This window comes from Macrotis lagotis, chromosome 6, assembly GCF_037893015.1.
Source record: "Macrotis lagotis isolate mMagLag1 chromosome 6, bilby.v1.9.chrom.fasta, whole genome shotgun sequence".
Classification (NCBI taxonomy): Eukaryota; Metazoa; Chordata; class Mammalia; order Peramelemorphia; family Peramelidae; genus Macrotis; species Macrotis lagotis.
Window position 1 is genome coordinate 51,677,767 of NC_133663.1, and position 72,089 is coordinate 51,749,855.

At 35.1% G+C, this 72,089-nt stretch overlaps 1 pseudogene; it reads left to right on the forward strand.

The window, feature by feature from the left end:
- Nucleotides 1–22,500: 22,500 nt before the first annotated feature.
- LOC141492119 (large ribosomal subunit protein eL18-like) lies at nt 22,501–55,571 on the forward strand (annotated as a pseudogene).
- Nucleotides 55,572–72,089: the final 16,518 nt, after the last annotated feature.

Genomic DNA, 72,089 nt, shown 5'->3' on the forward strand with positions numbered 1-72,089 from the left:
AGTCACCACTGGAGTGAAACAAGGATGTGTCCTTGCTCCCATGTTCATTATTATGAGGTTTTCAGCTATGTTATCAAATGCCTATTATCAAACTCAAAATGAATAAAATCTTTAAAAAACTGCCATTCCTTTCTTGTGTAAATTTTTTAAAATTTAATTATTTTTAACAATTTTATTTATTTTGTTTTACAATTTTTCCCCTAATCTTACCCCCCTCCCTCCACCCCCCCCCACAGAAGGTAATTTGCCAGTCTTTACATTTTTTCCATGGTATACATTGATCCAAATTGAATGTGATGAGAGAGAAATCATATTGTTAAGGAAAAAACATAACATATAAGAGATTGCAAAATCTGACAAAAAGATATCAGATTTTTTTTTCTAAATTAAAGGTAATAGTCCTTGGTTTTTGTTCAAACTCCACAGCTCTTTCTCTGGATACAGATGGTATTCTCCAAAACAGACAGCCCCATATTGTCCCTGATTGTTGCACTGATGCAATGTGTGAGTCCATCGGGGTTGATCATCGCCCCCATGATGCTGTTAGGATGTACAGTGTTTTTCAGGTTCTGCTCAGCTCATTCAGTATCAGTTCATACAAATCCAGGCTTCCCTGAATTTCCATCCCTCCTGATGTGTAATAGAACAATAGTGTTCCATGACATATATGTACCACAGTTAGTTGAGCCATTCCCCAATTGAAGGACATTTACTTGATTTCCAATTCTTTGCCACTATAAACAGGGCTGCTATGAATATTTTTGTACAAGTGATGCTTTTACCCTTTTTCATCATATCTTCAGCGTATAGAGCCAGCAGTGGTAAAATTTAATTATTAATTTATTTTTTACAACTACATACAACAGCAGCTTTCAACAATCATTGCTTTTGCTAAGTTTTGAGTTTTGCATTTTTCTCTCTCCCTCCCTTCCGTGAAAGAAAGCAATCTAATACAGGTCAAACAAGTACAACCACACCATGTACTTTTGATATAATGACATTGGCCTCATTGTTCCTTGTATCATATGGTTTCATCTACCAACTCAGATTTTTTCTTGATGTCCTCCATGTTCTCCAACTATATCTTTTGCCTTTTGGCTTCCCTGGCTTCTTTTGCGTCTAATCTAAAATCATATCTTGGGGCGGCTAGGTGGCGTGGTGGATAAAGCACCAGCCTTGGAGTCAGGAGTACCTGGGTTCAAATCTGGCCTCAGACACTTAACAATTACCTAGCCATGTGGCCTTGGGAAAGCCACTTAAACCCATTTGCCTTGCAAAATCCTAAAAAAAATAAAATAAAATAAAATAATATCTTCTGTAAGAAGTCTTTCCTCATCCCTGTTAATTCTATTGTCTTCTCCCTTTTGATTACTTTCAATTTATGTTGCATGTTTTAAAATATTTGCATGTTATCTCTCTCATTATATTGTGAGCTCATTGAGAAGCCAAATTTTGTCTTCTCTGTGAGTCCATTTTATATATAGTAGGTACTAATATAAGCGCATATGCATAAATATATATACTATATACAAAAACATTATGCATATTCATAGGTATATGTGAGAAAAGAAATTATCAATCTATAGAACCAGAAGTATGTTTTCTTACCCTACATACATATATCAAGTATTCTAAATTCCATCTATATTCCCTATTAAATTATTTGAATTTTGGAGTAGATATGTGTCAAATTTAAGGGGAGATTATTTTGTAACTATGCCTTTATTTCATCTGACTGTATCTATAGGCTGACTTTTCATGGGAAGTTCATCTCTGGGGGCTCATGAGATCCAATCCCACAGAGTAGTTATTTGAATTTGAGTTTCAGTGTAGAATAAAAATAAAATAAAAACATAAGCATATCCATCAAACATCTCTATCCCTGCCCCTTGTAAAACACAGGCCATCTTTTTTTTTTGTTTATTTGTTTGTTAGTACTCATGAAAAGTCACCCAGAAGCTTTGGAGCTTTGGATTCCTAGAAGAGAAGTTAGAGATTCGGGAGAAGAAACATGTTCTGCTTTAGTGGTCTAAAGATACATTTGCTACTTTGTAGCTGTTTTTGAACAGTCATTTTCAGTCATATATGACTTTGTGACTATTTAGGGTTATCTTGGGAAAGAGAGTGGAGTGTTTTGCCATTTCCTTCTCTAGTTCCTTTTACAGATGAGGAAACTGAGGTAGATAGGGTTAAGTGACTTTCCTAGGGTCACACAACTTTTAAGTGTCTGAGGTCAGCTCTTTCTAACTCCAGGAATAGCTCTCTCTCAACTGTGCTATGTAACTGCTTTAAAACTACTATCAGGGAACCGAATAGATAAGAGTTTTTTTGAGCCTGGCCCCATGGTGACAGAGCACTATAACTTCCCTCTCTTTATCTTTGGGATTATATCAAGTGCTTGCCTCAGCTGCAGAGGGTTGATATCAGTGTCCATGAAACAGATGGTGAATCATAACTAAATCAAAAACTGCAACTCTTAAATGTTGAGGACTTTCAGTTTGGCTTCCAAAAAAGAGCCTTATAGAAAAGAAGTCAGTTCATATCCAGCTCCAAATTTCATTTCTACCACCCCTTGCACAAAAAGCCATTTTCAAATTCATTTAGTTAGGAATAAATGTTCATTTTTCTCCTCCACATTCAGCCCTGCACCCGGCCTCTTTCAAAAGGAGAAATGGAGTTTAGAAATGGAGTGACAAGTAAATATCATGACTCTTTCACAAGTGCTGATCTCAAGAGTATGAAAATTGACTTCAATCTCCCCACTACCTTTTTTTTTAAACTAAGAGATATTTAAGAATTTAAGGACATATTGAGAGGAAAATCATTTCTGTTCATTAAAATACATATTTATAATTCATTTTTACAAGAAAATGGTTCAGGAAAAAAATTAATATAACAAGAGATAGTATGGCCTGAAGGATATAGAGAATTAGAAACAGCAAACCTGCGGTGGCTAGGTGGCGCAGTGGATAAAGCACCGGCCCTGGAGTTAGGAGTACCTGGGTTCAAATCCGGTCTCAGACACTTAATAATTACTTAGTTGTGTGGCCTTGGGCAAGTCACTTAACCCCATTTGCCCTGCAAAAGCCTAAAAGAAAAACCCAGCAAACCTGAGTTCAAGTCTTGCTCTTGACATCTATCACAACTTTTATGACTACAATCTCCTTTATCTCTTAGTGTACTCAAGCAACTCACTAAGAATAGAAGTTTAAGTCAGTTTGCCCATCTGTCTGCATGGAAGGAATTTCCAAACCAAGGAATTCCCCATTCCAACACAATCGCTGGCCTAGATCAGAAAAAATAAAATAAGGATAAAAATTCCATGCTTCTTTGTCATGGTAAATTGCAACAATTCAACAATTTAATGGTCTTTATACTTGGCACAGAAAAAGAGTATAAAATTATTCACTAATTTAATAATCATGAAATTATACAAACCAGAATTTCAGATCCTGACCCTTAATACTAACCTTCAACTTAATCACTGGGACCTATGTCAAAGTGAAAATTTCTCCTAAAATTTGAGGAGAATAATATTTTATTATTAATATTAATGCTAATGTTAATATTATTAACAGTAAAATATCCCTTTACCTATTTACTTGTTTATTTATATATTTTTCCTGAGTTTCCTTTTTTCACCTTGGCTAGAAAGAGCTTTTATTAATGGTTCTGATCTCTATACTGGTGGTCAGGGAAGTTTTTTATCCGCTACATTAGTGCAACCTGAACTTGTTTGCTCCTACTTGCACAGTCCTGCAACCCTCCACATCTATATTTTTCATAGATAGTGCTGATGCCCTATCGCCTTTAGCTCTCCTGCATCTGAAATTCTCATACTCAAGTAATCCACCCATCTCCACTTCCCCCAACAGCAGGGGTTGTGACAGAGGCAGTCACTGGCTCTGACTCACTTTCATGGAATCCCCCAGGTGAGGACCTCATGGCTTGGGATCATTGTCTCTCTTGGATAGTAATGGACAGAACTCTGCTGCAGGTGGCACCCCTCATTCTGGTGAAGTCTACTGGGGTGGCCTTCCAGGCTAAGATCATTCAGGAGTTCAAATTCTTATTTAAATAGGATGTTGACCTTGAACTAGGTATATTAATGATAGAGAGGAGTGGGTGACAGAGACAGAGACAGAGATAGAGGCAGAGACAGACAAAACTTCAGGTTTTATAATAAGTGTTGGAGAGAGAGAGAGATATGAATACAAATGAGACATTGCCCAATATCAATACACTTACATTCCAGTGAAAGAAGCCAACTCTTATAGAGGTGTTGGGAAGTGAGTGGTCACAGATTAGAGTTTGTGGGGGAGTGGTGAGGATACTTCAGTGAGTCATATGAATTCTATCTTAGGCTAATTATCAATTCTACATTAATAACTAGAATTTGTATTGCTCTCCAAGATCTGTAAAGTTCTGTATGTATTTAGTATGTGTGTATGTGTAAAAGACACATATTCATTTATATCCATATATCTATATATGCATACACATAGATGAACTATATTAGGAGATAGGAAGGCTATGCATTCAAATGCCTCACCATTTTTAGCTTTTCTTCTATAACTGGATATTTTCCCATCACTAATTTTTTAGGTTTTTGCAAGGTGAATAGGGTTAAGTGGTTTGCCCAATGCCACACAGCTAGGTAATTATTAAGTGTCTGAGGCTGGATTTGAACTCAGCTACTCCTGACTTCAGGGCCAGTGTTCTATCCACTGCAACACCTAGCCGCCCCCCCCCCCCATCACAATTTTTAACTATGATGTTGCAAATACTGAGAACTCCCCCAGTGATCTGGCATAAGAATCTTTCTTCATTCTGATTTTCAATTAGTATCATCATCTAAACCAGAGAGTTTGTCTTTTTTTTTTTTATTAACACATTGATTTTAAGGAGTAGAAAAGGCAAGGAAGAAGAATTAATGAGGGAGTTCCAGACAATCGTGTGGAAAATTGCCTAACAAACTTCATATCACAATAAACAAAAGCCGATGCCAGAAATCGTAGTCTTGTTCATTTTTCTTCAGTCAAATCCAACAAGAAGATTGAAATTTATGAAGCATGTCGGTTTTTTAACTTTCCAAGTTGTTCTTAAGGACAAAAAGTCAAAGGAGGTTATTCAGTCATAAGCAACCTAATCACAGGATCTGGATTTCTATATGTTTAAAATTATTTTCACTGATCCCAAGAGTCCACTAAACAGAAAAATTCTGCTGTTTCCTCCTTCCAAATTCGAATGTTAGATACAGACCTTGTTCTCCGTACATTATCCTATGATACCTATTTAATTATCTTAAAGCTCACTAGCATAAGCATTTTTAAGAAATTAAATTCTTTGTAACATTAACAAAGCCAGTAGAGACGGAAATAGATTTTGTTACAAAATGTTAGCTTACGTATGAGATTTATTTTTTAGCTTACTATAGAAAATTAACCTTTAGATTTTTATTCTGTGCATGTGTTTTTGAATGATAATATTTGGAAGGGTTAGGGTTACACTGGGACCAGTTTTTATTACTGGACATTTTCTTTAAAAGCAACTTCAGTGAAACTTTGGAATAGCAGGAATATGACTTTTTATAGGTCATACTATAAAACCCCTTCAAAATAAATTGCAAAACCTCATATATTTATGAAGTATCTACACTGCCCAAGGTAGTAAGAGACTGTGATGGATGTGAGAGCTAAATAATACTCTTCCCTTGAAGTGTACGATGCAAAATTGGTCAACTCTACTACAATTAGGCACATTCTCAGATGCTTATGGTGTTAGTTGCCTAGATCACTGGAAGACTAAGTAATTTGTGTAAGTTTACACAGTTGAGATATGGCAAGGATGAGACTTGACTTCATGTATTCTTGATTTGAAGCCAAACTCTCCATCCTGTACAACACACAATTGCTTTAGTATAGAGGAAATGTCCTAAAGTGAGAGAAGCTGGATTTAAATCTCGTATCAATGAAGCATCAGCTCTGTAACTTTGGTTCCATACCCAAAGTGTTAGACTAGATCTATTCCTCCAGTGGGAGGAGAAGAAACATGTAATCAGCAATGGAATTGCTAATGGGTTCATGAAGTGTGTCCCTTGAACATGAAGTCCTGTGCTCATGTTCTTTTTTTTCTTTTTTTTAGGTTTTTGCAAAGCAAATGGAGTTAAGTGGCTTGCCCAAGGCCACACAGCTAGGTAACTGTGCTTATATTCTTTTTAGCCAATTGGTCATGAATAATTGGCAGTGAGCTCATTTATGCAATGAAGGTCTATGAGAAGTGATTCAGGTCAAGACTCCTCAGGGAGTCAGTTTTAGCCATTCTGAGAACACCTTACTCTTTTTTTATTATTACAGATTTTATTTATTTTGAGTTTTACAATTTTCCCTCAATCTTACTTTCCTCCCCCCACCCCCCTCCAGAAAGCAATTTTTCAGTCTTTACATTGTTTCCATGGTAAACATTGATCCAAATTGAGTGTGATGAGAGAGAAATCATATCCTTAAGGAAGAAACAAAAAAGTATAAGAGATAACAAGATCAGCCAATAAAATACCTGTTTTTTTCTAAATTAAAGGGAATAGTCCTTGACCTTTAGAACACCTTACTCTTAAGAGAACAGAAGAAATTTAGTATCCCCTACAGAGCATTGTATCATCTGTAACCAATCCTATACAAGGGAACTAGAAGAAGATGATGTTATTCAATGTTCATTGATCAGGAACTACAAAAAAAATCCACATAATGATTCCGAATATCATGAACAAGAAAAAAGTCTGGCTCTGGTGTGTAATAGGTTCTACTGATTGAGAATCATAATTATCACCTAGGCGAAGACCAAAAGAACTATAACTGACAAATTCAAATAACAATGAGACCGACTCAGACTGCCTTCCTGTAAACAGGAAAAAACTCTATTCCTGGAAGGAATAAAAGTTGAATAAAAGTCACATAAGCCAATATATTTGTTTAAACAAGGAGTCAGTGCTCTGACTTTACTCTAGATCTACATGGATAGAGTTGTTTTTAGAGGGATTAAAGGGTAAATGTACTTAGCAATATTCAAAACAGCCTAGAAAGTCCTAATATTCTTTGTTTCCATGTTTACATTCTCAAACTATAACATCTAAGTTTTATATTCCAAGACATTTCATCATATTAGCAACTTTTGAATACATACACATAATACTTTTCATATTGGTTCTAATTAATTAAGTTGTTCTAAAAGGGATTTAGTTTTGTTTCTTTTCAGAATAAAGAATGAGGGGTATTCCAGTGAAGATGGACTACTTCACCCAACACCCTTAAAATCTACATAACCAGGAGTCAGAAGAACTCCACAGTAGACAAGAAGTTATCTTTTTGATGCACTGTTACTTTTACAACAACTCTTTTGATCATGCTGGTTTTTAATAAGAGCAAGTGATTCACTAATTTTCAATCTTTTCCTCTTTTTTTTTGGCTCATTATGTACTGCCTACAAAAACGTCCATTTATTTTCTATGCTCAAAACTTTCATACTTCTCTCCTAACCATCATCCAATGTCTCTTTTGTATTTTGTAGTTAAACTCTGTGGGAAAAAAACCCACCTATCATATGTGCCTTCTCTTTCTCTTCTCTCACTTTTTTGCATTCTGGCTTCTGACATTCCAATGAAATGATTATCTCCAAAATTACTAAGATCTCTTGGATCCAAGTCAAAAGTTTTTTTCTCAATCTTTATTCCAACTGAACATTCTCTTCTGCTGGATATTCCCTTCTCTATAAGTTTTTGATTCACTACTTTCATGATTTTCTTTATACCTATATATATATGGTCCCTTTCTTCCCTTTGCTAGATCTTCCCCCATATCATGCCTTCTGACCATAGCATCCTTTAAATTGCCTGTTCTGGACTGTCTTCTCTCCTTTCTCTATAACACTTTACTTAGTGATTTCATCAGATTTCATGGCTTTAATTACCATCTTTATACAGATGATTCCCAAAACTACTTTTCTTGTCCCAATCTGTTTGCCAATCTCCTATCTGGTAACTCCAACTGCTTTTCAGACATTTCAAATAAGATATTCAATAGACTTCTTAACTTAATATTTTCAAGACAGAACTAATTAACTTTCTCCTTATCCTCCTTTCTCTATTACCATAGCAGGCAACATCAACCTTCTAATCCCTCAGACCAAGTGGCAAGGATACTTGCGGGATCCATCATAATCTGGTGTTGTCACACAGAGAGTAGAGATACAGGAAGGACAAGGAGCTGAAAGATAATTACAGATCAATGTTCAATACCACAGCAAGACAATGATGAGTATGAGGAAGGAGTGTACTAAAATGGGAATTGGTAGATCTTCCAAAGGAAGATGGTAAATATTAGAAACAAACAAATTATGCAAAAAACTAGCTTAACCTTGCTGAAGTACTTGTACTAGTCCTTGCTGTGATTTTTCCCTTTAATATTGTTGACTTTATTTCCAATGGGAACAAATCTCTCTGCATACAAACATCTGGGGAGAGAGAATAAAAAGTGATGATATCTTTGTTAACTGAACTTTTATGAAATTCCTTTTTCTATTTCTTACATGTTTTATAATTAATTGTCTCTAATTCAACTAATTACTGGGAACCCAATTTTTGCTGGTATTTTGGGATACCAGGTGAGGCAAGCGAACTACATATATTAACAGAGGAGTTAGAAATGATTCCAATTCATATAAGAGGGAAGAACTCTAAATATGGATTGATTGAAAAGTATTGCATATAAGATTCACTCTTCCAACATATGCATCTATTCAGTAACACATTTTGGACCAGATAATTATCTTATTCATTTCAGTGTTTCCTTTAGTCCCTAGCCCAGAGTCCTACATAAGTTGGATACTCAATAATAATTTATATTGGCAAATCAAATATTACTTTAAAAAGTCATATATTCTTCTTGCTTTTAAAAAATTGGAAAAGCTTTTCTCTTCCTTATACCCATAAAAAATTCTCAACAATCAAGCCTGAAATTAATCTTGTCCTCATATTACTAACTACTCTCTAACTACCATGCCCCATTGGTTGTTCTCCATTTATAATTATTCTAAAATATTCACTATAGTGATTTTTTATTCAACCAGAATTTCAAACTTCAGCACAAATGATAACATAAGTGCAGAGTCTCATCATTATGGATATTAGGAAGGAATATTTCCCACAATAGTGCCTTCAGTAAAATTTCCATAATTGTAATGCAAAAATTGTTTCTTGTTCACAGGTAAAGTCAAAATTTTATTTTTTTAGTTTTTTTGCAAGGCAATGTGGTTAAAGTGACTTGCCCAAGGCTACACAGCTAGGTAATCATTAAGTGTCTGAGGCCCAATTTGAACTCAGGTACTCCTGACTCCAGGGTCGGTGCTCTGTCCACTGCACCATCTAGCCGTCCCCATATCAAAATTATTTTAATGATTCTTACTTATGGAAAGCAAAAAATTAGAAGAAGGACCAAATCATGTATCTATAATTGTATGTTCTTTCACATATATATGTATGTAGGTATGGATAAACACATGTATGCATATGCAATAATTATATATGCAAACACATTTGTGCAAGATTTGTGTGAGTTTGGTGTTTTGGATATTAATATTCATAATATATCTATAAATATCAAAATTTCAAGCCTGAATAATTCACAAAGAACTGTCCATATTGGTGCAGAGAGTAATAAGGGTGAAAACTAAATGTTGCATGTCTGCATGAGGGAAAGAGTTGGTTTGAGAGGTTCCAAGAGTCCTTCCTATTTTGATAGAGTAAAAACACAATTCTGAATACTAATAAAAATTTGATGAAAAAAGAAACAATTTAAGAGCCAGACATATATATATATGTATATATATATATATATATATATATATATATATATATACATATATATATGACTCCCCCAGACACACCTAACTTTCAGTTTTCTTCCCTAGATCTTTGAGAGATTTCCTCTTGAATAAGATTAGAGATACTTTTGTTAGATCTAAGAAATCTTTTTCCCAATAGTAAAGTTCATTCATTCTATTCCTTGTCTAGTGCATTCTAATATGTTTAACTTCTCTGTTTTCTGTTTGGTATATACTTGGATTTATTCACTATTCACCATTTGGCATGGACTTTTCTGTAATTAGCTTTTGAGGAAGAGAATCAAATATTTGGATATAGACTTTGATTACTTTTTTTCTTTATTAAGGAATAGTGAAAAGAAAACAGTTTGAACTCATGAAAAATAATTTCTTTTGATTCACACTATAGGGAGTGGGGAGGATGGAGACAGATGTAGTTTTAGTTCAGCATCCCCTCTCTAAGGAAAATAGATTTGACCAGCCTTGTTGAGAGGAGGAGCAATATTTCTATGTTATTTATCAAAATTTCCCTATAAATTATATTTAGACAATAAATGTTCCAGTGACCTACATGAGCAAAACACACGCACATTTTTCATTATGTATATTTTATTTATATTTAGCTCTATATGCTTATTTATTCACTATTTATAAATGGAGAGAGGGAGAGTTAGAGAGAGAAAGAGAGAGAAAGGGGGAGAGAGATAGAGAGAGAGAGAGAGAGAGAGAGAGAGTAGAGTTAGAGTGAGCAAGGATGTGACCTTAAATATATATATATATATATATATATATATATATATATATATTATATAATATATTTTACTATATCTACTACATTTATATCCATCTGTCAATTGATCAATCAACAGATGAATAAGTAAGAGTTTAAAAGTTGCTTTTAATGATATGTTTCATTAATTATTGGGCATCTGCTACACATAAGGTGAAAAACATAGCTATATAGTGAAAAGAGTTTTGGATTGAATCTCGGTTAAAATTCCAGATTTTTTACTTGGCTATCTTTGTACCCTTCAAAAAAGTCACTTCATTTATCTGGGTATAAAACTGATTTCCTCATTGGTAAAGTCAGAAGGTTGGACTTCAGGAAGACTGATGTCTTTTAAAACTTTGAATTTATGGAATTATGAACTACTTTCTTAAAGATTCAGAAAAACATTGTGGAATAATTTCAGAATTTTTTCATGAATTGCCTCCCTCTCCTCTTCTGTCAACCAGAGTGAATAAAAAAAGTTCATGATATGCTTAAAAATTGTCTCTGGGATTGCTTCTTCCCTACTGTGCTGCTGTGAACAAAGAATTGATGAAAAATTTTTATCTAAACAATACCTGTCTTATTTCCCAGACTGTGATATCTGTGAGTTCATCCTGTAGTTGGAGAGAGAGAAAGGAAAAATCTATTGTTTCAAAAACAATTTACTCATTTCAGCAGTATCACATGCCATTTGCTATATTTAAATAATCTCCTGTTTCCTCAATTCATTAAAACAATCACTCTTCAGTTTCCACAATGTGTAGCAAACAGTGATTATTGATTAATTCTCTTTGTTATGATCACAAACACAGTATTTGTAGTGCTAAGCACATTAAACATTAAGAGAAAATGAAGTAGCTCAACCTCCAAAGAAAATTTGGGGAATAAGGAGAGTGATTGCTATGATTCATTGGAGAGAGTACATTTATAGGGAACTTGTTTTGGGGGTATTTTCTAAATTCTGATCACATTTTATTTTACTGACAGTCTTTATTTATGCCTCATTTCCTTTTAAATGAGTTTTTCCTACCCAAGATAAATAACTTTATTAGTGTTATAAAATATAATAGGATTTATCAGAACCCTGGAATTATATCCTGCTGTCATGAGCATTTCAGAATAAAAGGAATAGTCTTGCGGCTTTATCTATTTGGAACTCTTACTGAAATTCCTAATTGTATTTTCTGAAATGAAGTGTCTTTCTAAGGCTTTAAGTAAAAAAAAACTGACAAAAAGCCTTTTGTTTTTCTTGCTGGTTTAAAAAAATTCTATCTATGGATATATCTATAGCTATATTCAGATTCAGAGAAGTGAAAAGGATTAATAAAAAATTTCCTTTTGGAGAAATGAATGCAGACATACTTAATATTTTTGCAAATACTGATAAAGGCACTCTAAGGACCATGGGATTTGACTTGCAGGTGAAAATTCCCATCTGGATTCTCTCCATCATTAGAAGGTGAGTACTTGAGAGCAGTGGTTCTCTTATTTTTCTATCTTTATAAACAATGCATAGTTCACAGTAAGTGCTTAATGAATATTTTCCATTCATCTCATTCATTTAATAAATATCTATGAAGATCTTTTAAAATTTCTCTTATCAACATGTGGGTATGTTGTATCTTTGATTCCAGAGGAAAATATTTTGCAATTAACATAAGAATGTTATTTTAGAGCTAAGGTGATGATCTTCCACTTTTTTATAATTTTGATCAACCCACAATTTAGTTGATATAGAGCAGTTCCAAGGAGGAGTTGGGCATAAAGACTTCCAATTATTTGTCAAAGGTTACATAAACAACAAGTGACAGAGCTAAGATTTGAACTAAGGTTGTACTGACTCCAGGATCAGTTGTCATATTCCAAGTGTCATATTTCTGCATGTGTGACTTTATGTGTGTGTGTGTATGTGCCTTTGTATGAATGTGTGTTACATATGACACTCTATTGGAGATAGTTACAACACTTATGTGATGCCTACTTTCAAAATAAAACAAGGATTCCCAGAACTATTGTGAATTTGACTTTGGTCAAAGAAGCAATGTTAGATTCAGAGTTAGAAGAACTGGGTTCAATTCCTGAGTTAACCAGTGAAATGTTTGAGCCCTTGATCATTTGTTTTACTTCTTGAGACCTCATTTTTCATCAAGGTAAAATAGGAGTTAGACTTAATGAGTCCTAAGTTTCCTTCTCACTTTTAGTCTGTAAATCTATCATTAATGATATCTCTTAGTATAGAATAAGTTTCAGGGCACTTAATTTAATTATTATTTTATTGTCCCTGCAGAATAATAGATATAGATATCTGTGAACTGATAAAATGAGAGAAAACATCCAGAAATGAATGCAAATGAAAAAAATCATTTGTAAAAACATTAGGATTTCATTCTGAGACATAAAATTCTAATGATTTGTCAACACATCAGACACATTTAAAAGACAAAATGTAAGACCCAGTATACACTCTGCAGGGACATTAGACATTAGCTGATGAGCTGTAATGAAGCTACACCATTGCCATGTTTTTGGGCAGTCACAATTCATTGCCACTACTGCTACAGCTGGGGGGGCAATCCATGGAACAGAAATGGGTTTTGTGTTTGGCAACACCCAGCTTGGGTTAGCTTACAGTCTGCCAGATCCCCTATACAGGTTGTCTATGACTTTTCAAACATTAGTTCACATAGCTGGCATTGGAAAAATGTGATCATTAGTGCTTTGAGTTGTAGGGAAATCATTCTAATATGTTCCAGGCAAATTGGTCTTCAATCTCTTTTCTTTTTAAAACAATTCCTGATGCCTCTTACATAAGGCCTCCCAACCCCCAAATTGTATTTACTTTGAGACTATTTTTATATTTACTCTCCTATATCTATTTATCTTCCCTCTCCCTGTAGAATGTAATCTCTTTGAGACCAGAGAATGATTAATTTTTGTCTTTGTATTCCTAGTGATTTCCTTGGCTTCCAGTATAGTAGGTGTTTAATAAATGCTTAAGGAATAGAGCAATGGAATAATCCAATTTAATTTCATGATCCTTAACTAATGTTTTAAAATTATTACATCATTACCAAGGAAAAGAAGGAATCTGTAAAGAAGACAAGAGATTTCATAGATTTTTCTATTTGAAGAAAACAATATACTCAGTATATTGTCCCAGAACTAAAGTATGACTATCTCTTTAGTGAGATTCAAGAACACCATCAATGCACACTAGAAAAATCAAGTGGAAGAACGCACCTTTTGCATGGATTAAGACATGATACTATAAGGAAAACCCATTATGATATAGACTGGGGTACATCTCTTGGTCAGGTGATGCAAATGAAAAATGAGCTGGCCCTAAAATTTGGTAGGGTATTATGAGTATTCTTGGGCAAAGGAGAAACTTCAATTTTAGAGTGGAGCTAGTTTTTAGGTGGTCCAATAGCTCGAGTGCTGGACCTGGAATTAGAAAAACCTAAGTTCAAATCTAGCCTTAGATACTTACCATCTGTATAATGCTGGGCAAATCATGTAACCTCTTTGTCTTAAACCACTGGAGAAGGAAATGAGAAACCGATCCAGTGCCTTTGCCAAGAAAATCCCATGTACAATATGATCCATGTGGCCATAAGAAGTCAGACATAACTAAAAGACAAAATATTTCTTAAGTCTTATTTTTTTAATAGGAATACCTTTTAATAGGTCTATTTTCAAATAAGGGCAATATATATGTGTGTCTTTGTTCAGAGGAATCCTATCTGAAGACCACTTTGAACCAAAGGAATCCCAATAATATAATAATTAAGAACAATAACTACAATTTTAAGAGCTCTACCACATGGAGAAAGGGAATTGTTTTTGACCATGGTTAATGAGATAAAGGGAACATGGTAGAAGAGTTGAGTGGGGTCAATCAGCACGTGCTAGGGGGTGTACTTCCATGTTATATAGAACTTTAAAAGCACAATTTGGTCTATTCTGGCAAACACACATTAAATGTCTACTATGTACCTGGTGTTGAACAAAGTTGAGTTGGTAACTTATAGACTCCACTGACCATCCTTTGGTGCAAATAGTAAGTAAACAGTAATAGACTTTTTTTTTCAGAAAGTGTATATATGAATTCTTCAGTGGTTGAAGTTCTTACTAAATAATGATAGTTTGCAGCAATAAGAGCTAATTGAACTGATTGGGAGATATGGAACAGATTGGGCACATTTGGAAAATTGTGTCATGGCTTCTCACTTCAATAAGACATCTTTTCTTTTTAGCACCAATATCAAGGTGGCAAATTGTCCTATTCCAAACTGCAAAAGACCCAAGGAGCAAAGATTATACTGGATTAAATTCAGCTGTAGAATAGTGCTGAAAGCGAAAAGTGTGGTGTCATCACAGGGGTGGACAGAAGATTATAGATGGATAGATGATAGATGAATGGATTAATGGATAGATCGATGGATGGATGGATGGATGGATGAATGGATGAATGAATGACAGATAGACAAGTATAGATATAGACAGACAGATGAGAGATAGATAGGTAGATAGATAGATATAGATAGATGATAGATATTAGGACTGATGATGAGAGAGACTGAGAGATAGAGAGACAGAAACAGAGGCAGGGAGAGACAACAAAAAGACAGACTGAATTCATTTCTGGAGACAGAAAATAACAACTTCGAATAATATGAAAATGTTGATAAGATAATTTGTGAGCAATCTTGTTGCACCATGGCCTAGACTCGAGATTTCAAATATCTTTCCCTTCCATTAAAATAGGTTTCTTTAGGGAAGGAATGGTTTCATTTTTGTCTAAATATCCTCAGTCCTTAGTATAGTTTCTGGCCTATAGACTGAACTATTTGAGGAAGACAATACACTCAGTACATTGTCCCAGCACAAGAGTATTAGTGTCTCTTTACTGAGATTCAAGACCACCAATAATCCACACAAGGAAAAAATCAAGTGGAAGAATTCACATTTTCTATCATTTGTTCCTTATTTTCTTGATTTAGGCTGGAGAATCTTGGTTTAAGCCCTCATCTTTCTACTTAGCTACCTGTATGTTCTTAAGCAAAGTATTTTAACCCATCTGGGCATCAATTTCTCCATCTATAAAATTAAAGGCCTGTACTCCATTTCCCTCTAAAGCTTTCAGGTCTGATCTATTATAACTCTGATCCATTTGGAGCTTAGGATCTAATCTAATTAAACTGATTTTCCAATTATGAATGGAGACATAAGTGAGATGAAATAAAAAGCTACAATCAGAGATTTCTGGGGCAGGGCCAAAATGGTAGCTTGAAGCTAACCTAGTCTTGGAGCCTTTCCCTACCAAAGATAAATGAAGCCTCTACTCTGGCATTCCCACTACAGATCCCACCAAGAAAAAGAGAAGATTCAAACAAGTTTTCAACTGTAGACATCATGGAGGGTCTTCTGTGAAGGTCTGTCTTTTTAGGGGGAAATGGGAAGTAAAGTCCAGGAGGTGGGAAGGGTGGAGTCAGCAAGAGGCTTTAGCCATAGTGTAGAACAGGTCCCAACAGCTTAATAATAACAGAGGTTCTGGCAGCCAGCAGGGAGGTTCCGACCCTAAACAAAGTTTGAACCCTGAAAACACTGGGGAAAAAAGACAGGACTGGGTTGGGAACAATCCTCTGTTAAGTAAGAACCTGGACATAAAAAATGGGAAAAAAAAGCTAAAATCAAACAAGAATAATTCTCAGAATATCAGGGTGGAAACAAGTAACCCTAGAAGAGGGAGAGAATAGAAAAAAAAAGCAATGCTTGAGAAACTATAAGCTACCTTACCTAATAGGGGAACTGACAAACTTGATCTCCTATCTCCTTGGATAGGCTAAAGCTTTCCATCCAGGTCTAAAATTTAAAAATGAGTCAAAAATACCTAGAATCCTTTAGAATCTCAAAAAAATCCTGTCTTCTACAAGAAGCCTTTCCCAGTCCCTTCCCTTATTCTACTGCTACCTTCCATTGATTTTCTCATACATTTATGTATTTTATACATACCTTACATATATATTTACAGTAATTTATATATTGTCTCTTGAATTATAATGTATGTTCTTTGAAAGCAAGGACAATCTTTTTGGTTTTCTAGATATCCCAGTACTTTATACAGAATAGGAACTTTAGTCTGAAATTGCAAAGAAAATGACAGAGATTGTTAAAGTCCTTACCCATACTATACCCACAAGTGTAAGAGTAGTGATATTTCTGAATGTCATTGCCATAAACTCAGTTGTGCTAATTAGCTTTATGGAAAACCAGATTCAGACAGTATTTCAGGAATGTATAGCAATCACGTTTGCAGACATGACCTTTTACGATGAATGTGGTACTGGGATCCAGATCGAATCCCAACTGTGTTCTGTGAACTCTTTGCTCACTACCCTAACCGACATTGCCCATTTCACTCTGAGCTCCAAGAGCACTTATAAACTAGGGCAGATGAGTTTTCATTTGATGCCATCCTTTATTGGGTGAATCTTTAACTACTTCATATCTACCCAGGAGTTGTAAGCCCTTTGAGAGTTAGTACTTTAACATATGTTTTCCTCTGTATTTTCTATCAGATCTAACCAACACAGGATGACTGTGTATGCCAGACATTCCTATGTTAATGAGCAGGAACTATACTTCCAAATGGAGAAAATAATACTAATGATAATAGTATAAATAATAATACTACACAGATGGTCTAATCAACTCATTTACATAAATCTTGACCAGATCATTAACCTTTTGTAACACTAGTCCAAGATAGATAGATAGGTAGATAGATAGATAACTTCTCCATGGCCTTCTTGTGGCTAAAATATTTTAATATTCCAGGGTAAGAAGTTCTTATGGAAATTCTAGGTTGAAATATAATTTTATTGAAATTTGAAAACAATGAACAAAACTAGAAAAGGAATGTAAAGGGGATACAAATATACATACCTTGTGTTATATGTGCATTTGCACATATATGAATGAGACATCTACATGCATGTACACATGTATATATTTACACACATGTGGGCGTACATTTAATGCAAAGATAACTATAATTCTTATCTTTCACTGTTTATTTCAAGGAATGTTAGAACTCTTTAAACAAACATTTCTTTGAATAATCAGCTGGATCTCTATTAAATTTGAGCAGTGAACTGTTTAACACCATCACAACAGAGAGAGGAAATGTATAATTTTTGTTAGAGTTTATTTTAACTCTTCCCTTTAATTGTTAATTGGTCTTTCCTGGACGACACAGATAATTATGTTATTATTACTTTTTTTTCATTTCATAATATCTCTTCTTCAATGAACACTCTGCCTGGAAGAACACCATGTTCAAGCCAAGGGACAAGGAGTTTAGTAATTAGAAGAAATCTCAGTGCAAACTCATGAACCATTGCTAGAACATTAAGATGTACTCAGGCCAGAGCTCCCACTAGAAATAACTAGCTAATTACTGTTGGAATAAAAATGCCATAAGTTGTTTTTCTCCTTGTTTCTGAGGGATAAGTTACAAAGCAGTAACAATCCTAAAGAGTATTATTTATTGTAGTGGAATGGTTAATAATTAATTTGCCAAATGTAACTCACAAAATAAAGGTGAGAAAAAGAACCTATATATTCAATCAAAACATGAAAGATAGGAATCAAAAATAGAAACTGCATATATTAACTCAACAAAGGCCCACCTTCTTAAAGAGGTTCCTTCTCTTAAGTATTGTGAAAAATAGCAACATGGTGTAACAGAGTGATAGTTTCCGTTTGGGAAGAATCGGGTTCCGATTTTGGCTCTGAAAGTAGCTGAATGACTCTGGCCTGGTTTTTTACTCTCTAGGATGTATCTACTCATTCATAGATGCATTATAATTTGTTTCTGTAGAAGGACACAGAAATCTCTACAGCACCAAAAGCACACACCCTTCAAATATTTATTTGTTATTTTTATTGATTAGTCATTTTCAGTTGTGTCTAACTTTTCATATTCCAATGTAATTGGTTTCTCTTTTTAGATGCACTTCTAACACTAACACTCTTAGTTTAGAATGGACGGTTAGAGGATACGAGGTACTCAAAAGTAATTGAATATTTAATAGAAGATGGTTTTCTGCACTGTATAGAAATTTGATAAGAGTAAAATTATTTTCTCTGGAGTTTTTCTCTTCATATAGAACTGGGTCTGGTCATCAGGACAGGATGGGTGTGAATTTCATGGTCATTGGTGTGATCTTCAGAAATACACCAAAATTTGAGAGTTCACCTCCAATGGTTGGATTTTTATGCCCCTAAATGGCCAGGAAACTGTGTCAAGGAAGTTGGGGCAAATCAGATTGAAGAAGAAGATCTTCTTTTAGGCAAAGAAGAGGGTCCTAGATATGTTTTGAGTTGGAAGAAAGAAGCAGCATCAATAAAATGCTGAGCCTATCAAACCTTTCTAATCCTATGTACTTTATTTTATCCATTTAAAACATTATTCAGTAAACCGCCAAAGGGGTGTAGGACACTCAAAAAAAAAATAATGAACCCTACCTTAGAGGAAGATGCAATAACTTCAGTTGGTTATTATTTCTCCTTTGTTTTCGAAGAGGACCATGACAGAGAGGTGATGCCTTGATATGGAAGTGAGTCGGATTTAAGTGAGGGATCGCTGTCCAGGCTCATATTCACCTCCAGAACCATATGGGTCTAGTGATCAGATATGGATCAGGATGATTTGATATGACCATGGATGCAGTGGGAGTCCTTGACCATTTTAAAATTTTATTTATTTATTTTCATCCATATACACAAGTATATTTCCAAGTAACAAAATTTCCCTCCACCTTCCTTCCCATTCACCCCTCAGCAGGGAACAATTAGTCATTTTTTGGCATGAGGTAGGATTAAGGGGAAAAGATGAATAAGAGATAATTTTCATAAAGTGTTCATCAGATTTGGAAGGGTTTTTTTTCTGTGTGTTTTGTTTTGTTTTGTTTTTCCTCCTATAAGAAGCACTGTGGTGAAGTGAATACTTCATCAGTCCTGGAGTCAGGAAAACATGAGTTTTAATTTTGCTTTAGACACTTATTAACTGTTTGATCTTAGATAAATATAAATCACTTAATCTCTAAACGTCAGTTTTCTAATTTATAAAATGGAAATACTAATCATTCCCCTACAGAGTTGTTATGAGAATAAAAGAAAGTGGAGTATTTTGAGAAGTGTTTTGCAAACCTTAAGGCTCTAAAGAAATCATCATCATCATTTTCCAATAATTTTATTATTTTTATTAATGTTATTGTTATTATGATTGTTTGAATATGTTTGAGAGGTAGTATGTCTTAATGGATGAATGAATTGCTTCAAAGTCAGGAAGACCTGCACTGAATATCTGCCTCTAGAATACTATGCCTAGAGTCAGGACAGAGTTTCCTCAACTATAAAATGGGGGTAATAATAGCAAATACCACCTAGGTTGTTGTGAGGATCAAATGAAATATTATTTAAAAAGAGCTTAGCACAAAGCAGGGTGCTTAACAAATTCTGTTTAATAAAAGGATAAATTTTTTATTAATAAATTCATCATATTGCCTATTTGATCCTGAATAAGACATTTAACCTCTCAATAACCCCAGGAAAGTTTCTAAGATTATAAATTGAAGAGTACTTCTAATCTTCTCTAGGAGAGGCAGTTCATTACTGATAGCTGCTAACAAAGATGTAATCATAACCACTGAAATAGATGAGAAGTAATCAAATGGATGGATGGATGGATGGATAGTTGGAAAGATAGAAAAAGAGAGATAGAAAAATAGATAGATGATAGAAAATTGATAGATAATAGATGTAGAAAGACAGAAAAATAAATTAACAGAAAAAACATATGGATAGAAAAATTAATAGAAAATTATATAGAAAAACAGATAGAAAAAAAGATAAACAGAAAAGGTGTATTAGATAGATGATAAAAAGAAAGAGATTTTTTTCCCCTCACCTTTGCATTTTTAATAGAAGGTAGCAAAAAGATGGACAAATAGGCTCCATATATACAATTTGAACTTAGAGTTGAAAGCATTCATATAACTCTTGGTTAATTCAAAGAAGAACATACATCAGATTTCAAGTTGACTCATTGACTTTCAAGATGTACCATTAACTTCAGATTCCATGAAGCTAATAACTTTGAGTAAGGTGCCAGGGAGCTGGCCTAAGTCCATCCATCCACAGAGAAGGAAATATTGTTCACATCCAGACCTGAAACCATTCTTAATAAAAGTAGATAGAAAAGTCACTGTTGAAATTAACAGACAATGCATCTCTAAGGCCAAAGGGTCATAGGCCACAAAAAATGACAGTGACAAACTCTCAAACAAGTTCCAGTAAGCAATGATCATTTTTATTGATACTTTATTTTATTTTTCCAATTACATGATATGAAAGTTTTTCAACATTCATCTACTTGCATACTTATATTGTACCCTTTTCTTCTACCCTCCCTTCCTTCTCCCTCCTCTTAACAGTGAACAGTCTAGTGAAAACTGTACATGTTTATTTGTGTTCAACACATTTACATATTAGGCATTTTGTGTATGAGGAATTAAGAATAATGGGGAAAAAGAAAACCATGAAATATGAAGGAAAAATATAAGAGAATTTTAAAAAAAATGAACATAATGGTCATCCAGATTAGGTATTTTTTGCTTTATTTTGCTCTATCTCATCTGGATGCAGATGGTATTGTCCATAACAAGGCTCCCAGGGCTGTCCGACCTCTTTGGATATTGCAAGGAGCCGAATCTATCATAGTTGATTAACTTACAACGTAGTTGTTAATGTGTATAACATTGATTATGCTTCATTCTGTTCCCTTTGCTCAGCATCAGATCCTGTAACTTATTCCATGATTCTCTAGAGTTAAACCATTTATGGTTTCTTAAGGAACAATAATAATCCAACTTGTTTAGCCATTCCTCAATGGATGAGCATCCCATCAACTTCTAATACTTTGTCACTATAAAAGAAACTGCTACAAATATACTGGACCATATTGGATTTTCCTCATTTTTAGGATTTCTTCTGGATAGAGACTGAGTATTTATATTGCTGGATTGGTTTTTATTTCATTTTGTTCCATATTGCTCTCCAGAATGATTGAATCAGTTCTCAACACCACCAAAGTATCAGCAATGATCTAGATATTAGCTTTTATCTTTTACACAATTTTGCTAACAAACTGCTCTGACATTGTCATTTACTTCCATATCCCTTCTGAACATTGATCATTATACTGAATACCAAGAGGTTTTATCAACTTCCAGTTCCCATCTTTTGATGCTGTTGATTTCTTACCTGGGAATCCCTAGGGGAAGAAAAATATTCTTTCAGATTAAGTCAATTTTACCCAAACAAATGTTTTAAGAATCATGTTATTGTAGGTAGAGTTTAAGTGAGGAAAATATGGATAAAATAATTTATTTGTAGGAAAACATGTACCCACACAAACCAAGAAATAAGTATGGTTCAGCAGTCTATGTTAAAAAAAAATGCCTCCATTGGTGCACATCATCAGGACTTCTATCTATAAACCTATAGCATTTTTTATGAATTCTTTTTTTGTTGTTTTTGCAAGGCAATGAGGTTAAGTGACTTGCACAAGGCCACAACAGTTAGGTAATTATTAAATGTCTGAGATCAAATTTGAGCTCATTTCCTCCTGACTGCAGGGCTGGTTCTCTATCCACTGCATCACCTATCTGACCCCTATTAACCTTTAGTATTAAGAGAGTTTCCCGAACACTAGAGAGATTAAGTGATTGCTCAGGAGTAAACAGTTAATATGTTATCAGGTTAGAGGCAGCAAGTTGTCTAGGTGGATGGAGCATTTGGGCTGGATTCAGGAAGAGCTGAATCCAAATTCAACTTCAAAAACTTACTGTAAGAGGGTTTATGGAAAATTATGTCAAAATGTGCTTGCCCAGAGTTCATCGGTATTGTATGCCAATTTCATGATGGCACATGTGCCCTCATTCTGGATAATGGATGATGCTCTCAAGCTTTCCCAGGTACTGATGGGAGTGAAACAAGATTGTAGGCTTGCTCCCATGCTTTTAATTGTGATAATTTTAGTCACATTATGAAATGCCTTCCATGAAGATGAATATGGTATCAAAGGTCATCTACTGAAAAATTCTTCATCTTGAAAAAGCTACAAGTCAAGACTAGAGAGGATGGGTTGTTATTGTAAGATTTTTTTTTTTGTTTGCAGATGACTGATCCCTCAATGTAGCCATTGAAGTTGAAATACAACAAAGTATGGGTTTATTCTCTGCTGTTTGTGATAATTTTGGCCTAACAATTCATACAAAGAAGCAAAGGTACTCCATCACATGTGAAACCATTGGTTAAAGCAAATGGAAAAGTTTTGAATGCTATGGATAAGTTTGCTTTCCTTGGCACTATACTTTCCAGAGATGTAAACATTGATCATGAGGTTGACACAAGTCTTGCCAAGCTAGTTCAATGTTTGGGAGGCTCTGGAGGAAAGTATGGGAGAGAAGATGTATTAAACTGACCACCAAACTGAAGGTAAATGGAGATTTTGTATTGACCTCATTGCATAGGAATCTAGATAGTTTACCAGTTACCTGCCGGGAAACTGAATCTCTACCTTTGGAGTTCTCTTCGGAAGACTCTGAAGACCACCTGGCAAGGTCCTTTCATTTCTTTTCTTTTTTTTGGCAAGTCAATGGAGTTGAGTGAGTTGCCCAAGGTCACACAATTAGGTAATTATGAAGTTTCTGTGGTCAAATTTGAACTGAGGTTCTCCTGACTCCAGGGCTAGTGTGCTATCCACTGAGCAACTTAGCTGCCCCATGGCAATGTCCATTCTTGAGCGAATTACCAAGCATTCAAATTCTGCCTCAGAAATCAGTTGATTGTCAAATACACACTTAACAAAAAATTCCATTTTGTGGAGAACACACAGGATAAGAACTCACAGGTGGCTCAGTTAAAAAAAATGATATGAGAGTTCACATAAGAACTTTAGAATTGGGGGTGGCTAGATGGCACAGTGGATAGAGCACTGGACCTGGAGTCAGGAGTACCTGAGTTCAAATCCAGCCTCAAACACTTCATAATTACCTAGCTGTGTGGCCTTGGGCAAGCCACTTAAACCCATTGCCTTGCAAAAAAAAAAAGGACTAAAAAAAAAACCTTTGGAATTGATGGTGCACCATAGGAGACAGGCACAAGACCACCAGCATGGGTTGCCGTCATTAGAGAAGATAGTGTGGTCTATGAGCAAGGCAAAATTGAAGTAACTCAAAGCAAACATGAGAGAATCCACCCCAAATGTTTTCACATGACCTATTTGTGCTGAACCTGTTTTAGAGCATTCCAAGTTCCTATAGGTATGATCAAAGTTGAACACAATGCAACTTGACTCTAGCATAATAACATCATTTTGGTGCTCTTTGAAAGTAAAGGACAACAATCAATGACCTTGGGGAAGTTGCTTAATCCTCTTTTCCTCGATTTCCTCTCTGCACAATGATCTAGAAAAGAAAATGATAAAACATTTCAACACCCTTGCCAAGAAACTTACAAATGGAGTCAAAGAGTCAAACAAAACAATTGAATAGAAAAAAAAAATTCTAGCCTACTTCTTAATCGAGTACACCATACTGCCTCCCTTTTTTTGTTTTGTTTGTTTCCTTATACTGTATAAGACAGTAAGATATGATATAAGAGAAAAAATGTTGACCCTAGAATTAAGAAGTTCTGATTTCAAATCTTATGTTAAGCACTACCTGTTTGCTTGGGCCAATCCCTTCTAAGTCTTCATTTATGGTTCTCTCGCTCTCTCTCTCTCTCTCTCTCTCTCTCTCTCTCTCGCTCGCTCTGTCTGTCTCTCTTCCCCTCCCCTCTTTCTCTGTCTCTGTCTGTCTGTCTGTCTCTCTCTCACATACATACAAACACACACACAGACACACACAGACACACACACACACTCACTCTCATTCTTTCTGCTCTCTCTCTCTCCCTTTTACTCTCTGTCTCTGTCTCTCATTTTAGAAGTAATGGGAATATGTGAAAATTCACTAATTACAAGTTAATGAAACTATCTCCTTCTTCCCTCCCTCCTTCCTTCTTTCCTTTCTTCATTCCTTCATTTCTTCATTTTTTTCCTTCTTTCCCTCTTCCTTGCTCTTTTTCTTTCTTTCTCTTCCTTTCTGCTTTTCCTTCCTTTCTTTTTTCTTTATTTCTCTCCTTTCATTCTTTTTCTTTCTCTCTATTTCCTTCCTTCCTCCCTTCCTTCTTTGCTCTTTTTCTATTTCCCTTTCCCTCTTTTCTGTCTATTCCGTTCTTCTTTCCTTTCTTTCTTTTTCTTGCTCTCCTTTCATGCTTTCTTTCTTCTTTCTTTCTCTCCTTTCTTTTTCATCTATTTCCTTCTTCCTTCCATTCCCTCCCTCCTCTCTCTCTCTCTCTCTCTTTCTCTCTCTCTCTCTCTCTCTCTCTCTCTCTCTCTCTCTCTCTCTCTCTCCCTCTCCCTCCCTCCCTCCCTCCCTCCCTCTCTTTCTTTCTCTCTTTCTTTCCTTCTTTCATCTTTTTTGACTAAAGGTACAGTGGAAACTCCTGGTCTATTCTCACTGCTGATCAACATCAACAACAAAAAAATCTTTGTTCCCCTTTGCTTTTTTCCAACTTTAGACAGATTCACTCCTTAAGAATCCTGTCACCCCCTTCCCCGCTTCAAGGCGTTATGATACTGATGTCAGAGTTAAGCTTCAGTTCTGTTGCAGTTCAGAACTCTCAAACTCAAGTGATAAACTACTATCTGCCATCTCCCCCAACATCACTGGATTAAAGGTATGCATGACCTTTTTTCTATGACTCAAAGATGTGAGTACACTTACAAAGACTATCTATTAACTCCCTCAACATTGTAATTTCTCCATTTTACGAGATACCATATGCATTAATATATAGTCATAGATACAATCTTCTCCCTAGATCAGACATGCAGAGAACTGGGAGCTTTCTGAGAGCAAGGGTGCAAATCAGAGAAAAAATAATGCAAAGAGAATTGGTATTTGTTTGGAGCATTCTCTGAGCCACTTGAATTCCTACTTTGAGGGAATTCTTTTTTAATATTTTGTTTGTTTCCTCTGTAATTGAGCAGAATATATTTCTATGTAGTTATTTTATTGTTTCATCTTTTTAAAAGTTGTTTATGGTAAGATGACAGTATCAAAAATACTATAGAATCATTGAAATGAAAAATTTTACCAGTTAATCGAGATGTAACCTTGATTTAGTGAACCTTTAGAGGCATTGCTGAATTTCAGTAAAACGGCTTCATAATTAGTGATCCCTCCCTCCTCTCCCACAACTACATATATATATATATATATATATATATATATATATATATATATATACATACTCAGAACTGTTTCTAGAACACTATCTTGCCTGTGGTCTTATAAATGATACTCATTCTAATGCCATCCAGAGGCTGCATCCCTCAATTTCCTATTAGTTACCTGATGTTTTGATGAATGCTAGTATCCCTGAATGAATTTTAGCAGGCATATGAATACCTGTTGTAGTTCAGGCTTTAGAAAAACAAAATGGTTGTGTAGGGTTATTCACTATGCCTATGAGGTCTGCCTTCTATGTGGAACTGCAAAACAAAAGTACTGATCACAACAGAATCAGAGAATTTGATAATAATTTGAGTATTTGTGAAATTAGTGGATCAACAGTAACATTCTCCTATTTCGTAAAAAAAAAAAAACAATTCTCTGAAAAGAAGCATCTTGCCTAGCAAAGGAAAAAAATTATTTTGTTTTAGATAGGAAAATTGGAAATATGCATATGGGCTTTAAGGTTTATAAAGCAGTTTGCATATGTTATCCCATTTGAGTTTCACAAAGATGAGAAACTGATGAGGCAAACAGGGCTGTGAGAGGTGAAGCAAGTGATTTGCATAGGGTCACACAGCTAAGAAGCATTTTAGCATTTGCACTTTAATCTTTGTAACTCCAAAACCAATATTCTCTATATTCATTTCTCCACCTATTTGTCTTTCTTTCATAGTCTTGTGGGGGAAAATGGAGAAATATAGGCCACATTATAATATAATCAGTTGGAGTTAAATCTGGCTGATAACTTGACTCAAAGAAGAGTCATTATTTGTTCAATGTCGCCTTGGAAGGACATCTCTAATGGAACATGTGGAGATTAGTGTTTGGACTTATGCTCTCCATTATTTTGGATAAAGGCACTACTGGAAAAAAATAGCAACTTGTAAGATAGCTTTTAAAGGGAGTTTCATAAGACATCAAGTTGCCACCAATTTTTTATGACATAAAATCGAAATTAGGGACCAACCTAAGTAGGCCTGTTCCCATTTAAAGCTTTCAACTATTTCAGATACTTAATGTACATTGAATTGGAGTTGAACAGTCTATTCTGCTCTAGAAAGTGGCTTACTCTAGGTTTTAAGTTAAAAGCATGGGCTTAATTGCTTTGAGATTCAGTATCCAGGTCTTGAAGAACCAGGTTTTATAAGAAGAAATAAGTACTGAATTGGAATTTCTAAGATATCTGACAAAATTAAACCAGTCTCTGTGTTTGTTAATCTTGGGAAGGCAAAGTTAAAAATTAACTTAATCCTACCCTCTAAGAGTTTAGATTCTTTTTGCAGTGAATATCATATACACATTAAAGCAGTCAATAAAATGGAATTTCTAGGGACAAGAGAGGATGCTAAAAATAGGGATCATCAGAACAGACCTCAGGTAGGAGGTTACACTTGAGCTGAGGTTCTTAGGGATCTAGAAATTCCAAGAGCCTGAAATGAGAAGAGATAAGTCTCCAGGCATATGTGCCAGCCTGTTCAAAGAGGACTAAGGTAGATATTGGATTATCATGGCCAGGAAGTAACCAGGAGACCATTCTGGTAAGAAGATAAAGTGGGTGAAAGGGAAGACTGTGAGCTCAATCTAGAATGGGGTCAGACTTTGAAGAGTTCTCAATACTAAACAGAGAAGCTTGTATTTTATCCTCAAGATGCCTGAAATTTCTTCAATTTAATCCAAAATACACCAGACTAGGATCAATGTTAGATCCTTGTCAGGAGAAGAAAAAAAAAATGAAACAGTCCCTGCCTTCAAGGAACTTTCATTCTTGGTAAGGAAAATAATATGTATAGAGAAAATTAAATGAAAAATAAAATATTTATGAAGTAATGTCTGTGGTGATATTTAAGTACCTGGAAAAAGATGAGAAAGGAAAGGATCAGAATGTGTTACCTGAAAAACTTGGTTTTTTAGCTGAGTTTTAAAAGAAACTAGAGATTCTTGGGTGGGAGTGGCATTATCTGGCCTATGATAAAAAATTTCAATTTGGCAGTTTTGCAAAGAATAGAATTGGAAGATGGATGAAATCAATGCAGAAAGGATACTTAGGAGACTATTGAACAAGTCTAATTAATACATGAAATGTCTTAGCATTGTTATTTCTTACATGTGCAGTGAAAATTATTGGTCACTATCAGTGATGCACATTTTTTCTGACACTCTTTTCTCTGGATTCATAGAGAAATGGAGAAAGTTCTGGATGTGAAGTCATAAGACTGAAGGTCTTCAAGCAATGATGTGTGCCAAATGAAGTTGCATTTTATCACAGAGATCACTGGGACCTCTCCAGTTCAATTACAGACCACCACCCACTATGTTCTAGACATGATTTCATATGCTGGTCATACAAAGGCAAAAAAGTCTCTATCTTCTACTATTAAGATGCTTCCATTCTAGTAAAGGGGAACAATATATATGAAGAAAATTAAATAAATATTTGTTAAGATTTTTCTGGATGGAATTGTAGCTAATATTTAGAGATAAACTCTGAAGTCTTCTTCACTTCTGAGATTCTGTGCTACCCATGTGACCTTGAGCAAGTTGACATATTTACAGATCTTAGTTTTCTCTTCTATAAAATAACAAAGTTGGATGAAATTATTACTAAGGTCCCCTTTATTTTGAAATAATGTCTCTGATGACTGATAGAATATTACATTCCTTGCCTGTATCTCCCCTGTGATTCTCATTAATATTTCATATTTATGCTTCATCTCCCTAACTAGACTATGAACTCTAAGAGGAAGGTATGGAGCCATGTCTTTCACACTATATTCTACACAATGCCTTACAAATAATAGATGTTCATTAAATATTTGTTGGTTGATTGATTGAATTTTGTTCCATCCCCTCATCTCTTTTGTGATGGATGACATATCTTTGTGAATTGGCTTATAAAGGTTAGGAAAATAAGCCGTGGCTTAGAAGCAAATAAAAATAGCTGACCCTCAAATTCATAACCTTGAATTCATTAGCAATCCCCTCTAACCTACAGGACTAAGTGGAAACAGAATCATGATAATCTATAATGAATAAAGTAAACATATGACTCTAATATCAAAATACGCAGCTGCCACTGAAACAAAGGAATGACAAGTATAAATGTCGAGGATGAATTATTTACAACTGGGTGAGCAAAAGCTCAACTTCATCATTAGCAGAATTACTAATGTTAGAAAATTAGTATGTATCAGGGTATTCTTCACCCATTTCATAATTTTACATGACACTGGAATAATAATCAGAAGACAAATGAGATAATTTAATATAGCTCAGAAGAAGTGTCTTGATAATTAACTAATAACAGATTTTTACAGTCCATTGGGAATTGCATTACCAGATTTATTTCATATAGACTGTTATGGATAACTTTCCCTCCCTCCTCCTTCTTCACAACTCTAATCATTCTGTCCTTGGCTGGATTAGAGATGTATTCTCTGAGGTTAAAAAATAATCAGTAGCAAAAATAAGCTAAAGCTTTAACTCAAACCTGATGCAAAATGTTGAATTAAACAGTTCTGGAAATATATGAAATAGATAGTACTGCTAAAAGAGAAGCCCCATTCACTATTGTATGGAGATTTGTCTCTAGAGATGTGTACTGCAAGCATCTGGGGGTTCAGAATCAAAAAAAAGACTAGGTTAGAATTGTGGCATGAGGACATTGAATAATGAATCCCATCCCAACACTCTAAAAAGATAATAGAATTACACTGGGGAATTTGTCTATGTATATATGTTTGAGTGGATGAACCCAAGTCCCCCAAGGGGGAATGGGGGGGTTAAAGGCACTTACAATTTCATTGGTATGGTGAACTAACTGCCAGGAAGGAAACTCTTTACACAAATAGATTCTATCCTCACTGAGAGGATAACTTGCTAAGGGTCTGACTATAGAGCCAATAAATATATTTAACACAATTCAGAGATTAACTGTCAACAATGGTATGGTGAAAATTATTTGAAAATTATGATGATTGCAAGAATGAGGAGGAAGAAAATGAAATGGAGGAAAGAGAGGAAAAAAGGCAGGGAAACAGAAGAATTGCAGAAGAAAATGAGAGAAGAGATGTTCTGTATCTTGGTGTTCCATAGGTTCCAAAGGTCTACACAAACCACAAACACACACACACACACACACACACACACACACACACACACACACACACAAACAGTGAATAAATTTAAGTATTACCATCCAAGACTATTAAGACTCAATGTTGATGTAAAATCATTTTTCCTAAGGTCAAATAAATAACAAGTATCAGCACCCAAAAAAATTAAATTCTCTTTCCACTAGTTTTAATCATCTGATAGCAATTTGCTATATTATTGTCTCTTAGAGAAAGTTGGAGGACCCTGAACAATCTATCTGACTATTTTTGTTGGCACTCTAAGGTTGGAGGAGCAGAGAAACCGGAAAGGGGTAAGACAGAATAAGATATATTTTTCTTCTTTATTACCAATTTTCTTTAATTAATTTTTCAATTTTTACCCTAGCTATACGCAAAAGCAAGTTTTGAAATTAACTTCCAAAATCTTTGAGTTCCAAATTCTCTCCCTTCCTCCCACTCTATGCCACCCCATTGAGGAAGCAAGTTATTTGGTGTAGGTTAAAAATGAAGTCATGAAAAGCATTACTACAAGTCTTATTGTAAAAGTAACTATAACCCTTCCCCCCCCACACACACCCACATGCAAAGAGAAACCTCAAGAAAAATAGAGGGAAAAAAGCATGCTTCAAGTTTATATTCTGACAAAATCAACTCTGTCTAGGATAAATAGTATTCTTTAATTCAGAGTTCTCTTGGGTCACAGCTTTGCTGAGAAAAGCTGATCATGTTGCAATATTGCTGCTACTTTGTACAAAGGTATATTTCATATTGCATCTCCTTGCATGAGCTTTTATTGAGAGCATCCTGTTCATCATTTCCCATAGAATTTCATCTCAATCACATAACACAATGTGCTTAATCATTTCCCAGCCACTGGCTAATCCCTCAATCTCCAGCTCCCTACTACCAGAACAGAGCTGCTATAAATATCCCTACACATATAAGATTATTTTCTTCCTTTATTTCATCTCTTCTGGAATATAGACCTAGCAGTGGCACTAATTTTATAGCCCTTTGGGCATAGTTTGTTCTACAGAATTGGTGAAGCATTTCACAACTCTAAAGTAAGATATTTTAAACAATGAGGAAAAATAAAACATGTTGTTCCTATCTTTAAAATGTTCAGAAGCTAGTAAATTGGAGATGTATTTTATACTAAGGTCTGAAAAGAACCAAAAATCAGCATGCAAAATAACATAGTTATAGTAAATGAAGAATAGTTATAGGCAACTAGGTGAATAGAGTGCTAGACCTGAAGAAGACTCATCTACCTGAGTTCCAAATAGACATTAGACAGTAGCTATGTGAACCTGGACACATCTTTTAACTCTTTTTGCTTTGGTTTCCCCATCTATAAAATGACCTGGAAAGGAAATGACAAACAACACCAATATCTTTGACAAGAAAATTCCAAATGAAGTCACAAAGAGTCAAACATGACTGGAAATGATTGAAGAAAGCTTAATCATAGAATTCCAGAGTGGGCCAGGACATCAAAGTTTCTTTAGAACCTGTCACTAGTATAGTGGAAGGTAAGTCATTATAGAGTAGAGGGCTTTTGAATTCTTTTTTGATAATTTAATACCTGTGTGACCTTTGGCAAATTCCTCAACTTTTCTGAATTTATAAAATGAAGGAACTGAACTGGATTTCTTCTGAAGCCCCTTCCAGATACAGATCTGTGACCCTATGAAAAATTCAGTCCAATCATTAACTAAAGCTTAAATCTCTGTGCAACAATTTTCACAAGTTTTTATTTAGCCTTAGACTGGAGACTTCCAAAGTCAGAAGATTCTGAAGGATTGTCTTAGGGATAATTAGCTTTGATATTTTTCTGTGTTTTGTTTTGTTTTGTTTGGATTTGATTTTCTTCCTCTGCTTGTGGATAATATAGCCCATAATCAATCAAATACAGCTCTCTGGACTACTGAGAGGAGCTGCTTCCATCAAGGTTGTTCATCTCACAATGTTGTAGTTTTTTGTTGTTGTTTTTTAGGTTTTTGCAAGGCAAATGGGGTTAAGTGGCTTGCCCAAGGCCACACACAGCTAGGATTTGAACCCAGGTACTCCTGACTCCAAGGCTGGTGCTTTATCCACTACGCCACCTACCCGCCCCACACAATGTTGTTCTTGATGTGTACATTGTTCTCTTGGTTCTACTCCCTTTGCTCAGCATCAGCACCTAATCCATGCTTCTCTAGAGTTCAACCATTTGTGGTTTGTTATAGAAAAATAATGTACTATAACTTATTTAGCCTTTCCCCAATCGATGGGCATCCCCTCCATTTCCAATTCTTTGCCACTTCCAAAAGAGCTGTTAGGAATATTTTGGAACATGTAGGACTTTTCCCATTTTTATAATTTCTTCTGGATATAGTCCTAGAATTAGAATTGCTGGATCAAAGGGAATGAACAGTTTTATTGCTCTTTGGGCATAGTTCCATATTGCTCTCCAGAAAGGTTGGATCCATTCACAGTTCCACCAGCAATGCATCAATGCCCCAATCCTCCCATAACCTATTCAGCATTGATCATGTTCCCTTTTTCTCTTCTTGGCTAATCTTTTAGGCATGAGATGATACTTCATTGTTATTTTAATTCACATTTCTCTAATCAATAGTGATTTGGAGAATTTTTTCATATGATTATATATAGCTTTAATTTCTTCATTTGAAAACTGTCTATTCATATCCTTTGACCCTTTATCAATTGAGGAATGACTTGTGATTTTATAAATTTGATGCAATTCTCTATTTATTTTAGAAAGGAAACCTTTATCGGAACTCCTAGTTGTGAAGATTGCTTCCCAGTTCTCTACTTTCCCTCTAATTTTGGCAGCATTGATTTTATTAGTACAAACTTTTTGATTTAATATAGTCAAAAATCACTAATTTTGTAGTTTTAATGTGCTCTAATTCTTATTTGGATAACCCTTTCCCATAAACCAGGTAGATTTTTTTGGTCTATTATTTCATTTATCTATGGTATCACTCTTTATGTCTAAATCCTGTACCCATTTTGACCTTATTTTGGTATAGGGTGAAACACATCCTATCTAAAGCAGAAGAAAGAAGGAGGAGGAGGAGGAGGAGGAGGAGGAGGAGGAAAGAAGGAGGAGGGGGAGGAGGAGGAGGAGGAGAAGAATCCTTTGCAACAAAATCTTCATCAGACAAGAACACCTTTAATATGAAAAAGCAACAATTTGTGCATTTATGTGTGATTATGTATGAAAGAGACAGCAAGGCAAAAATAGAGACACAGTTAAAGATAAAAGACATGAGCTGAATGGCTATTTTTGATAGGAAGAAAGAAAACAAACCCAATTCCCCATTTGGAGATTATGATTTCAGGGAATTTGAAGAATTTCAAAATTCCTCTTTAATAAAGGTAACAGTCTTTAATTCTTCCTGTAGTGAATGTTTGTATATCATCTCTTCTCTTTGCAATTACGAGATTAGTAAATATGTCCAGTTCCATCCTACAGCCCCCAGTATGTTCACAACTTAAGCACTTAGCTAAATATTTTAAGTGTATTCAGTTGGCTAAGGTTTAAGTATGTTCAGTTGATTAAGGTTTCAGACCTGAAAAATCAACATAAAAGTCATCCATGAGCTACATGAATTTTATGTCAGGAAAGTGACTTTGAATAAGCTGACAAATATGAGCAAAGACCGTGTGCTGATTTATCATCCTTTTGCAAAGTGACACAGAGTCTCAGCCAGTCATTTTAGTAATGAAAATAATTCACTTCCATTTATCCAGATTTAGAGGATTATGCTAATAACATATTAAGAAAAATAAAATACTATCATGGAAATGGTGGAGACAGTAGGCTTCCCAGGAATAAAATACCACTGGACAATGGAGAAACTATAACTCGTATATTAATGTGATATTTAGCCACATAAAAATGTGACACTAATTGAATGTTATAAATAACATTTGTGCAAGTGATTAATAACTTATCCTACTAAATAAAAAGGGATGAGGAGGGTGACCCCAAGTGAAGAATATCTAAACTTTTTTCTTGCCTCAGAGTGAAAGATTTCATTAATGAGACCCTAAAAGTTTCCTCAAGATATGTGGACAGGGTAGATATTCCCCAAGAAAACCTGTGCTGTTAAGCATGTGGTCCTCATTACATATTGGACATCTGTTAAGGACATTACTATTCCTCCCTGTCATTCCAGATCACAACCTTGGTATCCATCTCAACTCCAGATTCTCCATCCCACACATCCACAACCCTTTGTGTTGCTAAATCTAGACATGCCCAACGCCCCACCCCCAGCCTTTCTCACCTTTGACTCCTTTCAATTTAGCTACCACCACAGCCCAGGTTTTTATAAGCTTTTGCTATTGTAATAGTTTCCTCATTGGATTCCTTGACTTAAGTCTCTTCCCACAACAATTCATCCTCCACACAGCTCATAAAGTAATTTTTTCTAAAGTGTAATTCTAATTTGTCTAATAACCAACAAGCTCCAATGATTTCCTATTACCTCCAAAATCGAATTTAAAAGTCCCTGTTTGGCATTTAAATATTTTTTCATAATCTGGTACCTTCCTACTTTCCTAGTCTTCTGTCAAAATATTTTTGAGATATCCTGATTTTCAGAGCTAAAATCCAACAAGCAGGCAGTGTCCTGAGTTTGGCATGAGAATCATCTTATGAGTTCTGTAATGATTTTACCCTTTGGCAAAGTGTTTTGTCTTGGACCAGAGCCAAGTGTTCACTGAGGGCTTTAGCTTCCCCTATTTCCCAAGGCCATCCATCACATGTTACATCTCTGTTCCTTGTCCTGACAGGTACTGCACTCCTGTTCCAGTCACAGAACTCTGGTACTCTGATCTGAAGACCCCAAGATTTAAGACAATACTCTTCCCACAGGTGCTATGGGAACAGTAACTCAAGACCTAAAGATGAAGATGTTATGAATTATCTCAGAATGTTTTTATTTTACTTTCTTCAAGCATGTTAGCTTCTTAGAAGGAGATGGTTTCATCTGCAGTCATCATTTTCCTCACTCTGAAATTAATTAAGCTTCTGTTTTTGTCCTGACTCTCCCATCTCGTCTGTCCAGTTTTGGCTGCAGCCATCCCCAGATTATCGACCAGTTTCAGTCCAATTGATACCTCCATGCATTCAATGATCCAGTCACTCTGGTCTTTACGCTGACCTATAACACACTATTTCCCACCTCTGTTTCTTTGTACTAGCTTGTTTCTTTGTACTAGCTTGTCCCTCATGCTTGAGGGGTTCTTCCCCCTCCACTTCACCTCTTAGTTCCCTGCATTTCTTTGGGATTCAGTCCAAATCTTATCTTATGTAGAAGACTTTTCCCAGTCCCTTCAATTTACTAGATCCTTCTCCGAGATTTCTTTCCACACATTCTGTATTTGCTTTGTACATTACCTACTTCTCTAAATATTTTTCCCTCATTAGAATGCAAACTCTCTGAGGACAGAAATGGCTATTACCTCACTATGCACTCCTATGGCTTAACATAGTACCTGGTTTAAAGGTCTCTTAATTAGACTCCCTGGTTCATGTCTCTTCTCACTCCAATCTCCTCCCCCTAATTCCTAATTTGACTTTTTGATTGCTCAAGGTTTGCTATGTTACTTTCCTTCTGAAGATAGTCCAATGATTCACAAACCACCGGTATGATCAAATACAAACTCCTATGTTTAATATTTATTGTTCTCACCTTCTTCTCTTTCATGACTACTAAGGTCCAGTCATAAAATCTGCACACTATTGAGGGAAGGTGCTTCATTTTAAAAACTACAATTTATGCAATGATAAGAACCCATGTTGGTATGGATATTTTGGCTTTGCTGTCCTCTCTCTCCTCTCTCTCTCTCTTTTGCTCTCTCTCTCTCTCTCTCTCTCTCTCTCTCTCTCTCTTTTCTCTCTTTGATCTTTTTGTGTTTGTCTGTGTGTGTGTGTGTGTGTGTGTGTGTGTGTGTGTGTGTGTGTGTGTTTCTGTATTTATGTCTATGTGTCTATGTGTTCTCCCTGACTGCCTGGCCTTGTAAGCCTGGTTTATGTGAAAATGCTCTGTAACTGTAAATTACCTATATATATAAATGAGAATTATATTGATATAGTGATCCCCTCTCATCTCTGTCAAACCAAGGTCTCTTATTCAATTTCCAGACTATTAATGCATTTGACTTTGCACCATTTTGTTTCTAGAGTATATAGCAGTAAAACCATGTGGAAACCATTTAATCCCTCAGTTCTCTTAACAGATCTTCTATGACTTTCAGAATAATTGATGATTATTATGTTGGAGGAAATTTCCATCCTGGGAACTCTTCCACATTACTGAAATCATAGAGCCATACTAACAACACAAACACATACAGCATACATACAGGCTTATGAACTTTATACATATATATATATATATGTGTGTGTGTGTGTGTGTGTGTGTGTGTGTGTGTATGTAAACATAGAAATACAACATACATCATTGTTACAAAAACCTTAATGTCTTAATATAGTTTTAAGCTATCAAAATTAAAAATTTCAGGAAGATTTTTGAAAAAAAAAAACGTTATCACCCATTTTGGAAATTGTCCAAAAGACCATTAGAGAATATTCATGTGGTCCAAGGCCTCAAAAAGGGTTCCCTGTGGAATGCATTCCACCAGCTTTGGGACTTTAAAATACAGACTGCTCTTTTAGAATATGACTAGGTTTTATCACTTTTGAATCTTTTTTTTTTTAAATTCTGTTGAATTTTATTGTAACTATTGCCTGCTCAGAAAATATATATGCTTTTGGGTCACTTCTATACAATCCAAGTAGAAGTTAATTCTAAGACCTTTGATGAGTTTTTAATTCCTTTTCATTTTCTCATCTCCTTATTCTGACTCTTTCTTTCTCTTTACTTTCAATTTCTTTTTCTGCATTGTTTCATATATATTTGTTATTCAACTATTAACTATTAACTAAATGAAAACTAAGTATTATTTGCCACCTAATGAAGATATGGAATGTAAGAATGTGGAGGATAGGAATGATTGGTTTGGATTTTTCTTTTTTCTTTTTTTTTTGCTTCTGGATCCCCATTGTCTTATATATAGTTGACATTTAATAAATGAAAATGAAGAAGCCATGTCCCCCTTGAATTTCAAACAAAAATATAGACATTCATGTCATATTCTGACATTCTTTTATTGAAAATATTTTGAGCTAGTGTGCATGTTTCCACAGACAATTGCATTAGAGGAGCAGCAATGACTTGGAGCAGAGCAGTTAACAACAAAGAAGCCCAACTTGTGCAAGCTCAGCAACTCCCCACTGGAGATGTTAATGAGGTAGAAAATTAAAAGAGATAACAGTGCATGGGTCTGGCTGTGTTTTCCAACCCCTGAAGTGCCTCATTTTCCCTCTTCCTTTTGGACAAAGTTTATCACACTGCCGATCTAAAGTTTAACACTGTGTAAGTACAAAAATATAAATTCTGATGGATTCCTGTTCACTTGGGAAGACATTTAAAAATTGATTTTTTTTCCTTTAAAAACTACTTCCATGATGGTCTTAACACCTGATAAAGGGACATGGTTACATTTGAAAGATACTACAGTCTCAACTGAGTCTCACAAGGTTGTTCATCTCTTTGTCACCAATCTCAGGAACAATAAGGCAGAAAATAAGGTCCAATCTGAACAAAGATGTACAGTGATTTTGCCATCAACCTCTAACTTCAGCACTTCTAAAATATTTATACAGCATGAAATCTTCATAGGAAGGACTAAAGAGGCAAATACCATGGTTGATTATTTTGAGTACATGTGATAGGCACTGGGCTTGTGATTTCATTAGTCTAGTCTAGGTGAGGATGCTATCACTACCACTTCACATCAGATCTTCTTAGAGTGTTGGAGAGTGGGGCAGATTGGTGGTACAGTGGATAGAGCACTAGCCCTGGAGTCAGGAGGACCAGAGTTCAAATCTGACCTCAGATGCTTAATGATTACCTTGGGCAAGTCACTTAAGCCCATTGCCTTGCAAAAAGAAAAAATAGAATGTTAATGTGTTGAGAGGATTTAGATCACTGAAGAGATTTAACCAGGATTCATACAGTCAATATAGGTCAGAAGTGATTCTTGAAATCTAACCAGTCCTTCCTGGTTTCCAAGTCCACCTATTATTGGTTGCATCTGTTCAGCACAATATAAAATTGCTTCAGACATATGTTTAAATGCTATTAAACTTCAATGCCAAAGGCAAAATGACATAATGGGTAAGGTGCAAAGCATTGGATCAAGAAGACCTGGATTTAACCCATCACTATCTCCCTAACCCAAATACTGATTCTGTGTCTCTAAGGAAATCATCTCACCTCTCAGTTTGACACAGCTGAAAGAATATAGAATTTAATTTTAGGAAGACCTGGATTTAAATTCAGCCTCAGCTATCTAGTATATTTTGTGAACCCGGGCAAGTCATATTTTTTCCTGAATTTTAATTTCCACATTTCTATGATCCTATACCCTCCAATATAATTCAGACATTTCTCTAGTTACTTCAAAAAACAAAACTATATACTGAATTTTCCACAGGAATAGAGAGCTCTCCATACCAGAAGATCCACACACTATTGAGATCAAAATTCTTTTCCCTATCTATGCACATTTTGAGGGACAAGATGAAATTCATTTAGATTTTCTCTGAGAATCAAATTTTAAATCAAAGACAATAATTGTCCTTTGAGGGTCAGGTTGGGACTATTCCAGAGCCCTAAAAGACTGAAATGTTGGTAGTTCATATGATACAGTACAGAATAAATCTGGATAAAGCATATAGCCATATTTAAAAAATAAATTAAGTTTCACATAAAAAAACCCAATAATAATAAAAAATAATGTTTGTGATTATGTCCAGCATTTGATACTTCACAAATATGGTATCAGATCCTATTTATATAATATGCTGTCAGAGAAACAGAATGTAGTTAGTTAGGACAGTAAACAGAATGCTGGACTTGGAATCAGGAAGACATCTTCTTGAATTCAAATTTTGTCTCAGACACTTAATGGTTGTGTGACCCTGGGCAAGTCACTTGGCAAGAGTTGGACACAACTGAAACAAAGGAAATGGAGTTGTTTCTCTAAGAAAACTCTCAAGGGAACTGAAATTGCCATTATTAGTGTCACTTCTTTATTTGAAATGTTTTCTGCCAGAGGTTTCTATTCAGGTGCATACTGTTTAAAAAGTTCCACAATAGGGAGCAGCACAGTGTATAGAGCACTGGCCCTGGAGTCAGGGGGACCTGGGTTCAAATTCATCCTCAGACACTTAAATAATTGCCTAGCTGTGTGACCTTGGGCAAGTAACTCTTAACCCCATTACCTTAAATGAATGAAATAAAATAAAATTTAAAAAGTTCCACAATAACACCTCTCATGCTATAACATCTACATAAATTAAAGAATTTCAAATCATGGAATAATGTCAATCAATGCAAGCTATTTTCTTCTTACAAGAAATCCTATTACGACAAAAACACAGGTTGGATCAATCAAGAAAAGGTGAATACATTAGCACAACAATCAAATAATTATGGTAACAAAGGTAGCAAACTCTAGCCAAACTGAAAAAACTGAAACTGGATCAGATCAATGATTATCAAAATAAATGCTTCATGGTGGTGCTGAAAGGTAGCAAAACCATTTACCTGCTCTACTAAAAAATCTTATCAAAATATTTCACACTTGCAAAAGAGTATATATAAAGGTCATTGCCATGGTGAAAATCACAGGAGAAAAGTGGAATATCAGAGAATACACATAAGGACAACTATCTAACAACACGATAGGAGAAGCAACTTCAGAGAACAATTGAAAGTCTTCCTCAAAGCATTAGATTACATCAAATCTCAATGGTAAGCATCCTCTTAGTCTCAATTGAAAGCACCAAATATTTATTAACAAAGGATGAGAATACCAGTGATCCCTCCATATCTCTGAGAATTATGTTATTATAGATTATATAAACATTCATAATATACTTTTTAGTATTCTTTCAATATATATCAATCTGCTAGATGAAAAACAAAATGACTATAAATTTCTAGGGGCATACAATGCAAATCATTATTCATTTGGTAATTAATTTATTGATTTGCCTGAAAGAACTTTTTTGTCATTTGAGCTTTTCAATCATATCCAATTGTCTATGACCCCATTTGGAGGATTTCTTGGCAAACCTAATGGAGTGATTTGCCATTTCCTTCTCCAGTTCTTTTTACAGATGGAGAATTGAGGCAAACAGTTAAATGACTTTCCCAGGGTCACAGAGCTAATAAGTTAAATTATTGTGGCTAATCAACTATCAATTGAAAGACACAGAATTTAGACCTTAAATTTATTAACTTCAGGTCCATTCCGCTATCTACTAATCCATGCTGATGTTTGAAGATGCTATACTAGATGAGTATAATATGCAACCAAGACATGCTTGTGACTCAAAGCCATGAGGGATATTGAGTAGTCACTGCCCCTTAACCTTATGGAGATTGCAGAGTTATTCACAATTCATGAAGAACTTAGAATGACTGAAAGAATGAGTTTCAGATTGAAGGCACAGTGGAACTAGATAGAAAATGGTTTGGAATGATAAGTTTTACCTTTTTTTAGCTTTCAATAGTGAAGCAATGAGGGATTTCTATTAGAGAAGCAAAAACATTAATGACTTTAATCAATATTAAAAAGGACAGAAGGAAAAAATGAAAGGAGGAACCATTTATTATGTGCAATGCCTTATGCTAAGCATTTTACAAATATCTCATCTGATCACCACAACATTTTGATTTTACAATTGGGGAAACTGAGTCAAACAGAGGTTTTGGTTTTTTTGGGGGGGAGGTTAAGTGATTTTCCCAGACTCACCAAGTAATCAGAGTCTGAGAACACTTTTAGGGTCTTCCTGACTCTAGGCCCAGCACTCTAACCACTGTATCATCTCATTGCTTGTAATAAGGCCTTTATTAAAACACTTGTTAACATATCTACCATGTGCCAGAAATTGTTCTAGGTCCTGGGCTACTGATACAATTGTAAAATAACCCTTGCCCTCAAGGAATTTACAATCCATTTTATTTTATTCTATTTTATTATGCTTTCCCTTTATTTTAATGTTCATTTTTTAAAAGTTTGAGTTCCAAATTCTCTCCCTTCCCACCTCATCCCCCCATTGGGAAAGCAATTATTTCATATAGATTAAAAACCTTACATTCAAATTGAGAAGACAAAATTCATATGTACTGATGCAAATATCATGTGGGAAGGATATTATTACACGAAGGAATCAAAGAGGGATTCATATGGAAGGAAGATGATGCTTGAATTAATCTTGGGGGGGCACCTACAGATTCTAAAAGTTGAAGGTGAGGAAAAAGTACATTACATCCAAAAAGGCTGAGAGATGTGGAAGGGAAAGATAAACTGTGGCATATATGGAGCTGTTTGGTTGGATAATAGAATAGTGGAAAGGGCTGATAAATAATAACATTGGAAAATGTGGGTAAGCCCACATTACAGAGATTTATTTGTTCCTGGGTTTAATTAAGGGGACACTAGCAAATTTTAAATAGGTGACTGACATCGTCAGTTCTATGACTAAGGAGAAAAGGTAAAATCAATGGTGAGATTTATTCAAATATAAAGGATTATTGTCCTTGTTAAGACTAGTAAAATGAGTCTAAATTGGAGTGGTTGTAGAGTTGCAGAGAGGTGCAGATGAAAAGAGGAAAGGATCAAATAGGACTTGGCTGCTGAAGATACATGAGGTGTAAGAGAGGAGGAAGAAGAAATAATCACTTTAAGTCATTTCCCTGGTATCATTTTTTGATTATCCTCTATTGCTATGATTGTTAGAATTCAGGAAGTATGCTTATCAAAAATAACTATTTTATGGAGAATTCACACAGGGTAAGTTCTCACAAAGGGGGCAGAAAAAGTTTTACCAGGATACCTTAAAGAATTCTTAAGAATTTTAGAATTGACTGTACAGCCTGGGTGACACTGGCATAGGACCACCCAGCGTGGTGAGCCTGCATCAGATAGGGTGATGTCCTCTATGAGGAAGGCAGAATGAAGGAAGCCCAAAGGTCATGTAAGATATAAGTTTAGAGTCCCTACCCCAGGTGTTCACACAGACTATTTGTTCCCAAACTGTGATAGAGCATTCTGAGCTCATATTGGTCTGATCGGTCACAATAAGACACACTGTAAATTGTCTCAAACATAGTGATGTCATTTTGATCTTCTTCAGTAATAAAAGACAAGAGCCAACCAACCAACCAAAGGAAGCATGATATTAGTCCATGATGCACAATACTGAATGATGCTGCTTTTGGGGAGTCAAATGAATGCCATTCTCAAAACTAAAATTCTATATGAAAAAAGCAACTGGTGCGATGGTATGACTAAGCAGTGAATTGGATACATAGCTCTCCAGTCAGGTTCAAGTTGTCCTAACAGATTGAAGTGATGACCCTACTCCACACCATTCATTGTAATGAAACATCAACAGACCTTGATAGGCCTTTATTCAGGAAAGTGCCATTTTAAATTCTCTCTGAGGTCTGAGTGACACACCAAGTCCATAACTGAGCATACATCATGTTTGATTTCCCTTTCATATATACCAAAGTGGGAAGAAGTGAGTCTATGATGAGATATCCATTGAAAGTGAATTGTAACTCAAATACAGAAGCTACTATATGACTAATGGCATAGTTTCTGTTTTCTCATTGGGAATCACAGGGGAGGTGAAATTAAGAGATACTTCCATTTAATTCATGTCTGCAGAGGGAAAGCTTTAATGGAACCTGTTCATCTTTACCTTTTGACACGAGAATACAATTAAAAATAAGTGAAGTGCGTTAATGGGCTCTCCTTTGCCAGCACTCTCAAAAAAAGGGCTTTACAGTCTTTGCACTCATCCTCTGACTCTTGGTCTTCTTTCAACCATGAGATGAGAATAGGCTGGACTATCATGAGAGGACAGAATACAGAGCAAAGAAAGGGGTCAGAAAGATTGAGGATCCACAAAACTCTGTGCAGATCTCAAGGGTGAAGGGCAGAATCAGATTTTGAAATTCCCACCTTTCTCTGTGGCATATGTATAAATTGGTGTTGAAATTTGACAGCAATTACCAGGGTTAGGGTTTCTCATTTGCTGTCAAATGATTCATGAAATTTCTAGGTAGACCAGTTCTGCAATCAATCCTATTATCTAAATGAGAAAATGTTTCCAATCCAGAAGATAGAAGACATGTTTTTAAAGAAAATATTTAAAACATCTTTTTAAATCTCTCGGAAAGGGCATTGATGTTAATGAAGGTGAATCTAGGAAAATAAGTGAGGTACACCAAAAATTAAAATTACATTGTATTTTTTTAAATCAAGATGTAGTGATGCCATATGTTCCCTTTAGTCATTTCTGAATATGCTCGGTGATGGGAGCTCCAATCCAGCCATGGTAACTTAACACGCATTAGCTGTGTGACCTTGAGTAAGTCACTTATCTTGATTGCCTCACATCCAGGGCCATCTCCAGTTGTCCTGATTTATATTTACCCATTAGACCTAGATGGCTCTGGAGGAGAAAATGAGTCTTGTGATTTAGCATAGTCCCACCCCTCAAACCCAATCCATGCGCTTCATCTCTCTGATGGCATGATCCTTTTCCAGAACAAAGCACAAACATTAATTTATTTTATCAATCTGTATAGAATATTGAATAGAAACACTATCATGAATAGACACAATCACAGATACACACACACACACACACACACACACACACACACACACACACACACACACTCTTGCCCTAGTCAGATCTAGAAAAGGAAATGTTGTTGCAGGTCATCTCTCTTTATCGTGTGACTTAATAAATAAATAAATTAAAGCTAAGGGATGGAATGATATTTAATATTATACAGGTACAGAACCAGGATTTGAACTGAGAATCAATGCTTCCAAATGTAGTCAGTGAGGAATTATTTTTTATTATCAGTTACCTGGGACCTAGAATGGTTATTGCTATTACACATATCTAGTTTCCTTTCCATATATATTACTGCATTTATCTAGTATATTTTTCTCCTTTTTTTCTGTTTAATTCACCCTGCATCAGGTTATACATATTTTTCCATGTTCCTCTTGATTCTGGATGTTCATCATTTATTACTGAACATTAATCTCCCTTTATCACAACTTATTTGGCCATTTTTGATAGAGGCTCATCAATTTTATTTCTAGTACATTACTGACATCTATATTGCTATGAAAAATATTTTGTTCTATATTGAATTTTTATTTCTGCCTTTATCCTTCTGGGGGCTTAAGGCTAGGAGGGAGATGTTATGTCAAAGGGTAGAAACACTTTTTCTCATATAATTCAAAATTATTTTTCAAGATGATTGAAGCATTTCATAATTCTACCAATAATGAATTTGTGTGTCTTCCCATAGTCCTTCTAACATTGTTTCTTTTAATTTGTACCATTTTAACCAATTCAATGACTATGAACTAAGAACTCAGAGGAGTCTAATATGTATTTAATTATTATTGATTTCAAGTATATGATTTTGTAACAATCAAAAGTTTGAAATTCTTTTAAAAGTTTCTTGGCATGGCTGCATAAATTTACAATACACTATGTTTCTAAAAATATATAATCTGTATTTGAATATACATATATTCATATAGATGCATTTATGTATGTGGATATATGTATACATATAAAAATGCATGCAAAAATTATACACAGACTCATATATGTAGAGAGATTTAGATAAGAATGGATCATATATATATGTATGTGTGTATATATATATATATATATATATATATATATATATATATATATATATATTCCTCATAATCTAAAGAATACTGATATATACTGATATATTCCTCTCTGGACAGTTTCATATTCTTTTGACTTTGTCACAGATTTCAGTTTCCTTCTCACCTCATTCCTCTGCTTCTCTGCCCTCCTTTTCCCATTGAGAAGTTCCTCCCCATATCTCCATTTTGGGGACAGATTAATATTATTCATGCCTCATCCTCCTTTTCTACCCCCACTATGGTTTTTCACTTTTTTACTTTACCAGGAGGCCCTTCTGCAATGGATTCTTTATCTATTCCCCCACCTTCAGGTTGTATCTCCCTTTTCTCTGTTATCTTTCCCCATTAACATGTCTGCTTCTTATAATAAGATACTGTCTCTTTTAAACCTGTGTCTCTATACTCAATGCTAAACACAGTCCTTTACACATAGTAACCATGTAATGCTTATAACATTTCCTTTATGAAAAAATCTATTTAAAATTAATTCACTTATAATTTAAAAGGTTTTATAAAATTTTATTTTTAAGAAAATTTACATTGTCCTTGCAACTATGACCAAGTTATTAGAACAAATGGAAGATATACGTTTTTCAAGCCAAAATATGTTGCAATATCCTTTAATTCATATTTGATTTTCAGAGCAAGATCATAAAGGTCATTGTTTCAAAATTTGAGAACTTCATCAATTTTCCCAAAGATCAGGTTTAACTTTTTGATGTTCAAAGCACTTTATTTTCAAGTCATTACCCATATAATTGTTCAGAAACTGACTGATAAAAACAATGACCATGTTGGTAGTGACAGATTAAGGTTGAGGAAGAGGTCCAGACCAAAACAAAACATCCTTTTGGAACTTCAGAAACTCAGATAAGGATCCCCTTTATCTTTCAGAGAATGGTTCTTGGTAATTAATAGCCACCAGGGGCAGCCAGGTAGATTACTGGATAGAGCACAGACCCTAGAGTCAGGAGGACCTGAGTTCAAATTCTGCCTCAGATAATAATTGCCTGGCTGTGTGACTTTGGGCAAGTCACTTAACCCCATTGACCTAAATAAATAAAAAAAACTTTAAAAAAATACCATCCACCTGGATTATACATTTGTAAATCTCAAATAACACAACACACAAGAGTGGTTCTTCTTCTTCACTTCATCAGATTTCCCTGTATTTTGTCTACAATTATTCCTAAACTTTGATTATGCAAGATTGGTTTATATGATTGAGACCTGTAAGGAACTAGAGAGGTCAGCTAATATAGATGTATTCAATATCTGGCTTGAGGCCAACACGTACCCCACAACACTCCAGAGTATACTTCTAACCAGATTACCTATCATTGGGAAATATTTAGCAAAGTAAATAAAAATACAGCAAAACATAGCTAATGCACTAATATAATCCAACTCACACATTTTTAGATGAGAAAACTGAAGTCCAGAGAGAAGTGACTTACCTAGTGCCCTACTGCTAAGTAGTTTTACAAGGCTATGCAGAAATGGGCATGTAACTGGCCACAAGAGCCAATTGTGAAATTTTGAGTGTGAGCATTTATACCTAAGAAATAAATAGACAAATATTTTACTTCAGGGCTTGGTTTTGGTACTTCTGAGTGTCTAAACTTAAGAAAGGGATGGAGAAAATGTTACTAATGCAGATTAGCTTAAAAGTGTTTTCTAGATACTTTTCTTTCTAGAGATCTGTTTGCTAAATATTTAAAAGCATTAATTAGTAGAATTAGGATCTGAGTCCTTTGAAACCAAAGTTACTATTTATTCCATCCATTCCATACTGACAAATAATTTACTTGATAATATTAGAAGACTAGGAAGCTTGATTAAAATCAGACAGACTTGAATCTGACCCCTGCTTCAGACATTTACTAATTGTGTGACCCTGGGCAAGCTGATTAGCTTTCTTAGCCTCTGTTTTCTCATCTATAAAATGGGGATAATTATATTACTTACCTCCAAAAGCTGTTGTTGAAATCCTCTGAACAAACACATGACTATAGATGCAAATTAGAAAGTACCTTATGTTAAAATTGCTTCTTCAATTCTCTTAGATGACTTTGCTGGAAAGAATAATACAAAATAAAGTTATGCTGATAATTATTTAACATAAAAATTATACAAGTTTTTATTCTTCCCCTACTCAAAATGCTATGCAACTTAATCTGTTTTGCTCCCCCTTTATAAGTAGTCTAGAAAATATTAAATCATCCTTTTTTCTCTATTAAAACGAAAGCAATAGTAATGTGGTTGTTGAGTCACTGTAGGCATTATCCTACTCTTTCTGACTCCATTTGGGTTTATTCTTGGCAAAGGTACTGAAATTGGTTTTACATTTCCTTCTCTGGGTCATTTTAGAGGTAAGGAAACTGTGACCAACAGGATTATGTGACTGGCCCAGGGTCACACAACTAGTAAGTGTCTGAGGCCAGATTTGAACTCATAGGATGAATCTTCCCAACTTCACATTCAGCAAACTATTCACTGCACCCACCTAGCTATGCAAATAATAAAAGGGAAAATAAAATAATTAATAGTAAATAATAAATAAAATTAATGCCAAAAGATAATAAAACTGTCTACTAAACACAGTTGTTGTGACACTTCAGTGAGTTAGTCCATGTGGTGAGCTTGGAAATTTTTAAAGTATTCTTTCCATGTCATTATCAACTTCCTTTACATTTTCTCTTCTTTTTCTGGTCAACGCATCTGGCTTCACTGTCTTCTCTCTTTGTTTGCTTTCTTCCTTTTTGTTTCATCTCAAACAATGGGAAATAATTTAGTCATCCCCAGAGTTCCTGATCTGACCAGTAATAGTCATGCAATTTCCAAGAAGTTTTTGCCTCCCCCAAAACTCCACTCATTCTGCAGTAAAGTGGAAGACCACTGACCCAAGCTGAAATAATTTGTTCCCTGATTTCTCATGCAAGCTCTTAGGGCTAAGGTTTTCAGAGATGGTGATGAGAATCATAATGAGTTTTTGGAAACCTTTCAAGTTCATCAAACATATGTGACAATAAAACAGGAGAAGGAAAATACCTATCTCGAAGTCAGTAATTCTAGCTTGACCTCATTGACTTGGTTCACTGTACTCTTGGATGTTTGATCAGTCACATACTCATCATCTCAGAGCATAGAAGAGAAATAATAGTAATAATAATAATGATGATGATAGTAATAATAAAATTAAGACTATAACTAGAATTTATATAATTCTTCAAAGATTGTAGGGCACTTGACTTATTATGTCATTTTATTCTCATAGCTGCCCTCAGAGTTAGGTGCTATTATCAATCCCAATTTATACATATAAAACTGAGGCAGACAAAGGTTAAGTAAATTATCCAGGGTCATTCAGTTAATAAGTATCTTGTACAGAATTCAAACTCAGGATCTGCCAGACTCCAATTATGGTGTTCTCTTCACTGTAATATCCAAATGTCTGATATTTCATCCAAATTATGTATAATTATCAAAAAATTATTTGGTAGAGTGAAATAAATACATCTACAAGCAAAATTTTAGCAGTGAAAAATATGAGATGCCCTGCCTTTTTGAAGAAATAGTGATGCTGAGTGAAGTGAGCAGAATCAAGAGGACAGCAATTTTGTGAGATGATCAATGATGATAGAAGCAACTCTTCTCACCAGTGCAATGATTAAGGATAATTCTGAGAGATCTGTTATTGGAAAAAGTCATCAATACCCAGAGATATTGTCTAAATGCAGAACAAAGCAGACTATGTTCATTTTTTATTTATTGTTTCATTTTATTTTGCAAGGTAATAGGGTTAAGTGACTTGCCCAAGGTCACACAGCTAGGTCATTATTAAATGTCTGAGACCAGATTTGAACTCAGGTACTTCTGACTCCAGAGCTGGTGCTCTATTCACTGCACCACCTAGCTGTCCCATGTTCACTTTTTATTTTTTTTTAAACTCCAAAGAAGGCCTTAGTGGGTAGAGAGTAGGATAGGGAACTGGGTAAAACCTCTTAGTGTGTTTGCTTTGTTTGTGCAAGGCAGTGGGATTAGGTGACTTGTCCAAAATCACACAGCTAGGTAAGTATTATGTGTCTAAGGTCAGATTTGAACTCAAGTCCTTCTGATTCCAAGGCTAATGCCCTATCCACTGAGTCACCTAACTGCCCCCGGGAAAAATCTCTTAAAGAAGGTGGGAATTGAAATGAATCTTGAAGAACTACATGAAAGCCAGGAGACAAGAAAATTCAGGAGAATTCATCTCCAAAACAATATGTTGCCCCCTTCTAAACAACACTCACTTTGTTGTTGTTCTTCTTCTTCTCCCTCTTCCTCTTCCTCTTCTTCTTCTTCTTCTTCTTTCTTCTCTTTTTTAGTGATATTTTCCTCAAACACATGTTATTAAAGTTTTTTTTAAACATTCAGCCATTTGTACATGAATATTTTTAAGTAACAAAATTTTCTTCCACCTGCCCTTCCTACCCTATCTCCACCCTTCAGTGGCAAGTAGTCAGGTCTATATTATACATTTACATTTCAGTTAAACAGGCTTACAGATTAATCATTGTTGGTATAGAAATTAGGTTTAAAGAAATAAATACATAAGAGATGTTGTTTAAAAAGAGAATGTAGTGTTCAAGAGATTCTGAAGTAATTTTTTTGTTTTTGTTTTGCTTTGTTTTTCTTCCTCTGGATGGGGATAACATTGCCCATAGCTGGTCTAAAACAATTATCCTAGCTCCCTGAACTACTGAGAGGAACTGCTTCATCAAAGTTCATCATCTCACAATGTTGTTCTTAATGTGTACATTGCTCTCTTGGTTCTACTTCGTTCTCTTAGCATAAGATCTCATAACTCATTGTTTGATTCTCTAGAGGCTGACCATTTATAGTTTCTTATAGAACAATAGTTTTCCATAATACTCATGTACCATAACATGTTCAACTATTCACCAATTTATGGGCATCCCTTCAATTTCCAATTCTTTGCCAACACAAAAAGAACTGCTATTAATATTTTGGAACATGTGGGACTTTTCATATTTTTTTATGATTTCTTCTGGATATAGGCCTAGAATTAGAATTCCTGGGTCAAAGGGAATGAACATTTTTATTGCTATTTGGGCATAGTTCCATATTGCTCTCCAGAATGGTTGGATCCGTTCACAACTCCACCAGCAATGCATTAATATCCCAATCCTCCCACTTCTCCAACATTGATCATTTCCCCTTTTCCTCATTTTAACCAAACTTATGGGTGTGAAGTTATACCTCAAAGTTGTTTTAATTTGTATTTCTCTAATCAATAATGATGGAGCATTTTTTCAGATGATTCTATATAGTTTTAATTTCTTCATTTGAAAATGGTCTAGTCATATGCTTTGATTATTAATCTTTGGGGGAATGACTTATAATTTTATAAATCTGGGGTAATTCTCCATATATTTTAGAAATGAGACCTTCATCAGAATTCCTAATTGTGAAGAATGTTTCCCAATTTTCTGCTTTCCTTCTAATTTTCACAGTATTATTTTTATTTGTGCAAAATCTTTTTAAATTGAATATAGTGAAAATGATTCATCCTGCAATTTATGATGTACTCTATTTCTTGTTTGGCCATAAATTTTTACCCTCTCCATAGATCTGATAGATAGAGTACTCCTTGATCTATTAATTTATCTATGATGGCACCCTTTATGTCTAAATCCTGTAACCATTTTGATCTTATTTTAGTATTGGGTATGATATATGGATCTATGCCTAATTTTTGCCATCCTGTTTTCCAGGTTTCCCAACAATTTTTGTCAACTAGTGGATTCTTATCCCAAAAGCCAATGTCTTTGGGTTTGTCAAGCAGTCTCCTCTTCCTCCTCCTCCTCTCCTCCTCCTTTTCCTCTTTCTTCTTCTTCTTCTTCTTCTTCTTCTTCTTCTTCTTCTCCTCCTCCTCCTCCTCCTTCCTCTTCATCTTCTTTTTCTTCTTTTTCTTTTTTTCCTGCTTTTTCTCATTCTTTCTTCTTTCTTGTTCTTTCCTCTTTTTCTTCTTTCCTCTCTTCTTTCTTCCTTTATCTTTCCTTCTTCCTGCCTTCCTTCTTTCCATCCTTTCTTTCATTCTTTCCTTCTTTTTCTTATTTCTTATTTGTTTCTCCTCCTCCTCCTCCTCCTCTTCTTCTTCTTCCTCTTACTATTTTATTATTACCATTACCTACAGGAGTCAATCCTGCAAGCAGAAGGAGTAAAAGAAGGAGAAGGAAGAGGAGGAAGAAGTGGAGGAGGAGAAGGAGGAGGAAAATGAAGAAAATGAGTAAATGGTGGTGGTACATGAGGTTGGGGTATTTCCTGGGAATAGGGAAGGACACAGGTCACAGCAATGTCCACAGTGAATATAACCAATGAAAAATCCTCAATCTTCAAAATTCAGTACTTGCTTGAAGTTTGTATGGAAGGGAGATGGAGAAGAACTGCAAATGACCCAAAAGAAATTGCATATATTTGAAATTCCTAATTCCTCTATTTCAGAAAACTCAAAATGGTCTTGCATGTAATTGAATTAGTGAATATAGGAAGAAAGCTTTTTGATTGCAAGCCTTGTCACTGGTCTCTGAATGAAGCAGATGGAAAAGGACTTTAAAATGACTATTTTGCACATAGTGACGGCTCTCTAATGGCCCCTTACTGACTCTCATCTTGCACCTAGTGGCACTGTGGGGAGCTTGACACAGACAGCTTGAAGGAAGGTCATTTAGCAAGGTCATACTCATTCCTGCTGATATGTAGACCAGCTGAGGAGAGGGATGCTTTAGTCTATAGATACAAATACATTTGTTTAGCCCACAGCAATTTAGGTCACAGTATCCTTGATTTTCCTCCTTCTTTCCATCCTTCCTTCCTTCCTTCCTTCCTTCCTTCCTTCCTTCCTTCCTTCCTTCCTTCCTTCCTTCCTTCCTTCCTTCCTTCCTCCCTCCTCTCCCTCCCCCCTTCTTCCCTTCCTTCCTTCCTTCTTTTCTTTTTTCTATCTTTCTTTAATAATTTCAGCATTAATTTTCCTCCTTTTTCTCCCTTTAACTTCTTTTAAAAATATACAGTTTAACAAGGCAGAAGGAGGGGGAAAAAAAGAAAAATTTTCTCATCTGACATTAAAAAGACAACATTTATGCTACTAATATTTATGCCCCCTTCTCAAACTTATATAACCTTTCCTTTCCTATTAGAGTGGGCAGATCAGAAAATGTCCAGTGCAGAGGTCTATGGGGTAGAAATGTCAACTTTATTTTCCCCAGCTATTTTCTGCTTCAGTGATATTTTGTTTGATGAGATGCATTACCCATTTTTATGTTTAAATGAAACATTATTCATTGGAAAAAAATTCTTAATAACTGCAGACAACTTTGACTTACATCAATAGAGATTATTCCATTCTTCAGATATCAACTGCAAAATAAAACAAAAAAAAGACTAATTACATACTATATCTTAGAAGATTACATTTTGATGTATAGGATACATTTTTAAATTAGCTTTAGTGCAATGATGATTGGATTTATAAACAAAGGACTTAAGCTCCCAAACCACCTCTGCTATTTGTTGGCTATTAGATTGAGCAAGTCATTTAATATTTTGAGATGTCAATTTCTTCATGAGTAAAATAGAGAAGGTGCGTAGGCCATATTTCCCCTTTAAATACAAATATTTAATATGTTTGTTGGGTTTCTTTTAATTTCATCATGGGCCTTCAGTGGTTCTTTGAATTATCTAGAAGAGAAAAAACAATGAGACTATCCAATTGCCAAGTGACCAAGAAGGAACTAAGCCCAGAACTGTTGAATATTTAAGAAAATAGTTAGTAAGATAAAATAACTAAGATTTCAAATTCAACTAACTCACAAACACACAAACATATATATATATATATATATATATATATATATATATATATATATATAAATTCTATTTAATAACATTGTAGAGAGGCAGTATGTTACAATGTAACACATAGAGTAAAAGAGTCAGGAAGGCATGGGTTCAAATCCTGATCTGATACTGAGCATTGATGTGTCCATAATCAATTTTTTTTAATCTATCTTGTCCTCAGTTTCAACATTCCTGAAATGAGAGGTAGTGACTTAATGACTTCCAAGTTTCCTTCAAGCTCTAATGAATCTTTGATCTGGCAAGTCTCCATAGCTTAGTTCTCATAGGGACATTTTCAATGGATGGTTAACTATTGGTAGATACTGTGACTATATGCCTCATGCTATAAAGGGAAAGAGATAACATGAAAAACAATATGTGAATGTGATAACTACCAAGTCTTTGAGAAGTCTAATGAAAATAATATAATCTTGCTGGAGCTCAGAATATAGTCAAATAATCAATTCTTCTTTCTCTTCTAAACTCTGGAAAAAACAAAACAATCCTTCCCTATTTAGAACTGGACTAGAGTTTGCACTTTTATTGTTTTATATATATATATATATATATATATATATATAGAGAGAGAGAGAGAGAGAGAGAGAGAGAGAGAATGCATAAATATTTATTTCATATATATAAACATATACATGTGTTTGTATGTATATATGTGTGTTTGCATGTATATATATGTGTTTGTATGTATGTATATATATATATATGTATGAAAATATATCTGTGTTGTGTTGTGTCAGGATTGAATGTTGTCTCCCATGAAAAACAATCCCTCTACCAATGCATATTAACACTCTCTGTTGAACTTATAATCTTAAACATTGTTTGAGGCAGCAAAAGTTTAAGTAACGTGCATGGGGTTCACACAGTCAATATGGATCAGAGATAGAAATTTGAATTCAGGTTGCAGTTCATTTTTGCTTTTCTGACACCTCTGTAAATATTCTCATAGATTTAATAGCATGCACATGCAGCCAAACAATGGCAATTGTTGATATTAACTTTAATCATTATCATGATAAACTATTATCATGAATCAATTTGTCTCCATTATTTCCAAGTTTTGATGTGGAATTTAGAGAGAAATTCTTTGAAGTGTCTAAGTAACTCTGGAATGAACAAATTTTTTTTTTGCCTCTTTTAATTTCAGTCCTAAACAAATCATTCTGGTCAAGATTCAAATTATTCACCCACTGACTAATATCTAAACACCCACATGGACAATATATTAATTACTATGGTGCTCAAAATTAAATTGTGTTACATAAGCTTTAAAGTTCCAAAATAAATTTTCATTTTATTCAAACTAAAAGCATTTTGCTTTAATGACCAAGATAGGCATGTTTAATATTCTAAATAAACAGTAAGATTCTTAGGGGTAGGCATGGAAGTATCATGTGCAGCATATTTGGGAGAAAGTAATGAAAAGTGACTTTTGCAGTCTGTGCTTCTTAACTCCTCTCCCTTTGACTGGTTGCTTCCTTGTCTCAATTTCCCCAAAGCCATTAAACAACACTAGCTTTTGGGAATCAAAGTGAAGACAGCTAAGAATATCAGTTAGGGCTTTTCTCCTCCATATTTTTTAAATTTTGGCCTTTGTCTCTGGTTTTGATCTTTTAGTATTGCTTCATTTGTTCAATGGTAAAAGTCACATTTCTTGGGCTAGCCCGGCAATTCATATATGCCACTCTACTGATATCATGATTGACATATAACGCTTATAACATGCAAATGATTAGAATATGTTTTCCAAATCTTTGTAAATAGTTATGAAACTGACTTCTAAGATACATACATACATATATATATATATATATATATATATATATAAAGGAGAATATTTTTGCTAAAAGTTTTCAGATTTAAATGAACAGTGAAGATAGATCACATCTTATTTTTCCTTTCACTTCTGCATTTTGAGTGGACAATGACTATGTATTGACTATTTCCTGCCATGCCAGTGACATAGTAACATCATCAAAGAATGGGAAAATTTCTTTCTTCCCCCAGTCACTATGATTTTTAATTTTTTTTATATGCAAGTCATTCACTTTGCCTTCAAAGTGTTTCTCCTGCTTGGGCCGCTGTCCCGCAGGGCGCCAGCGTGGGAGTGGACATCCGCCACAAGGACCGCAAAGTCGGGCGCAAGTTGCCCAAGTGCCAGGACATCTACCTGCGGCTGCTGGTGAAGCTCTGCCGCTTCCTGGCCCGGAGAACCAACTCCACCTTCAACAAGGTCGTCCTCAGGAGGCTGTTCCTGAGCCGCACCGACCGGACCCCCTGTCCCCCGTCCCGCATGATCAGGAGAATGCAGCTGCCGGGCAGGGAGAAGCAGCCGGCCGTGGTGGTGGGCACCGTGACGGGCGACGTGAGGATCCAGGACGTGCCCAAGCTGAAGGTGTGCGCCCCGCGCATCCTCAAGACCCGGGGCAAGATCCTCACCTTCGCCCAGCTGGCCGTGAGCTCCCCTAAGGGCCGCCAGGGCTACAGGATTTGGGGAAGGCACCGGGCACTCCCCACAGCCACACCGAACCCCACGTCCGATCCAAGGGCCGAAAGTTCGAGCGTGCCAGGGGCCGCCGCGCCCGCAGAGGCTACAAAAACTAACTGGTTATATTAAAGACTTTTGGACAACAACAGCAAAAAGTGTTTCCATAGCCATTCAGTGCATTTTGGTTGACATCGACATTGCTTATATCAAGAGAGTTAATACTTGAAAGAAGTAATGAAAATTCAAAAATTCTAAACTAGTCATTTGCCTTTTAGGGTTATTTCATCTTAGATTAGAGATTGGGGTAAAAAGATGGGAAAGTAAGAATGGCTTATCCCATTTCTTCAGTGGGCTTATTGTTCAAAACTAGTAATCAATTTTGAATTTCTGAAGAGATAGCAGCACGTAGTTGGAAATGATCTTGCATGAGTTCCTTAATTCTTAAGAATATTCGGTAATCCTATAGATTTTATTTTATTTCATTTAATTTTTTCAAGGTAATAGGATTAAGTGACTTGCCCAAGGTCACACAGCTAGGCAATTATTAAGCATCTGAGGCTGAATTTGAACTTCCTTCCTCCTGATTTCAGGGCGAGTGCTCTATCCGCTGCACCACCTAGTTGCCCCTATATTTTATTTTTAATGTAATGTAAAACATTATTTTGATAAATGACTATAGTTTTAACCAGATTGTCCATGACACAAAAAAAGGTTCAGAAATTAGGATTTCTCAACTTTTGATGTAGACTTAAAGTCCAAAGATTTGGGTTCAAATGTGTAATCTGACTATATAAGCTATATAACCCTGGGCAATCTCATCAATAAAATGAAAAAATACTATTCCTACTATTCCTCCTATAAATATGTGTGTGTGTGTGTGTGTATTTGCTTACATATATATGTATGAAATAGAGGAATAAGGTAAATTATTCATTTTCTTTTCTCATCATATTTCTGACTTCTCCAAAGAAGGAATTACACATAAAACAAAAAAAGGTGTCAATGAAGTTCATGACATAGTATAAACAAAAACTCATGAACTATCATCTTTCATTCACGACTTGCTCTCTCAGCTCTCATAGCACCAGAGCTCTTGATCAAGTTGAAGCAGTTGTCCAAAACTATTGAAGTATTGTCCCCAAAGAATCCATCTCTCCCTGACATGGAGAATGAAAAGCATGCTCTGCTTGGGACGATAACCCAGCCCTGACTTGTTTGACCCCAGATGTCATTGTAGAGTCCAGTAAAAGTAATTCCCCCATGGGAAGAGATTGAGACAGTTTGGATGTCCAGATCCCAGGGAAGCTCATCAAAAGCAAAATAGCATAAAGGGATTGATAGAACAATATAATGAAGAGGAATTCTGAAATTACCCAATATCTCAGAAGAAATAAAACTCACTTAAATGTCTTAAGTATAAGCAGATTAGTTAAGAGAAAAAATATTAATAACAGAAAAATTTAGCTATGAGATCATCTAATTAAGTCCGAACATCTATGAATAAATATTGCAAGACAAAAGAAAATGAATCAATACTTTATGAGGCAGATCAACCTGTGGAATTCTAAGAGAAGATGAAATATTAGCAAGATATTCACAGATGGTTCAAGAGAGGAATAAGAATTGTGAAAGAAAAATGTATGGCCTGCATAGAAGAATAGTTGACAGCATAGGAAAAATAAAACCTGAAGCCATATTGGCAATGTCACCAGAGACAAAAAAAGGGTATAACTAATTGAATATCCAGATTTGGAGGATTGAAGACTATTCCTGATGAAAATAAATCAATAAACAGTAACATTAAAAGATAACATGATCTCCAGATAAACAAAACACATTGATCTTGAAGACAGGTTGCCAAGATAACTTCAGAATTATAGGTATTCCAGAAGAATATGATAAGTCAAAAAAAAACTGAATACATTAAAGCAATAAATATTATGAGAGGAACCAAACTCTCCCAATGTTCTCATCTAAAAACATAAAATAATACCTCAAATCAAACTCTGAAATGACAGTCAACAAAAGATAAAGGTGAAAATTTCTCCAAGTCCAACAGAACTTAGGAAGTCCTAACATCTGTCTTGCTTGTTCTCATGTAACAGAAATGTTAAGGAGACTTGGCAACTAGTCAAAAAGAGATGTCAGGGACTTCTGTGTTAGAACTGGACCCAGTACCAGATGCTGTTCAGTTACGCATTGCCTATACTCTCTTTTGAGTTATGGTTCAAGAATAGAGAGAAGCACTTTTGGTTAAGAGAGAGTGGGAGCCAAGAAGAATAATATTACTTTTGGTCAAAACTTTAAGGATCTTGAAGAAAAGTTTTATTTCTAGCCCCAAGGGAGCATAGTCTCTGAAGAACAATACCAATTGCAATATTGAGAAGAGAGCTCTTTCCTGGGTTCAGGACCAGGAGGGAAGTGACCACATTGAGAAGCTCCCTGGAATGAACCATATAACACTAGAAGCACCAAAACCACCCAAATTCCAAGAATTAGTTCTGAAAATAGAATGAAAAGAAGTCTAGAGACAAGGTCCCTATGAAATAAATAGGTGCACACAGGAGGGGTGGAGGTGGTGGCCATCATGATTTCAAAAAAGCAAACAAAACTCAAACATATCTGATTAAAAAGAACAACTACATTTGCTAAAAGGACACATAGACAATGAAGTAATATTGATGCTAAACATAAATGTACTTTAAATGCCATAGAATAAAAATTCTTAAAGGAACAATTCACTTAATTTCAGGAGCAAATAAATTATAAAATTAATCTAGACTGGGACCTTAACTCTTACATCATAGAGTTGAATTAATCTAACTATAATATTAATAAAGAAGGAAGTCAGGCAAAGAGATGGATAGAATATTAGAAAAATTCAATACCTAGAGAAAGCAATTGAAATAAAATGTGTATCTAGTTTCTAGTTTCTAATTTTGTTTTCCCAACTGTACATAATACTTTCACAAAACCTGACCATATATTAGGTCCTAAAAACCTTACAACCAAATTCAGAAAAAACAGAAAAATTAAATGCATTCTTTTCAATCTAAAATGCAATGAAATTACATTCAATACAGGGTCATAGAAGTATGGATTAAAAATTAATTGGGGTGGGGGGTGGGAGGTGTGAGAAGGAAATGAAGAAAGGCTAGGTGAGGGACTTAGGACCAATATGGTAGAGAGAAGCCAGACACTGTGCTAAGGTATCCTGGCTTTCCTCCAGAACTAATATGAAAGGAGCCTCTTAAAAGAATTCAATCAACAAAATCCAGAGGAGAACAAATGAGAAGAACATATTCCAACAAGGTCTGTGTCAAGGGAACTTGGGTAAGCCAGGGGAAGAGAACAGAGAGCCAGTACAAGGGCAGGGAGTTGAGCTGTGAAAGCTTTTGACTTTGTAATCAGACAGGAGAGTTCCAGTGAGGTTGGATGGACAGTTCCAGCTCAGAGGACAGGAGAGCTCCAGCCTCACTAGCCTGGAAGACCAGGTCCTTAAGTCATATTATCAGCAGAGTCCCCATGTTTCCAGTTGAGTGCCCCCTCCATCCCTGTGAGAGAAAGGGCCTCTTCCCAGAGCAAACACAGTAACAACCTCCCCCCCCCCCCCCCATCCCACCCCTCAGGCTCAGGTGTGGGTAGCAGATCTCTCTTAGTACTGAGTGAATAATAAGATTAACTACATAGCCTGAGGGCCCAGCCCACATTATCCAGTGATAATTCAGACCCTGTTGATCCCCCCACCCACCCAGACCTAGAAAGTGGGCAACAAATCAAAGTTACAGACACTTCAGAAAAAGCATCTAGCACCCCCCACCAAGTATATTATCTATCATGCTAATATACTTGAAGCTTTTCAAAGATCAAGAGTAAAGCAGGATGCGCATTATCAACACTATTATTAAATATTGTACAATAAAAAAGCAGCTTATAACAATAAAACCAGAAAAAGAAATTAAAAGGATAAAAACATGCAGTAATGAAATACAGCTAATATTCTTTGCAGATAATGAGATTCTTAGAGAATGATAGTAAATCAATTTTAAAAGCTTTTTTAAAAACTTAACATCTTTAGCAAACTTGCAAGATATAAAATAAACCCATTTAATTCATGAACTTCTATACATACTACCAGCAAAACTCAGCAGCAAGCAGTACAAAGAAAAATCTCATTTAAAATAACTACAGAGAGTCTACCCACAAAGACAAAACCGTGGTTATATCAACACAGTTACAAAATATTGTTCACACAAAAATAGATCTAAATAGTTGGAGAAATATTAATACACATGGGTAGACTAAATCAATATAATAAAAATTACAATTCAATATATGCTATTTTATTTATTCAATGTTATACAAATCAAACTGCTAAAGAATTACAGAACTAGAAAAATAATAAAATTTATCAGGAAGAACAGAAATCAAGAATTTCAAGAGAATCAACTGAAAAATATGAAGGGAGGAATTTAGCAGATACAGATTTCAAACTATACTGTAAAGTGCTTATCAAAATAATCTGTCACTGACTAAGAAATAGAAAAGTGAATGGAGGAAAGATTAGAGATACAATAAATAGTAAACAATAATCTAATAATCTAGCATTTGATAAATGCAAAGAACTAAGCTTCTGAGGTTAGAACTGTATTCAACAAGTTACTGGAAACTCAGAAAGCACTTTGCTTGGGAATAGGCACAGACAGAAAACCATCTCATGCCATATAGCAACGTAAGAACAAAATGGATAAATCTTTTAAGCATAAAAGGTGATATCATAAGTAAATTGGAGAAGCATGAAAAATTCACCCATCAGATCTATGAATTATGGAAACAAAAGATAGAGAGTATGATATGAAGAAAAATAAGTAATTTTCATTACATTAAATAAAAAAAGATTTCATACCAATAAAGTTAATGCAGTTAAATTTAGAAGGAAAAAAGAAAATGGAGAAAATTATTGTAAGTTTCTCTGTTAATGGCCTATTCTCCTAAAATATGGAAAATTATGCAAAATTTAAAAAATAAGTCATTACTCACTTGATAAATGATCAAAGAAAATGATTAGGCCATTTTCAAATCAAAGCCATTCAAAGTCATACAATATTACTGTAAATTATTAGACATGATACACAAATACTCTAAATGATTAAACATTCTAAATTATGTAAGACATGAATAAATTCTGAGGTGTCACTTCATACTGATCAGATATACTATGATAGAAATAAGCAATGACAGATGCTGAAAGGAATGTGGAAAAATTAGGACACTGATGCATTCTTGATGGAATTGTGAATTTATCCAAATATTCTAGAGGATAATTTGTAACTATGCCCAAAGGGCTATAAAAGTCAGTATCCCATAGTGATTCAAGAAAAAGGGAAAGTATATATATAATATAAAATATTTATATTTGGGGCAGCTAGGTGGTGCAGCAGATAGAGCACCAGCCCTGGAGTCAGGAGGACCTGAGTCTCAGAGACTTCATAATTACCTAGCTGTATGGTCTTGGGCAAGCCACTTAACCCCATTGGCCTTGCAAAAACCTAAAAACCTAAACAACAAAAACAAAAAAAAATATTTATAGCTGCTTTTTTTTTGGACACAAAGAATTGAAAATTGAGAAGAGGTCCATCAATGGGAGAATAACTAAGCAACTTGTAGTATATAATTGTGATGGACTATTATTGTGCTACAAGAAATGAGCAGCCCAGATCCAGGAAATGGAAGCAGGCCTGTGGAGTTGCCCAGCAGGAGCTTCCAGGGAAGTGCTCCCCCAAAAGAGATTAAAAAAAAAAAAACAACTCCCAGGAATATTATATCCAAGTTCCAGAACTCCCAAGTCAAAGAGAAAATATTACAAGCAGCCAGAACGACACAATTCAAGTATCATGGAGCTGCAGTCAGGATCACACAGGACTTAAGCAATGTCCACATCAAGTGTTCATAGGGCTTGGAGTATAATATTCTAGAAGGCAAAAGAGCTTGGAATGCAATGGAGAATCAACCACCCAGCTAAACTAAACATCTTCTTCTAGGGGAAAAGACGGACTTTCAATGAAATGGGGGAATTTCAAATGTTCCTGTTGAAAAGACCAGGACTGAACAGAAAGTTTGACCTTCAAGGAAAGGACTCAGGTGAAGCACAGAGAGAGAGAGCAAAGGAGAAGGGTAAATTATGAGGGACTTAATGATGCTGAACTGCATGGATTCCTGCATGGGAAGATGTTACTGATAATACTCATATGAACTTTCTCATTTAATAGAGCAGGTAGAAGAAGATTTTATAGATGGAGCACAGGAAAGAGCTGAATTTGAAGGATATAATATATTGTAAAAATGGAGTCAATGGGTGAAAGGGAAATGTACTGAGAGTATGAGAAAGGAGAGGTAGAATAGGCTAAGATATTTCATATAAAATACATTTCACGTAGCTTTTGCAATGGTATGGAAGGGGGGAACGTGAGGGGGAATGAGGGAGCTTCATTCTCATTGGAAATGGCTCAGAGAGGAAACAGCATGCACACCCAATAGGAGTATGGACATCTAGAAGAAAAAGAGAGAAGGGGGACAGGCAGTGGAGAGGGGTGATGTGGATGATAGAGGAGAGGGTAGATCATAGGGGAGGATAGTCAGATATAATGCATTTTCTTCTTTACATTTTGCAAGGTACTTGGATTGGGTGGCCTGTCCAGGAACATGGGACTGAGTAGATGCTGGTTCTCTGGGGAGGGATGAGGGTCTGGGGCCTCTTGGCCTCAGGGCCAGTGATTTACCTGATAAGCCACTTGGCTGCCCCACAGCACATGTTAGAAGAGGGACAGAGTGAAAGGAGTGTGGAGGAATGAATCCAGGGAATTATAATCAGCAACAGCAAATGTGGAAAAATATCGACATAACTTCTATGATGGATTTATGATAAAGAATGTGATCCATCTGAGATAGTGCTGATTGTAGCAGAACATAGTCTGAAACACATTGTTTTTCCTCTTTCTTTTACTTTATTTCTTACAAGGTTTTATATTTTTGTGGGGGGGTATTATGTTTATTCTTAAACAAGAATACACACAATAATGTGTAAATAAAAAAATAAAATCTTAAAAAAAATAAATGATGAGCAGGATGCTTTCATGAAAAGAAAACAAAACAAAACTTGGGAAGACTTATATGAATCCATGCAAAATTAAGTGAGCCGAAAGAACCAGGATAACATTGTACCTATGCGATAACAGTATTGTTAGGATGATTAATTAGCTACTTTGTTCATGACAGTGATCTAAGACAGTTCCAAAGAGTGCATAATGAAAATATCTATCTACTTTTAGAGAGAGAGTACTGATGATTTCTGAAATTGAAGCATTGTTTTTACTTTATTTTTCCCCATCTTATTTTTTGCATATTTTTAATGGCAATATGGTTAATGTAGAAATAGGTTATGCATGACCTCTCATGTATATTCATCAATTTTCTTGAATTCAAGAAATAAGAAGGAGGGGCTTATGGGAGAAATTTGAAATTCAAAATTTTTAAAACTTAAAATTAAAATGTGTTTACCTATAAGTGGCTAATATTTAATGAAATATATTTTTAAAAATACATAATACTCCAATACTTCCAAAACTTCTTAACCTAGAAAACAAAGTGCCAACCATAAAAAATATGCAGTCCTTTCCCTCACATCCTTCCTTTTTAAAAAAACAAAAAAAGTTTTAGGTCCGGAAATCCAAGTTAAATAAAGGATGAATTTAGAAATTCTAAAGATAAACAACAAATTATTCAAATAACCAAGAGTAATACCTTATAATATAAAGAAAAGAAAATGTGAAGATAAAAGGTATAAAGATAAAAGGTATGCCAAAGAGAAGAACACAGACCTTAGGTTAACTCAGAACTTGATGGGGGCAGACCTGATCTAATCTCAGGTTTTTGATCAGGTAGGGACAATCCTTTTGCCTTACACTCACCCACCTGCCCATAGGCAACAATATAGGCAGATCCCAGTCTTTGTAATGTAATCTAACAATCTCCCTTCACTTTCTTGTGAAAACCAAACCCCACAAATTCCCCACATGTATGATATACCCTAATCAAATTGAAGAAGGAAAAGTATCTGTCTAGCTTTTAATATTAATAAAATGTTATTTGTGCCTGTATGAGGGCTCTCTAAACTACAAGGGCCCTAATCAGATGTAAATTCCCTCCTATTGTTCAATGTAGTTTCATTGTTAAGATAAATTCACCAAGATAGAGCAACCACAGCTCATCCGTTTATCCATCCTCCAGTTTCCTGCCTCTCAGAATGGGTACCTGACCTCCATCACATAGTGGGGTGCAATCCCCTTTTACCTGATTGTTCTCTGCACAGGAAGTGAGAAAGATGAACTCCCCTCATGGGTGGACTCAGTCAAGTCTAAGCCCAGCCAGCTCTTATGGCTGCTTTCCTTTCTCTCTTTCCCTCGGAGCTCTCATCAAGATCTTTGCTATTCAGTCTGTCCTCAAGAGCTTATAGTCTCTCCTGGAAAAAAAGTTTAATCTTTGAACTTTGCAGACTTGTAAAATAAAATATCCTGAGCTTTCCCAACTCCAGGACTAGTCAGTGAATGTTACACTTTCAAGGCTTGTAAAATAAAAATTCTGAACTTTCCCAACTTCAAGGCAAGAAGTGAATTTTTTTTACTTTCAAGAACTGGCATCTTTATGACAGCGCACCAATTTCTCCCACATCAAAATCAATGGTAAACAATGAAAGTAAATAATTCATGTAGTTTATAAGGAAGAAAAAGTGCTACAGGAGAATGAAGGAGATGGCAAAGGGAGATATAGAAGCAAAGTGAATAAAAAATCAAAATCTTGATTCATTGATAGGTGGGAACTGTACTGAGCACATTCCCAAAGAAGAGAGAGATAGTCTAGGATGGGAGATTATATTAGTTTAGAAGTAGATTAAGCCTCTAGCAAAGGCTAGGTGACCAATGGTTGGGAACCATGTGGGAAAAAATATTTTCCAAGTTAAAGTTGGACCACCAATGCCTCCAAACTCTGATTCTATGACTTAAAAAGCTCATTAATGCCAATAGACTCTCATATTATGGCAAGTAATCTCAACTAAGACGACTTGAAATCCTAAACTCAGGGAGTAAATTCAATAAAAATCATTTCTAAATGGGAGTATGTTGAATTGGCCGATTGATTTAATTAAAAATAATCAAAATATAATTATAGAGCAGAACAAATCTACTATGATATTTAAATTTTATTCAGATGAGAAAACTGAGGATGAAAAATGCAACAATATGCCCACATAAGCAATTAATAGCAAATCCATTTGATATCTGTGATCTTGGGACAAAATAGACTTAACCTCTCTGGGCCTATAGATGAGAGTTATCTATAAAACAAAAGTGTTGGAGAAAGTCACCTCTGAAGTTCTCAATTCCTTGACTAGATCTAATTTATATTAACAGATTACAGGAAGGAATATTTAGGATATTTCTTCTCTCAGAGGATATGGACATTTAATAGAGATTGCTGAAAGTGCACAAGATAATTCTAGAACTAATGAAAAAGATTTCTTTCTTAAGGAACTTGCCTTAAACCCAATTAACTCTGAATTTCATTGACTGGTTAACAGTAGGTCATTTGGTCATTGTTTGGGCTCCCATTGACTCAAAGTGAATACAAATAGCAGTTATTTCTATTTTGGACAGAAACCCCTTAGGCTCATCCCTTTCCAGAATTTATTTTAAGAGTAGGTAAAAGAGGCCATTCTTTATTGCATTTCTTATCTAACTTTAATTATTGAATGGGCATTACCTCAATCAGACTGAGACAGGGAAAGATCCTAGCTTAAAGAATTCAAGATCTCCACTACATCCAGAGCCATGCTGGTTATCTTGATCTATGTCTTGCCACTGGACCCAGATAAATCCAGAGGAGAAAGGGAGACTGATGACTTTTCCCAGCCCTCTCAGACTTAAACTCAATTCACTTGCAAGTCATGCAAGGCAATGAATTATGGGAAGGTAAATCTGAAACATAGGGATTCAATTTTCCTTTAAATACCCCTGGGAACATTTTCTATAAAACCAAGAGAAAAAGCGTCTGTTGCAATGCATTTAGGTTTTGTTGAAGTTTAGAATACAAGGAATCTTATATATTTGAAAAGCCAAATCTAATGAGTTCATCTTTGCTACATACTCCATAGCTTAAATTCTGCATTTGAAATGCAGAACAATTCTGGTAAAATTATGTAGAAAACTGAGACAAATATAGCATTATAGATGCTTCTGACAAAAAAGATAATAACAACAATCAAAAATCTTGGTTGAACAAAAGCAATTTTTAAAAACCTTTTTATGTGATTTCATCAATAAAGGAAACTTTCAATGTTGAACTATATGCAGGGTGAATAAGGCTCCTGAGCCTATGAGACACATACTATGTTTGTGACTCTAGGCAAATGACTTAACCTCTTTTTGCCTCAGTATTACAAACTATAAAATGGAAATAATATCATTGCAGGCTTATTGTGAGGATACATTAAAATAATAAATGTAAAGTACTTAGCACAGTTCACCTACAGTGGCTGTGTTCTATAAATGTTTATTTCTCTCCCCTCTTCCATTTTAACTATGGATTTTTTTTTATTATTTTCCTTTACTATCTTAGGTGGTAGCAGGTTACTATAGATCTTCAAAGACAAGTCAGAGGTACATTTGTTGAGTGTGTTGTAGAAAAAAGACTTCTTATTCAGAAATGAGTTGAATTAGATGGAATTCTCCATCAGATAGAACACTTCTAGCTCTGAAATTCTGTCACTTTAGAGTCTGTGAGTCCATGAAATGGTCTTGGATACAGTGGCATTACTTAGAAATATTTTACTCTTTTTCTCATACTACCCCTCCCATTTAGTTAAAGACATTCAATATTCTCCCTCTGCCTAAGATTTCCACAATTCAAACAGAATAAAACATAACAAGAAGAAATCATAAGTGCTTTATCATTAATAACAAGTGATGCTCTGATTTTCAGACCTCACTGAGGGTGATTACATAAAATTAAGACATTATTTCAATTCCCAGAATTTAATGTTAAATTAATTAAAAGTATGATTGACTACATTCAATTCAATAGTATTCAATTAATTTATTAGCTCATTTTGTCTTAAAATGGTTGACTGATCATTATTTTCTCATAAAGTCTTTATCTCCATAATTTCTAGCCACATAATAAACTTAACTGAAATGCATAAAAATGTCTATTTAAAATTTTTATCAGCTGTCTTTTTTTTCAACATGGTGGACATGTTGAAGAATCATAGAATGTTTGACCTGGAAATAATTTTGAGCATCATCAAGTTTAATCTCTTCTCTCTCCAAAGACTGAAGTGTCCAAAGTTATTCAAGGAGCTAATGGCAGATGTGGAGACCTATGCTCTAAATAAAGACCCTCCCCTAAGTCCAGTTCAGGGAATTTATATTATATATCATGTCGTCTCTCATTTAGAAAATTTTTAGTAGTATATGAATTTTCCTCAAAATTGATCATAATTTTCAGCAGTTATTATTCAAAGACAATATGCAAGGTTGTTAAGTTAAAACAGGTGGCACACAATGCAAAGATGATATTCAAGGTTGTGATGTTTAACAACTGGGTCTCTGGTAGGGGAGGGAATGGCACATTATTAAAATTAATATGCATTTTTTAACGTTTTGTCCATTATTTGAAGTATAGACAATCACAAAAGTAATAAATTAATCTCTGATTTGTGACATTGCTAGTTTCTGAGGTGTGAAGGTACCCAGTGAGGTGCGAATCCTTGAGCTGGCTCTCACACTGCTCTTATATTCAGTATCTCTTCTTGATTTTCATTTGCACAATTCAAATGCATTGAGCTTTATCAACTACTCAACAAGACTCTATTGATAATGAGGTGGGATATGGAGAATGAACATTTAAACACATGTGTATGTGTGCATGTGTGTTATGTCATATACATATCTAACTATGTGGGTGTAGCTGTCTGTCTTTGCATCTATATTTGTGCTTATTATTCCTGTGTGAGCTTGGGTAAAAATCACTTGGCTTTGAGGAGTGTAAGTTTCCTAGTCTGCAAAACCTATGGTTGCTTCAACTATTTTTATATAATAGCAGATGACAATAAATGTATAAATTTGCAACATCTAGAAGGTTTAATTCTTAGAGACAGTTGATAAAGAGAACGGAATTGTTTTTCTTTCTTTAAAAATTCAAACATACATTCATTAATATTTATAATCTTTAGCCGCTTTAAAAAGAAAAGTAATTTTTGGAATTGAAAAGCTTAAAAGATAGAAATATCTAAATAAAATTCAGCACCTTCCTTACAAATCCCTAACTCTGATCAAAGGTAGCATAAAATAACCCTTGTCTTTTCCTCTGAAATAATTAGAAAGTTCCTTTGAAGTTCACTTTGAATCTTATTTTAAAGTGAAAACTTAACTGTCTTCATTCAAGGATTAAGAAATACAGGCCAACTCAGCATCACTGTCACACAATTGCCATTTTGGTTAATGTACCTTAAGGCACCATTTTTTTTTTCTTTCACAGATTTCCACTGAGGAAACCACTCCCATGTTTCCTATAAACCAGAACAACAAGAACCTTAAGGGCTATGAACCTGTTAACCAGTTTATCTGGTTTGCTGAAATTATTGCCTTTGGATCATAGATTTAGAATTAAAAGGAACATGAAAGCCCATTCTGTCCAATTTTCTCATTCTAAGGATGATGAAAATAAAGCTCATGTAGATAAAATGATATGCCCAAGACCACACATAAACACACACACACACACACACACACATACACACAAACACACAAACACATAAATGTAGAATTTAAATGCAATTCTCTGACTTCAAAAATTGCACTTCCCCCCTATCTCCAGGCATCTAGCTGGCAAAGCAGATAGAATCAGGAAGATTCACCTTCATGATTTCAAATGTGATCTCTCCCACTCATTAGATGTATGAACCTGGGTAAGTCACTTAACCCTGTTTTCTTTCATTTTCATCTGTAAATAAACACTAGAGAAGGAAATGGCAAACAATCAAAAAAAAAACCTACAGATGGATTTACAAAGAATTGAACATGACTGAAAAGCTACTGAATGACAACGCACTTTCCACTGAAACACCTGGGTTCCTTCGATACTTAATGGTCACCCAGATGATAAGTGTGAGAAGTAGGATGTGAATCCATACCCTTTGAATCTCTTACTAGTGGTCCTACTATTATATAAACAATTTATGGAAAGAGCCATCAAATAAGGCTGAAAGATCAGTAGAAACCAGCTGGTGATGAGTCTTGAATGCTCAGGAGTCCATATTTCATTCAATAGGCAAAGGGAAGCTATGAAAGTTTTTGAGATGATTGATTTGATCACTGTGTGGTACTGTCCTATCAGAAGTAATAAAAAATAAAAGATTACAACAAGATGTCATGCTGAATCTGAATCAAATGAAAAGGTTGGGATCTTAAACAATCTTTAATTCAAAATTTATATATAACATTCATATTCACACACACACATACACAAAAACCCAAAAGATATTTCTTTCAGGAAGCTACTAGGTACTATGCTATTTGAAATTAAAAAATAAATACCCTTTGCAGTTCCATTATAACTTGAAATTTTTACCAATTATCTCATATAAACCATATATGCATCCATTTATGCATGTTTATATACACACATGCTTATACATGCATGTTTATACACACATGTGTTTATACACATATGTCTATATACATATATGGTTTATATCCTAATTGTCTGATATAAATTCTCTCTGTGTTTGTGTTGTATATGACATATTTTTTACATATGATAGACATTTTCATACACATTATTTGGTATCAGGGAATTATTATGCATATATGTATGTATGTGTTTATTTCTATTATTTACTAGGGTTCTAAATACAAATTCAGATGCATATCAGAACAGAAACTTTTCAAAAGAGACATTTAACCATGTGTTCTCTGTCCCCCACTGCTACCTCCTTCTACTTCAGCTACTTTTATCACCACAAGTAGCTATTACCAAGAGCAATAGAGATAACTGAGTAACAGCAAGTCACTTAGACTCAGAAATCATAGCTCAAGGAAACCTTTGAGATATCTGAGACTTGCTTTGGAAAGTGAATGAAAATTCCAATATCAACTGGATCCAGGTCAGCCAAGAGAATATGGCTCCCATTTGACATATATTCCAAAATGGCAAAGGAGGGTTTGTGATTCAATATGTCAGTTTGATTTATTACATGAAGTTTGAGTTTGTTAGAATAGTAAACCTTAAATTCAGCTGCTTTATTCATTATTAATCAAGGTCATCCAGTCTTTACCCTCTTTCTATTCATAACTCTCCTTTCTCAAAAGAAGTCCATTGGGCAGCTGTTTTGAATTGCATTCCCTATGACAGCTCCTGATATTTCAGACAGCATTCTTTACATGGAGCCCCTCAATTATTCATGCCAATGTCATTGATCATTTACTGTAAACAGGTTTAGGGGAACTATTTCATTTTCAGACCAAACTACACAAAGAGGGGTGAAAAAAAAACCCTAGATACGATAAGGTTTAAGTGACCACAAACACCAAAGCATTGAGACAGTGATGATAAGTCAGATTTCTGGGACATTTTACAAAGCTAAATATTTTTATAGAAAAGAGAAGAGGCTAACATATGGTTTGGGAATTTTTTTAACATCCAAGTCTGGCTGTGAATTCAGAAACCTCTATATGTGAAGGAGGTCTCATTAGAGATTCAAAGGAACATCGCAAGTGATTCACACATGCATACACGTACACAAATATCCTGGGAAACTATTTTTTAAAAAGCTTGTGAAGCAATAAGATTGATAAAACTTTCCATCCCTAAACAAATGATGCCAGGTTTATAACTCCCTGGGGAAAATAGCAATAGCATGTTGTAGAAGAAAGTCTTTAGCAAGTGATTTTATGAAAAATTTAATGAAAATTAAAACAAATTTGTATTTAAAACTTCTGTGGCTTGAGCTGAGATAGTAAAGAAAGTACTCAGATGAACTCTCCCAACATTCCTCTCCAAACAACTTTAAAATGGCTCCTCAAACTGAATTTTGGAGTGACAGAACCAACAAAAGTACAGAGTGAGAGACAGTCTTCCTCCTCAAGGCAATTTAAGAGATCAGAAAAAAGAGATTTGTGACATGGGATTAGAAGCTTAAACAAAAGGGGTGGCTAGGTGGCGCAGTGGCCCTGGAGTCAGGAGTACCTGGGTTCAGATCCGGTTTCAGACACTTAATAATTACCTAGCTGTGTAATTGGGAAAGGCACTTAACCCTATTTGCCTTGCAAAAAACCTAAAAAAATAAAATTTAAAAAAAAAGAAGCTTAAACAAAGTCCATGTGAATGAAACACCAGTGGTGGGAGCAACAAAAGTTTTGGAAGATCTCAAGCCAGAGAGAAAGAGGTCCTGGCATGTGGTCATAGAGAGATTTTAGGGGAAGCCTGTGCTAGCCCTGGTGGTGCTAATAGATGCTATTTGGCACTACAGATTTTTGAGTCAAAGTTCAACAACAAAGAATAACACTTTTGAACATAGGGGAGGAGAAGCCCTAAGGACTGTTGCTTTTGATCAGGATAAGGAACAGGAACCTTGAGAAACAGTCATTAAAAAAACAAACTAAAAACCCCCCAGCATCCAGATCTAGCTAAAGAACTTGATGGATCTTGATTCATCCCATTCTGCTTTTATTTACACCAAACTGGAATCTGTTCCTCTCTAATCACCCTCCACTTCTCTTTTCTAATACCAAACAAAATAAGCCTAATTGTTCTCCCCAAACCAACTAGATAGGAGAAGAGGGTTGTGTTCACTTTCTTTACTTTGCTATACCAAACTTTCTCAGTTCTTTGCATTATTATTCATATGTCATATGTCATTGCATTTCCATCAGCATTATGATTATTACTGGCTGGACAATCTCAAATTTCAGATTATAGAATTTAGAGAAAGTAGAGATCTAAAAGATCATCCAATCGGTTGCAAATTCAAGGACATGGACTAGCCCTAAAGGATGTTTGATAGACCAATCGGATAGTGAAAAAAATGGGCATACCACCCTCCTTGAGAGAGGTAGTCATAAGGCTTATCTCCAAAACCCCCCTCACATACTCTTTATCCCCCCATCCCCTCCTTCTTCCCCTTATCCCTTCACCATGCATTAACAGAAGCCACTGAAGATTTTTAAATTTTGAAATGATATGGTCAGTCTCGTGCCTTTGGAATATAATTTTGAGAGTGCAGAGGAAGCTCAGAAGAGGACAAATTACAAGAAGCAGGGGAACAATTGAGGAGTCTATAATAAGAGTGTCAGTGAGAGATTCTGAGGACCTGAATGAAGGGGATGGCCATGGAAGTGGAAGACAAGGAAAGATAGAGATATCATGGAGTTATAACACACAGAAACAGGTAAATGACAGGAGATTGGAATGGGGGCTGAGAGAATGAAGAGTCAAAAATAATTCAGGCTACAAATTGGATAATAATGCCCTATGTAGAAATAGATAAATCCAAGAAGACAGTGGGCTTAATTATTATTCCT